Source organism: Heptranchias perlo, chromosome 36, assembly GCF_035084215.1.
Source record: "Heptranchias perlo isolate sHepPer1 chromosome 36, sHepPer1.hap1, whole genome shotgun sequence".
NCBI classification, from domain to species: domain Eukaryota; kingdom Metazoa; phylum Chordata; class Chondrichthyes; order Hexanchiformes; family Hexanchidae; genus Heptranchias; species Heptranchias perlo.
In genome coordinates this window covers 24359550-24430610 of record NC_090360.1, presented here as the reverse complement: position 1 = coordinate 24430610, position 71061 = coordinate 24359550, and the positions used below count along the sequence as shown (strand labels likewise).

Below are 71061 nucleotides of genomic sequence, written 5' to 3'. Positions count from 1 at the left end.
GTCCGAGAGCGGGAGAGCGGGAGAGAGGGAGAGAGGGAGAGCAGGAGAGAGAGAGAGTCTGAGAGAGGGAGAGCGGGAGAGAGGGAGAGTCTGAGAGAGGGAGAGAGGGAGAGTGGGAGAGAGCGAGAGAGCAAGAGTCTGAGAGAGGGAGAGCGGGAGAGCAGGAGAGCGGGAGAGAGGGAGAGCGGGAGAGAGGGAGAGCGGGAGAGAGGGAGAGGGAGAGCCGGAGAGAGGGAGAGCGGGAGAGAGGGAGAGCGGGAGAGTCTGAGAGCGGGAGAGCGGGAGAGAGGGAGAGAGGGAGAGCCCGAGAGCGGGAGAGAGGGAGAGCGAGAGAGCCCGAGAGCGAGAGCGGGAGAGAAGGAGAGAGGGAGAGGGGGAGAGATGGAGAGCAGGAGAGAGGGAGAGAGGGAGAGCGGGAGAGAGGAGAGAGGGAGAGCGGGAGAGAGGGAGAGCGGGAGAGCCGAGAGCGGGAGAGAGGGAGAGTCCGAGAGAGGGAGAGAGGGAGAGCGGGAGAGAGGGAGAGCCCGAGAGTGGGAGAGAGGGAGAGTCTGAGAGCGGGAGAGAGGGAGAGCAGGAGAGAGGGAGAGAGGGAGAGCAGGAGAGAGGGAGAGCAGGAGAGAGGGAGAGCTGGAGAGAGGGAGAGAGGGAGAGTCTGAGAGAGGGAGAGAGGGAGAGCCCGAGAGTGGGAGAGAGGGAGAGTCTGAGACCGGGAGAGAGGGAGAGCAGGAGAGAGGGAGAGAGCGAGAACGGGAGAGAGGGAGAGCGGGAGAGAGGGAGAGAGGGAGCGTCTGAGAGAGGAGAGAGGGAGAGCAGGAGAGAGGGAGAGCAGGAGAGAGGGAGAGCAGGAGAGAGGGAGAGAGGGAGAGCAGGAGAGCGGGAGAGAGGGAGAGCGGGAGAGAGGGAGAGAGGGAGCGTCTGAGAGAGGGAGAGAGGGAGAGCAGGAGAGAGGGAGGGAGGAGAGCAGGAGAGAGGGAGAGAGGGAGAGCAGGACAGAGGGAGAGAGGGAGAGAGGGAGAGCAGGAGAGAGGGAGAGAGGGAGAGCGGGAGAGAGGGAGAGCATGAGAGAGGGAGAGCGAGAGAGCGGGAGAGAGGGAGAGCGGGAGAGAGGGAGAGCCCGAGAGCGGGAGAGAGGGAGAGCCCGAGAGCGGGAGAGAGGGAGAACGGGAGAGAGGGAGAGTGGGAGAGTCCGAGAGCTGGAGAGAGGGAGAGCCCGAGAGCCCGAGAGTGGGAGAGAGGGAGAGTCTGAGAGCGGGAGAGAGGGAGAGAGGGAGAGAGGGAGAGTCTGAGAGAGGGAGCGAGGGAGAGCAGGAGAGAGGGAGAGTCTGAGAGCGGGAGAGAGGGAGAGCAGGAGTGAGGGAGAGAGCGAGAGCGGGAGAGAGGGAGAGCGGAGAGAGGGAGAGCGGGAGAGAGGGAGAGCGGAGAGAGGGAGAGCGGGAGAGCGGGAGAGCCCGAGAGTGGGAGAGAAGGAGAGCCCGAGAGCAGGAGAGAGGAGAGCGGGAGAGCCCGAGAGTGGGAGAGCCCGAGAGCAGGAGAGAGGGAGAGCGGGAGAGCCCGAGAGTGGGAGAGAGGGAGAGTCTGAGAGCGGGAGAGAGGAGAGCAGGAGAGAGGGAGAGAGCGAGAGCGGGAGAGAGCGAGAGCAGGAGAGCGGGAGAGAGGGAGAGCGGGAAAGAGGGAGAGCGGGAGAGAGCGAGAGCGGGAGAGAGCAAGAGCGGGAGAGAGCGAGAGCGGGGAGAGCGGGAGAGAGGGAGAGCGGGAGAGAGGAGAGCGGGAGAGAGGGAGAGAGGGAGAGCGGGAGAGTCCGAGAGCGGGAGAGACGGAGAGCGGGAGAGAGGGAGAGTCTGAGAGAGGGAGAGAGGGAGAGCGGAGAGAGGGAGAGTCTGAGAGAGGGAGAGCGGGAGAGCGGGAGAGAGGGATAGCGGGAGAGAGGGAGAGTCTGAGAGAGGGAGAGAGGGAGAGCGGGAGAGAGGGAGAGCGGGAGAGAGGGAGAGCGGGAGAGAGGGAGAGAGGGAGAGCGGGAGAGAGGGAGAGAGGGAGAGAGGGAGAGCGGGAGAGAGGGAGAGAGGGAGAGAGAGAGAGCAGGAGAGAGGGAGAGCAGGAGAGAGAGAGAGTCTGAGAGAGGAGAGAGGGAGAGCGGGAGAGAGGGAGAGCGGGAGAGAGGGAGAGCGGGAGAGAGGGAGAGAGGGAGAGCGGGAGAGAGGGAGAGAGGGAGAGCGGGAGAGTCCGAGAGCGGGAGAGAGGGAGAGCGGGAAAGAGAGAGAGCGGGAGAGAGGGAGAGTCCGAGAGCCTGAGCGAGGGAGAGCAGGAGAGAGGGAGAGCGGGAGAACCCGAGAGCGGGAGAGAGGGAGAGCGGGAGAGCCCGAGAGCGGGAGAGTCCGAGAGCGGGAGAGCGGGAGAGAGGGAGAGAGGGAGAGAGGGAGAGCGGGAGAGAGGGAGAGCAGGAGAGAGGGAGATAGGGAGAGGAGAGAGGAGAGAGGGAGAGCGGGAGAGAGGAAGAGTCCGAGACCCTGAGCGAGGGAGAGCGGGAGAGAGGGAGAGCGGGAGAGACGGAGAGCGGAGAGAGGGAGAGGGGGAGAGATGGAGAGCAGGAGAGAGGGAGAGCGGGAGAGCCCGAGAGCGGGAGAGATGGAGAGCGGGAGAGCCCGAGAGCGAGAGCGGGAGAGAGGGAGAGCCGGGAGAGCCGAGAGCGGGAGAGCGGGAGAGGGGGAGAGATGGAGAGCAGGAGAGAGGGAGAGCGGGAGAGCCCGAGAGCGGGAGAGATGGAGAGCGGGAGAGCCCGAGAGCGGGAGAGAGGGAGAGCGGGAGAGCCAGAGAGCGGGAGAGAGGGAGAGCGGGAGAGTCCGAGAGCGGGAGAGAGGGAGAGCGGGAGAGCCCGAGAGCGGGAGAGAGGGAGAGCGGGAGAGCCCGAGAGCGGGAGAGAGGGAGAGTCCGAGAGAGGGAGAGCGGGAGAGAGGGAGAGCCCGAGAGTGGGAGAGAGGGAGAGTCTAAGAGTGGGAGAGAGGGAGAGCAGGAGAGAGGAGAGCAGGAGAGCGGGAGAGAGGGAGAGCTGGAGAGAGGGAGAGTCTGAGAGAGGGAGAGAGGGAGAGAGGGAGAGCGGGAGAGTCCGAGAGTGGAGTGAGGAAGAGTCTGAGAGCGGGAGAGTCCGAGAGCGGGAGAGAGGGAGAGTCCGAGAGCGGGAGAGAGGGAGAGCGGGAGAGCCCGAGAGCGGGAGAGCCCGAGAGCGGGAGAGTCCGAGAGCAGGAGAGAGGGAGAGCCCGAGAGCCCGAGAGTGGGAGAGAGGGAGAGTCTGAGAGCGGGAGAGAGGGAGAGTCTGAGAGAGGGAGAGAGGGAGAGCAGGAGAGAGGGAGAGCAGGAGAGCGGGAGAGCCCGAGAGCGAGAGCGGGAGAGAGGGAGAGAGCGAGAGCCGGAGAGCCCGAGAGCGGGAGAGACGGAGAGCGGGAGAGTCCGAGAGCGGGAGAGAGGGAGAGGGGGAGAGAGGGAGAGCCCGAGAGTGGGAGAGAAGGAGAGCCCGAGAGCAGGAGAGAGGGAGAGCGGGAGAGTCCGAGAGCGGGAGAGAGGGAGAGCGGGAGAGAGGGAGAGTCTGATAGAGGGAGAGAGGGAGAGTCCGAGAGCGGGAGGGAGGGAGAGAGGGAGAGCGGGAGGGAGGGAGAGAGGGAGAGCGGGAGAGAGGGAGAGCCCGAGAGTGGGAGAGAGGGAGAGCAGGAGAGAGGGAGAGAGGGAGAGCAGGAGAGAGGGAGAGCAGGAGAGCGGGAGAGAGGGAGAGCTGGAGAGCTGGAGAGCTGGAGAGAGGGAGAGTCTGAGAGAGGGAGAGAGGGAGAGAGGGAGAGCGGGTGAGTCCGGGAGTGGGAGAGAGGAAGAGTCTGAGAGCGGGAGAGTCCGAGAGCGGGAGAGAGGGAGAGCGGGAGAGAGGGAGAGAGGGAGAGTCTGAGAGAGGGAGAGAGGGAGAGCAGGAGAGAGGGAGAGAGGGAGAGCTGGAGAGAGGGAGAGAGGGAGAGCGGGAGAGAAGGAGAGCGGGATAGAGGGAGAGCAGGAGAAAGGGAGAGAGGGAGAGCGGGGGGAGAGAGGAAGAGTCCGAGAGAGGGAGAGCGGGAGAGAGGAGAGTCTGAGAGAGGGAGAGCGGGAGAGAGGGAGAGAGGGAGAGAGGGAGAGCGGGAGAGTCCGAGAGCGGGAGAGTGGGAGAGCGGGAGAGAGGGAGAGTCTGAGAGAGGGAGAGAGGGAGAGAGGGAGAGCGGGAGAGAGGGAGAGTCTGAGAGAGGGAGAGCGGGAGAGAGGGAGAGAGGGATAGCGGGAGAGAGGGAGACAGGGAGAGCGGGAGAGAGGGAGAGCGGGAGAGAGGGAGAGCGGGAGAGCGGGAGAGAGGGAGAGCGGGAGAGCGGGAGAGAGGGAGAGAGGGAGAGAGGGAGAGAGGGAGAGCGGGAGAGAGGAGAGCGGGAGAGAGGGAGAGCGGGAGAGTCCGAGAGCGGGAGAGCGGGAGAGAGGGAGAGAGGGAGAGAGGGAGAGCGGGAGAGAGGGAGAGCGGGAGAGAGGGAGAGAGGGAGAGAGGGAGAGCGGGAGAGAGGGAGAGCGGGAGAGAGGGAGAGCGGGAGAGTCCGAGAGCGGGAGAGCGGGAGAGAGGGAGAGAGGGAGAGCAGGAGAGAGAGAGAGTCTGAGAGAGGGAGAGCGGAGAGAGGGAGAGTCTGAGAGAGGGAGAGAGGGAGAGTGGGAGAGAGCGAGAGAGCAAGAGTCTGAGAGAGGGAGAGCGGGAGAGCAGGAGAGCGGGAGAGAGGGAGAGCGGGAGAGAGGAGAGCGGGAGAGAGGGAGAGGGAGAGCCGAGAGAGGGAGAGCGGGAGAGAGGGAGAGCGGGAGAGTCTGAGAGCGGGAGAGCGGGAGAGAGGGAGAGAGGGAGAGCCCGAGAGCGGGAGAGAGGGAGAGCGAGAGAGCCCGAGAGCGAGAGCGGGAGAGAAGGAGAGAGGGAGAGGGGGAGAGATGGAGAGCAGGAGAGAGGGAGAGAGAGGGGAAGAGCGGGAAGAGAGGGAGAGAGGGAGAGCGGGAGAGAGGAGAGCGGGAGAGCCCGAGAGCGGGAGAGAGGGAGAGTCCGAGAGAGGGAGAGAGGGAGAGCGGGAGAGAGGGAGAGCCCGAGAGTGGGAGAGAGGGAGAGTCTGAGAGCGGGAGAGAGGGAGAGCAGGAGAGAGGGAGAGAGGGAGAGCAGGAGAGAGGGAGAGCAGGAGAGAGGGAGAGCTGGAGAGAGGGAGAGAGGGAGAGTCTGAGAGAGGGAGAGAGGGAGAGCCCGAGAGTGGGAGAGAGGGAGAGTCTGAGACCGGGAGAGAGGGAGAGCAGGAGAGAGGGAGAGAGCGAGAACGGGAGAGAGGGAGAGCGGGAGAGAGGGAGAGAGGGAGCGTCTGAGAGAGGGAGAGAGGGAGAGCAGGAGAGAGGGAGAGCAGGAGAGAGGGAGAGAGGGAGAGCGGGAGAGAGGGAGAGCAGGAGAGCGGGAGAGAGGGAGAGCGGGAGAGAGGGAGAGAGGGAGCGTCTGAGAGAGGGAGAGAGGGAGAGCAGGAGAGAGGGAGGGAGGGAGAGCAGGAGAGAGGGAGAGAGGGAGAGCAGGACAGAGGGAGAGAGGGAGAGAGGGAGAGCAGGAGAGAGGGAGAGAGGGAGAGCGGGAGAGAGGGAGAGCATGAGAGAGGGAGAGCGAGAGAGCGGGAGAGAGGGAGAGCGGGAGAGAGGGAGAGCCCGAGAGCGGGAGAGAGGGAGAGCCCGAGAGCGGGAGAGAGGGAGAACGGGAGAGAGGGAGAGTGGGAGAGTCCGAGAGCTGGAGAGAGGGAGAGCCCGAGAGCCCGAGAGTGGGAGAGAGGGAGAGTCTGAGAGCGGGAGAGAGGGAGAGAGGGAGAGAGGGAGAGTCTGAGAGAGGGAGCGAGGGAGAGCAGGAGAGAGGGAGAGTCTGAGAGCGGGAGAGAGGGAGAGCAGGAGTGAGGGAGAGAGCGAGAGCGGGAGAGAGGGAGAGCGGGAGAGAGGGAGAGCGGGAGAGAGGGAGAGCGGGAGAGAGGGAGAGCGGGAGAGCGGGAGAGCCCGAGAGTGGGAGAGAAGGAGAGCCCGAGAGCAGGAGAGAGGGAGAGCGGGAGAGCCCGAGAGTGGGAGAGCCCGAGAGCAGGAGAGAGGGAGAGCGGGAGAGCCCGAGAGTGGGAGAGAGGGAGAGTCTGAGAGCGGGAGAGAGGGAGAGCAGGAGAGAGGGAGAGAGCGAGAGCGGGAGAGAGCGAGAGCAGGAGAGCGGGAGAGAGGGAGAGCGGGAAAGAGGGAGAGCGGGAGAGAGCGAGAGCGGGAGAGAGCGAGAGCGGGAGAGAGCGAGAGCGGGAGAGCGGGAGAGAGGGAGAGCGGGAGAGAGGGAGAGCGGGAGAGAGGGAGAGAGGGAGAGCGGGAGAGTCCGAGAGCGGGAGAGACGGAGAGCGGGAGAGAGGGAGAGTCTGAGAGAGGGAGAGAGGGAGAGCGGGAGAGAGGGAGAGTCTGAGAGAGGGAGAGAGGGAGAGCGGGAGAGCGGGAGAGAGGGATAGCGGGAGAGAGGGAGAGTCTGAGAGAGGGAGAGAGGGAGAGCGGGAGAGAGGGAGAGCGGGAGAGAGGGAGAGTCCGAGAGCAGGAGAGCGGGAGAGCCCGAGAGTGGGAGAGAGGGAGAGCGGGAGAGCCCGAGAGCCCGAGAGCAGGAGAGAGGGAGAGCGGGAGAGTCCGAGAGCGGGAGAGAGGGAGAGCGGGAGAGAGCGAGAGCGGGAGAGCGGGAGAGAGGGAGAGCGGGAAAGAGGGAGAGCGGGAGAGAGCGGGAGAGCGGGAGAGAGGGAGAGCGGGAGAGAGGGAGAGCGGGAGAGAGGGAGAGCGGGAGAGAGGGAGAGAGGGAGAGCGGGAGAGTCCGAGAGCGGGAGAGAGGGAGAGCGGGAGAGCGGGAGAGAGGTATAGCGGGAGAGAGGGAGAGTCTGAGAGAGGGAGAGCGGGAGAGAGGGAGAGAGGGAGAGCGGGAGAGAGGGAGAGAGGGAGAGTGGGAGAGTCCGAGAGCGGGAGAGAGGGAGAGCGGGAGAGAGGGAGAGTCTGAGAGAGGGAGAGAGGGAGAGAGGGAGAGCGGGAGAGAGGGAGAGTCTGAGAGAGGGAGAGAGGGAGAGTGGGAGAGCGGGAGAGAGGGAGAGCGGGAGAGAGGGAGAGAGGGAGAGCGGGAGAGAGGGAGAGAGGGAGAGCGGGAGAGTCCGAGAGCGGGAGAGAGGGAGAGCGGGAGAGAGGGAGAGCGGGAGAGAGGGAGAGCGGGAGAGAGGGAGAGAGGGAGAGCAGGAGAGAGAGAGAGTCTGAGAGAGGGAGAGAGGGAGAGCGGGAGAGCGGGAGAGAGGGATAGCGGGAGAGAGGGAGAGCGGGAGAGCGGGAGAGTGGGAGAGCGGGAGAGCGGGAGAGCGGGAGAGAGGGAGAGCGGGAGAGAGGGAGAGCGGGAGAGAGGGAGAGAGGGAGAGAAGGAGAGTCTGAGAGAGGGAGAGAGGGAGAGCGGGAGAGTCTGAGAGAGGGAGAGAGGGAGAGCGGGAGAGTCTGAGAGAGGGAGAGCGGGAGAGAGGGAGAGAGGGAGAGTCTGATAGAGGGAGAGAGGGAGAGTCTGAGAGAGGGAGAGAGGGAGAGTCTGAGAGAGGGAGAGTCTGAGAGAGGGAGAGCGGGAGAGCGGGAGAGAGGGATAGCGGGAGAGAGGGAGAGTCTGAGAGAGGGAGAGAGGGAGAGCGGGAGAGAGGGAGAGTCTGAGAGATGGAGAGAGGGAGAGCGGGAGAGAGGGAGAGTCTGAGAGAGGGAGAGAGGGAGAGAGGGAGAGAGGGAGAGCGGGAGAGAGGGAGAGTCTGAGAGAGGGAGAGCGGGAGAGCGGGAGAGAGGGAGAGTCTGAGAGAGGGAGAGCGGGAGAGAGGGAGAGCGGGAGAGAGGGAGAGAGGGAGAGCGGGAGAGAGGGAGAGCGGGAGAGAGGGAGAGTCTGAGAGAGGGAGAGAGGGAGAGCGGGAGAGAGGGAGAGTCTGAGAGAGGGAGAGAGGGAGAGCGGGAGAGAGGGAGAGTCTGAGAGAGGGAGAGCGGGAGAGAGGGAGAGCAGGAGAGAGGGAGAGTCTGAGAGAGGGAGAGCGGGAGAGAGGGAGAGAGGGAGAGCGGGAGAGAGGGAGAGTCTGAGAGAGGGAGAGCGGGAGAGAGGGAGAGAGGGAGAGGAGGAGAGAGGGAGAGTCTGAGAGAGGGAGAGCGGGAGAGAGGGAGAGTCTGAGAGAGGGAGAGCAGGAGAGCCAAACACTCGAAAGTGAGGTCACAGGACAGCAGTTTCAGGTGATGTCAGCACAGGGGCGGGAGCTGATTGGTGAGTGTTTTGATTTTTTTTTCCAGATCAGGGTCAAGTCTTCAGTTTATTTCTGTTGAGTCAGTAATCTAATAAATCGAGGCGGGCAGGGCACCTCAGACCTGTCGAATGCACGGCCTGTGCCATGTGGGAACTCCAGGATGCTTCCCGTGTCCTGGACATCCACAGGTGCAGGAGGTGTCATCAGCTGGAGGAGCTCGAGCTGCGGGTTTCGGAGTTTGAGCAGCAGCTGGTGTCACTGCAGTGCGAGGTTGAGAGTTTCATGGATCGCACGTTTCATGGGGTGGTCAGCCCGCAGCTTAAGAGAGTGCAGGCAGAGAGGGACTGGGTGACCGCCAGACAGACAAGGAGGGCCAGGCAGGTAGTGCAGGAGTCCCCTGAGGGCCTCTCACTCTCTAACCAGTGGTGAGGGCGATGATTCCTCCGCGGAGTGCAGCCAGACTGAAGTCCACAGCACCATGGGTGGCTCGGCTCAGGGGGGAGGAGGAAGGTCAGGAGAGTGATAGTGATAGGGGATTCTATAGACAGGCGTTTCTGCGGCCACAGATGTGATTCCAGAATGGTTTGTTGCCTCCCTGGTGCCAGGGTCAAGGATGAGGCTGAACAGCTGCAGAACATTCTGAGGGGGGAGGGTGAACAGCCAGAGGTCGTGGTCCATATCGGTACCAACAACATAGGTAGAAAGAGGGATGAGGTTCTGCAGGAAGGTTTTAGGGAGATAGGAGAGAGATTAAGAAGCAGGACCTCAAAGGTAATTATCTCCGGATTACTCCCGGTGCCTCGTGCTGGTGAGTATAGAAATAGGAGGACAGGGCAGATGAATGTGAGGCTGGAGAGATGGTGCTGGAGGGAGGGCTTCAGATTCCTGGGGCATTGGGACTGGTTCTGGGGGAGGTGGGACCTGTACAAGCCGGACGGGTTACACCTCAACAGGGTCGGGACCAATATCCTCACGGGGAGGTTTTCTAGTGCTGTTGGGGAGGGTTTAAACTAGCTTGGCAGGGGGATGGGAACCTGAGCGTAGATTCAGAAGGGAGAGAATCAGAGCTGGAAATGGAAGGCAGAAAATTAGTAAGTGAGTTTGGAAAGCAGAGGAATCAAAGGTTAGAAAATAGACAACAAGGGAGTTTGGCAGTGCTTAATGATATATATCTCAATGCAAGGAGTATAGTGAATAAGGCAGATGAGCTGAGGGCACAGATAGACACGTGGAAGTACGATATCATAGTTATCACTGAAACATGGCTTAAAGAGGGGCAGGAATGGCAGCTCAACGTTCCTGGTTACAGGGTTTTCAGACGAGATAGAGAGGGGGATAAAAAAGGAGGGGGGGGGCAATATTGGTTAAAGAAAGAATTACAGCTGTGAGGAGGGATGATATGTTAGAAGGATCATCAAATGAGGCCATATGGGTGGAACAGAAGTACAAAAAGGGGCAGTCACACTGCTGGGAGTGTACTATAGACCCCCAAACAGTCAGAGGGAGATAGAAGAACAAATATGTAGGCAAATTTCTGAGAAGTGCAAAAATAGGGCAGTAATAGTAGGGGATTTCAACTCCCCGAATATTAACTGGGATACAATCAGTGCAAAAGGTATAGAAGGCACAGAATTCATAATATGCATTCAGGAGAACTTTTTTAGCCAGTACGTAGCAAACCCAACAAGAGAGGCGGTTCTGGATTTATTTTAGGGAATGAAGCTGGGCAGGTGGAAGGAGTATCAGTGGGAGAGCATTTTGGTGGTAGTGATCATAATTCAGTTAGATTTAGAATCGTTATGGAAAAGGACAGAGATAGAACAGGAGTAAAAGTTCTCAATTGGGGAAAGGCCAATTTTACTAAGCTGAGAAGTGATTTAGCGAAAGTGGACTGGAAACAGCGACTTGAAGGTAAATCAGTGTCAGAGCAGTGGGAGGCATTCAAGGGGGAGATTCACGGGGCTCAGAGTAAACATGCTGGTCTTCCAGCTGAAGGAGATGTCCACGACCGAGTGTTGCCACCTGGCACACTCCACGATGCAGGAGTACGTGTTGCGGGATGCACTGAGGCAAAGTACATCAGGCTGTATGGGGAAAGGCCACCAATTAGAGCCCTCTCGCCATTGTATACCGAGGGACTGGAATCAGGGAGAAAGCCCCTTGTGCAGAATGTAAAATGATAAATGAACGTTAGGAAATGTACTGTATCTGTAACCGGTAATGACGGTAATACAATGAGGCACCCTAGGGTGCCATGAACTGTATTTACAATGTATGGTGCGTAACTATTGGTCGTACCAGGACTGTTGAATTGTACTGTATGTATCGTTACAAATTGTATGAGCTGTATTGTATTGTTTGAAGTGTGACTTGAATTGTATTGTATGTAGCTTTACAAATATTAGGAATAAAGTTTATTTTGAAATATAAAAAATATGTTCCCACAAAGAAAAAGGGTGGGATTCCCAAATCTCGAGCCCCCTGGATGTCAAGGAACATTCAGGGTAAGATAAGGCAAAAAAAGGGGAAGCTTATGTCAGATATCGAGAGCTCAATACTGCAGAAAGTCTATTTTATTCATAAAATTTGTAAAGGTAAATACAATACAATTCAAGTCACACTTCAAACAATACTATACAGCTCATACAACTTGCAACGATACATACAGTACAATTCAACGGTCCTGGGATGATCAATAATTACGCACCATACATTGTAAATACAGTTCATGGCACCCTAGGGTGCCTCATGGTATTACAGTATAGAAAGTGCAGGGGTGAAATTAAAAAGGAAATTTGGAAAGCAAAGAGGGGGCATGAAAAAATACTGGCAAGTAAAATTAAGGAAAACCCAAAGATGTTTTATAAAAACATTAAGAGCAAGAGGATAACTAAGGAAAGAGTAGGGCCTATTAGAGACCAAAAAGGTAACCTGTGTGTGGAGGCGGAAGATGTGGGGATGGGTCTTAATGAATACTTTGCATCTATCTTCACAAAAGAGGAGGACGATGCAGAGATTGTAGTTAAGGAGGAGGAGTGTGAAATATTGGATGGGATAAACATAGTGAGAGAGGAAGCATTAAGGGGCTTAGCATCTTTGAAAGTAGATAAATCACCAGGCCCGGATGAAATGTATCCCAGGCTGTTAAGAGAAGCAAGGCAGGAAATAGCAGAAGCTCTGACCATCATTTTCCGATCCTCACAGGCTTCAGGCATGGTGCTGGAGGATTGGAGGACTGCTAACGTTGTACCGTTGTTTAAAAAGGGAGAAAGGGATAGGCCAGTTAGTCTAACCTCGGTGATGGGCAAACTATTGGAATCAGTTCTGAGGGACAGGATAAGCCGTCATTTAGAAAGGCACGGATTAATCAGGGACAGTCAGCATGGATTTGTTAAGAGAAGGTCGTGCCTGACTAACTTGATTGAATTTTTTAAGGAGGTAGCAAGGAGGGTCAATGAGGGTAACGCGTTTGATGTAGTCTACATGGATTTTAGCCAAGATTTAGACAAGGTCCCACATGGTAGACTGGTCGGAAAAGTAAAAGCCCATGGGATCCAAGGGAAAGTGGCAAGTTGGATCCAAAATTGGCTCAGTGGCAGGAAGCAAAGGGTAATGGTCGGGTGTTTTTGTGACTGGAAGGCTGTTTCCAGTGGTGTTCCCCAGGGCTCAGTCCTTGGTCCCTTGCTTTTTCTGATATATATTAATGATTTGGACTTAAATGTAGGGGCATGATTAAGAAGTTTGCAGATGATACAAAAATTGGCCGTGTGGTTGATAGTGAGGAGGAAAGCTGTAGACTGCAGGGAGATATCAATGGACTGGTCAGGTGGGCAGAAAAGTGGCAAATGGAATTCAATCCAGAGAAGTGTGAGGTAATGCATTTGGGGAGGGCAAACAAGGCAAGGGAATATACAATAAATGGGAGGATACTGAGAGGTGTAGAGGAAGTGAGGGACCTTGGAGTGCATGTCCACAGATCCCTGAAGGTAGCAGGACAGGTAGATAAGGTGTTTAAGAAGACATATGCGATACTTGCCTTTATTCACCAAGGCATAGAATATAAGAGCAGGGAGGTTATGCTGGAACACTAGTCAGGCCACAGCTTGAGTACTGCGCACAGTTCTGGTCACCACATTACAGGAAAGATGTGGTTGCACTAGAGAGGGTACAGAGGAGATTTACGGGGACTGGAGAATTTTAGCTATGAGGAAAGATGGGATAGGCTGGGGTTGTTTTCTTTGGATCAGAGGAGGCTGAGGGGAGCTTAAATTGAGGTGTATAAAATTATGATGGGCCTAGATAGAGTGGATAGGGAGGATCTATTTTCCTTTGTAGAGGGGTCAATAACCAGGGGGCATAGATTTAAAGTAATTGGTAGAAGGATTAGAGCAGAGTTGAGGAGAATTTTTTTCATCCAGAGGGTGGTGGGGGTCTGGAACTCACTGCCTGAAAGGGTGGTAGAGGCAGAAACCCTCAACTCATTTAAAAAGTACTTGGATATGCAGTTGCAGTGCTGTAACCTACAGGGCTACGGACCAAGAGCTGGAAACTAAGATTAGGCTCGATAGCTATTTCTCGGCCGGCCCAGACACGATGGGCCAAATGGCCTCCTTCTGTGCCGCAAATTTCTACGATTCTATGACTCTAGGCGTGCCAACACAGAGTGAGAGAAGGGCGATGAGCAACACAGGATGTGGGTGACTCAGCATCTGCACTCACTTTTCCTGACCTGGTTAGGTCATTGAAGCACTTCCTGCATTGCAGCCAAGACCTGGGCACCATGCTCCTGCTGCTCACCTCTCCTGCCATCTCCAGCGAGACCTTCTTGGCGGCAGAAGGAGGTTTCTTCCTCCGATCACTTGGGTAGATGACCTCCGTCCTGCTTCTCACTGCATCCAGCAGTTCTTCAAGGGATGCGTCCGATAACCTGGGCACTGCCTTTGCTCTCTGTGCATCCATCACTTCACTTCCTCCTTTCTCCTTCAAAATCCAGTTTTCCATTGGCCCTTTAAAGAGTGGACTTCAGATTGCGTCCTGTGGGTGGTCAGTACGCCCGCTGTGTAGATTGGCGATGCGAAACACAGAAGTAAAATTAAGTGCCTTCAATTTAGTTGTGATCGCAGATTCTGATGCACTCACTTTAATTCCGGGTTTCCCACACAATTATCTTCTCACTCGCCGAGTTCCCGGATCCAGGTAAAAATTATGCCCTATGGGAATATACTCCAATCAGCAGGATGTGACCAGTGGAGTCCCCCAGGGATCTGTACCAAGGCCTCAGCTTTTCACTATATTTATAAACGACTTGGATGAAGGAATGGAGAGCTGTGTATCTAAGTTTGCTGATCGGAACATAGGAACAGGAGTAGGCCATTCAGCCCCTCGTGCCTGCTCCGCCATTTGATATCATGGCTGATCGGTAATCTAACTCCATATACCTGCCTTTGGCCCATATCCCTTAATACCTTTGGTTGCCAAAAAGCTATCTATCTCAGATTTAAATTTAGCAATTGAGCTAGTATCAATCACCGTTTGTGCAAGAGAGTTCCAAACTTCTACCACCCTTTGTGTGTCGAAGTGTTTTCTAATCTTCCTCCTGAAAGGTCTGGCTCTAATTTTTAGACTGTGCCTCTCTTGCTGCTTTCAACTTTAATCTCTTCTGACTCCCCACTCAGGTTCCCATCCCCCTGCCACTCTAGTACCAGATCTGTTGAGGTGCAACCCGTCCGATGACACTAAGTTAGGAGGCACAGCAAATAGTGTAGATGGAGCAGAAAGTTGCAAAGGGACATTGAAAGATTAAGTGAGTGGGTAAAACTGTGGCAGATGGAGTTCAATGTGGGAGAGTGTGAGGTCATCCACTTTGGACCTAAGAAAGATCAGAGTATTTTCTAAATGGTGAGAAGCCAGGTCTGGAGCCGAGTGGTCCTGGCGGAACCCAAACTGAGCATCGGTGAGCAGGTTATTGGTGAGTAAGTGCCGCTTGATAGCACTGTCGACGACACCTTCCATCACTTTGCTGATGATTGAGAGTAGACTGATGGGGCGGTAATTGGCCGGATTGGATTTGTCCTGCTTTTTGTGGACAGGACATACCTGGGCAATTTTGCACATTGTCGGGTAGATGCCAGTGTTGTAGCTGTACTGGAACAGCTTGGCTAGAGGCGCAGCTAGTTCTGGAGCACAAGTCTTCAGCACTACAGCCGGGATGTTGTCGGGGCCCATAGCCTTCGCTGTATCCAGTGCACTCAGCCGTTTCTTGATACCATGTGGAGTGAATCGAATTGGCTGGAGACTGGCTTCTGTGATGGTGGGGATATCGGGAGGAGGCCGAGATGGATCATCCACTCGGCATTTCTGGCTGAAGATGGTGAACACTTCAACCTTGTCTTTTGCACTCACATGTCAATATCTGAGAAATTAGATCAAAAGTTTACAATTAAACTCCACAGATTGTGCTCAGTGCTACTAAATTGTTCTTGGACATGACCATCACCTGGTACTACAAACCCGCCCCTGCCCCCGCCCCCGCCCCATAACACCTTCCCCTGGCCCTGGAACGCGGTGGGAGGGATGGGGAAGCTGGAGCTTTACCAGGGGAGATTTACCAGGGGAGACAGTAAATGTGTGACAGGAGGACACAACTTTCAATCACACGCTGATTTATTGCTTTTGTTTTGTAAAAACTCACAGAGGAAATACTGATTTAAACATTAGACAGATCAATAAAAAATTTAAAGCATTTTAAACTAAAAAACAGAATACTCTGGTGTTTCTTAATATTTATCAAAGATGATCGATATTCTCACCGATCGTCACCGTAAAATGAATAGATTTCATACTGAATATCCGGGGGGAGGACAGAGAGACAGGGTCCGGGGGTGGGGGGGGGAGGGGACGGAGAGACAGGGTCCGGGGATGGTGGGGGGAGGGGACGGAGAGACAGGGTCTGGGGATGGGGGACAGGGTCCAGTGGTGGGTGGGGGAGGGGGAGGGGATTGAGAGACAGGGTCCGGGGATGGTGGGGGGAGGGGACGGAGAGACAGGGTCCGGGGATGGGTGGGGGAGGGGGGTGGGTCGGCAGCTGTGACTTGCATTTGGCTCAATTCTGCTGACCGTTGGCTCCGTGGGCTGATCCTGGCTCTATTCCCTGGGGTCAAGGGGCATCAATGAGTTCCTGTACAGTACGACCTTTAACCGGGCCTTCCCTTTATCGGGACCACGGAGGGTAACCGTCCAATCCATAACCTGCGTCTATACAAAGCAAACAGTCCCATCAGGCCACTCACCCACTATATCGGGGCTTGTGATCAACGTGGACTGATCCAAATGTACAGAACTCCCGGTGGGAACTCCCCCACACCACGCTGACCCTCCAAACTCGATCGTTACCCCAGCCTTCCCCCCGTTTGACCTTCTACCCTCCAATCTTTGACCCCGAGGAGTTTGGCTCGTTTTGTAACGTCAGGGAGACTGTCAAGGTTCTGGCTGACCCTGAACTGACCGAGGTGGCAGAATAAAAGCACCTGGAGGAAGTGGTGTGAAACTGGGCCGAGGCCACGGTGAGAACACCAGCAATAGTCAAACCTGTTGAGGTAAAAGCCACGGGTTGCTGATGCCGAAATGTGTTGATCAGATTGTAGGAAGTGGGAGAGAGGGTTTGGAGTTCAGTAGTTTTGAGTAATGAGTTTAGAGTGAGGGGAGTCTCGGGAACTAATGGTGAAATGCACAGAGCAGGAGCTGACGTCCCAGAGTCTCACATTACAGTTTCTAACTGCAGCAAGAAGCACAATGTTCCAAATCCCCAGGACACTGGGAGATGGGCAGCAGGTTCGTGCCTGTAAATCTATTCATTGTTTTCAAATAATATATTTTTTTAAACTTGGTAAAAATATTTTCAGACATTTAAAAACTTGACATACAAAATTCTCCTGGAATGTAACAAAGGCCGTCCTCGGAGAGCTCAGACCTCACCCTGTGTCCAGGCCCCCAATTCACAGAGAATAAATCAGCGCAGGGCTGGCAGCTTTGGTACAGATAAAGTAGAGCTCGCCGTTTCAGGCCGAGCCAATCGCCAGGACCGAGAGATTGGTTGGATTCTGATTACAGCCGATATCCCAGCCGCCCCTCTCCTCCAGGCTCCCAACAGGGGGGAACAGAACATTCGGCAGCTCCCGGCACATACAGGGAGCCAGGCCAGTCACCGACCTCGACCAGAATCATCGGCCGGGCAGTCGTCTCCAAAATTAGATTTAATCTCCTCCTGAAGGAACTGGGGTACAGTCCCACGGGCACCCACCCTCCGAGGGTACAGTCCCACGGGCACCCACCCTCCGAGGGTACAGACCCACGGGCGCCCACCCTCCCTGGGGGTACAGTCCCACGGGCGCCCACCCTCCCTGGGGGTACAGACCCACGGGCGCCCACCCTCCCTGGGGGTACAGACCCACGGGCGCCCACCCTCCCTGGGGGTACAGACCCACGGGCGCCCACCCTCCCTGGGGGTACAGACCCACGGGCGCCCACCCTCCCTGGGGGTACAGACCCACAGTGTCGGCACAATGTGGCATTCTTTGAGTGGGAGCCCAAGCAGTAAGCGGTTTCTGGCTATTCTCCCACAGAGTGCTTCACAGGTCAATCCGCTGCTGTTTTCACCAGATGCTCTTGGAGCTGGATTACTGAAGGGCTGGAATCTCAGCTCAATTCTTTCTCTAACTCAGGGTTGTGATAGTTACGTTGCTCAAATTATCAGCTAACTAGGAACAGCTGACCAGAGATCAAACCCTTTTAAAAGAAAGCTGATTTGGAACTGGCCCTGGAGCAGGGGCCAGGTCCCGGTCGACCTCTCTCCCACACTCAGGACCTGCTCCACACAACTACACGACTGTGCAAGTTTCACAAACGGAGCATCGAACACCAGACAAAAACTGAACATTACTTAAACTGTACAAACACACAGCGGAGGATTCAAACTCCTGAACCCGATTATAAAATATAAACTGCAGAAGATCACGAGCACATTGGGGCCCCGAGACTGGGGAAATCAGTGGCCCCCTAACCCCCGACACCAACCCAGGCACAGCTCTAAAAACTCACACACAAGTCAGGTCACCCTTCAAAGCGGTAAATGGTGGGGCTTTCCCTGGGGGGGTGTCTGTGACCCTCCCCTCCGCCAGGGTCTGTCCCTGGGGGTGGGGGTGACGGGCACATAGAACCTTTTACCTCCACTTACTCTTTTGGGAGGTGTCCATTCCCAGCACAGTATCTCCATCCCTTCGCCGTGAGGCATACACTGTGACGGGCAGCTGGCCCACCACTGACCGCAGGTAGGCCGCAGACCACCGACAGGCCGCAGACCAACGTGGATACAAAGCTGCCCTCCAGGATTCCTCCATAATCAACAGCTTAGAAAGAAATCCTCCTTCAAACATCAGTACATGGAGCGCCTGTGAGAAAATGGCCAATGTCACAAGTAGCTGGACCGTTACCTGAATAAGACCCCATGTCAATGGCAGTGGGAGAATCACTTGCACAGAATGTCCAGCTCCTCACTCCCCATCCCCAGCACATTTAAACAGCACAAAGAACTGGCTCATTCGGTTGATATTTACTGGTTGCTAGGCTCACTGGACATTCCATAGCAACAGTGGCGGCCTCCGAGCCGGAGAGTATTCCCGAGTTTATATTTCTCCCTTGGACTATCCGACAGCAATTAAATATCATTTGTAAATGTTCAATGTGTGACAAGATGAGAATTGTTCAAATGTTCCCCCTTACACAAACACAAGAAGTGTAATAAGGCAGAGTGTGAATGGTGCTCAGTGATATACAGAGTCCTGCAGTACAAGCAAATTACACCTGAACAGTAAAAAAGGACAGATTACAGTACAGAAAGATCCAGAACGCAAATAACGGAAATACAGTGACATTTACGTCTCTCTTTGGCACAAAAATATATATATTTTTTAAAGTTTGTAAATTTGAACTCGATATCTCAAGGATCCTCTGTAGCCTCAGTAACGCCAACCTGCTTTCATTGCCTTGATATCACTGATCAGGGATCGCGCAAGATAAATCGAGAACATCTGAGAGAAAAGAAAGAGAATGTTAATTAACATAGAACTGGAGCGGGTGAACTTATTGAAGCAAAAGACAATTCTAGATGGAATGACAATAGACTGTGATCACTGACTCCCCTTTAGGTGCGGCTCTCCCCCCAGCGAGATTCATAAGAAATAGGAGCAGGAGTAGGCCATACGGTCCCCGAGTCTGCTCCACCATTCAATCAGATCATGGCTGATCTTCAACCTCAACTCCACTTTCCTGCCCGATCTCCGTATCCCTTGATTTCCCTAGAGTCCAAAATCTATCAATCTCAGCCTTGAATATATTCAACGACTGAGCGTCCACAGCCCTCTGGGGTAGAGAATTCCAAAGATTCACAACCCTCTGAGTGAAGAAATTCCTCCTCATCTCAGTCTTGAATGGCTGACCCCTCATCCTGCGACTATGCCCCCTAGTTCTAGACTCTCCAGCCAGGGGAAACAACCTCACAGCATCCTCCCTGTCAAGCCCCCTCAGAATCTTGTATGTTTCAATGAGATCACCTCTCATTCTTCTAAACTTCAGAGAGTACAGGCCCATTCTACTCAACCTCTCCTCATAGGACAATCCTCTCATCCCTGGAATCAATCTAGTGAACCTTCGTTGCACCGCCTCTAAGGCAAGTATATCCTTCCTTAGATAAGGAGACCAAAACTGTACACAGTACTCCAGGTGAGGTCTCACTAAAGTATGAGGACATGAAATACAAGTCTGTCTGAACTCTCACTGTATCCCAGCGAGAGTCAGGACCAGACTGTGTTCCATTAGGGGGTCAACTGGTGTTAAAATCAACCTGCAACATATTTTACACACCAACTAAGCAAAGGTTCGCGGTTGGAAATGTGGCACCAAAATGTTTGACTCTGACCTGCAGGAAAGCAATGACGAGAAAAACTCCGGCAACAAAATAGATGTTCCTGGGCAGCCAGTCCTCGAAGGCCTGGACACAGCCCTTGGTGTAGATGATCATACTGTCGTCCAGCTTCTTCTGGAAAGGAAAGGTCATTGGTTTAGTGCCAATATCGAGCCTGTTCCCATCTCAACCGCCTCATTCATCAGACCACAACTGGGGCCCCGGCAACTTCAAACAGCGTACGGGCTGCACCAGTGCCTGTCCTTCTGGAATAGTTCCAGTCTGCCCAACCTTTGACCCTTCCTGTGCTGCTGGTGCTGATTTTGGGGCACGGGCTCTGAGCTCACTGACACACACTGGGGGAGGGGGTGGGTTGCGGGCACTGGGCCTCTTCTACAGCATTTCCATTGACTGTCGAGCTCAACACTTGTCCCACCAGAACCACTGTCCTTCACTTTTCTATTGGACCCAAGATGGTGCATTGTGCATCACATCACCCAGCAACACTCAGAACATTGGAAAAGATGGGGTGCAGCCAGTGGGATGGGTGAGGAGCGGGAAGATGGGGTGCAGCCAGTGAGGTGGGTGGGGAGCGGGAAGATGGGGTGCAGCCAGTGGGATGGGTGGGGAGATGGGGTGCAGCCAGTGGGATGGGTGGGGAGCGGGAAGATGGGGTGCAGACAGTGAGGTGGGTGGGGAGCGGGAAGATGGGGTGCAGCCAGTGGGATGGGTGGGGAGATGGGGTGCAGCCAGTGGGATGGGTGGGGAGCGGGAAGATGGGGTGCAGACAGTGAGGTGGGTGGGGAGCGGGAAGATGGGGTGCAGCCAGTGGGATGGGTGAGGAGCGGGAAGATGGGGTGCAGCCAGTGGGATGGGTAGGGAGCGGGAAGATGGGGTGCAGACAGTGAGGTGGGTGGGGAGCGGGAAGATGGGGTGCAGCCAGTGGGATGGGTGGGGAGCGGGAAGATGGGGTGCAGCCAGTGAGGTGGGTGGGGAGCGGGAAGATGGGGTGCAGACAGTGAGGTGGGTGAGGAGCGGGAAGATGGGGTGCAGCCAGTGGGATGGGTGGGGAGCGGGAAGATGGGGTGCAGACAGTGAGGTGGGTGGGGAGCGGGAAGATGGGGTGCAGACAGTGAGGTGGGTGGGGAGCGGGAAGATGGGGTGCAGACAGTGAGGTGGGTGGGGAGCGGGAAGATGGGGTGCAGACAGTGAGGTGGGTGGGGAGCGGGAAGATGGGGTGCAGACAGTGGGATGGGTGGGGAGCGGGAAGATGGGGTGCAGACAGTGAGGTGGGTGGGGAGCGGGAAGCATTAAAACTGGTGGGGGCTCGAAGCACACCGGCACATTATAAATAACAGGAGCAGGAGTAGGCCATAGGGCCCCTCGAGCCTGCTCTGCCATTCAACAAAATCATGGCTGATCCTCGACCTCAACTCTACTTTCCCGCCTAAACCCATATCCATTAATTCCCTTAGTGTCCAAATACCCATCGATCTCAGTCTTGAATGTACTCAACTACGGAGCATCCACAATTCCAAAGATTCACCACCCTCTGAGTGAAGAAACTTTTCCTCATCTCGGTCCTAAATGGCCGACCCCTTATCTTGAGACTACGCCCTCGAGTTCTATACTCTCCAGTCAGGGGAAACAGCCTCTCAGCCCACTACAAATCTTACATGTTTCAATGAGATCACCTCTCATTCTTCTAAACTCTAGAGAGTACAGGCCCATTCTACTCAATCTCTCCTCAAAGGACAACCCTCTCATCCCAGGAATTAATCTAGTGAACCTTCACTGCCCCGCCTCTAAGGTAAGTATATCCTTCCTTAGATAAGGAGACCAAAATTGTGCGCAGTACTCCAGGTGTGGTCTCACCAGAGCCAGATATAATTCCAACCCCTCTGCAATAAAGGCTAACATGCCATTTGCCTTCCTAATCGCTTGCTGTACCTGCATGTTAACTCTGTGATTCATGTACAAGGACACCCAAATCTCTCTGGACACCAACATTTCTTAATCTCTCATCTTTTAAAAAAATATTCTGCTTTTCTATTCCTACCAAAGTGAATAACCTCACATTTCCCCACATTATACTCCATCTGCCACCTTCTCACCCACTCACTTAACCTGTCTATATCCCTTTGCAGACTGCGTGCCCTCCTCACTGTTTACTTTCCCACCTGACTTTGTATCGTCAGCAAACTTGGATACATTACACTCAGTCCCCTCATCTAAGTCATTAAAATAGATTGTAAATAGCCGAGGCCCAAGCACTGATCCTTGCGGCACCCCACTAGTTACAGCCTGCCAACCTGAAAATGACCTGTTTATCCCTACTCTCTGTTTTCTGTTTGTTAACCAATCCTCTATCCATGCTAAAATATTACCCCCAATCCCACGAGCCCTAATCTTGTGTAACAACCTCATATGTGGCACCTTATTGAATGCCTTTTGAAAATCCAAATATACTATCCACTGGTTCCCCTTTATCTACCCTGCTAGTTATACACTCAAAAGACTCAGATTTGTCAAACATGATTTCCCTTTCATAAAACCATATTGACTCTGCCTAATCATATTATGATTTTCTAAGTGCCCTGTTACCACTTCCTTAATAATGGATTCCAGCATTTTCCCTACTACCGAGTTCAGGCTAACTGGCCTGTAGTTCCCTGTTTTCTCTCTCCGCCTTTCTCGAATAGTGGGGTTACATTTGCCACCTTCCAATCCACAGGGACCGTTCTAGAATCTAGGGACCAATGCATTCAATAAAACTGCAGCCACCTCTTTTAGAACCCTAGGATGTAGGCCATCAGGTCCAGGGGAATTATCAGCTTTTAGTCCCATTAATTTCTCCAGTACTTATTCTTTATTAATATTGGACACAAAATTGGATTGACGACAGAAGACAGAGGGTGGTTGTAGAGGGTTGTTTTTCAAACTGGAGGCCTGTGACCAGCGGTGTGCCTCAGGGATCGGTGCTGGGTCCACTGTTATTTGTTATTTATATTAATGATTTGGATGAGAATTTAGGAGGCATGGTTAGTAAGTTTGCAGATGACACCAAGATTGGTGGCATTGTGGACAGTGAAGAAGGTTATCTAGGATTGCAACGGGATCTTGATAAATTGGGCCAGTGGGCCGATGAATGGCAGATGGAGTTTAATTTAGATAAATGTGAGGTGATGCATTTTGGTAGATCGAATCGGGCCAGGACCTACTCCGTTAATGGTAGGGCGATGGGGAGAGTTATAGAACAAAGAGATCTAGGAGTACAGGTTCATAGCTCCTTGAAAGTGGAGTCACAGGTGGATAGGGTGGTGAAGAAGGCATTCGGCATGCTTGGTTTCATTGGTCAGAACATTGAATACAGGAGTTGGGATGTCTTGTTGAAGTTGTACAAGACATTAGTAAGGCCACACTTGGAATACTGTGTACAGTTCTGGTCACCCTATTATAGAAAGGATATTATTAAACTAGAAAGAGTGCAGAAAAGATTTACTAGGATGCTACTGGGACTTGATGGTTTGACTTATAGGGAGAGGTTGGATAGACTGAGACTTTTTTCCCTGGAGAGTAGGAGGTTTAGGGGTGATCTTATAGAAGTCTATAAAATAATGAGGGGCATAGATAAGGTAGATGGTCAAAATCTTTTCCCAAAGGTAGGGGAGTCTATAACAAGGGGGCATAGATTTAAGGTGAGAGGGGAGAGATACAAAAGGGTCCAGAGGGGCAATTTTTTCAATCAAAGGGTGGTGAGTGTCTGGAACGAGCTGCCAGAGGCAGTAGTAGAGGCGGGTACAATTTTGTCCTTTAAAAAGCATTTGGACAGTTACATGGGTATAGAGGGATTATGGGCCAAGTGCAGGCAATTGGGACTAGCTTAGTGGTATAAACTGGGCGACATGGACACGTTGGGCCGAAGGGCCTGTTTCCATGTTGTAAACTTCTATGATTCTATTAATTACTTAAAGTTCCTCACTCTTGGTTCCCCACTATTTTTGGTATGTTTTTTGTGTCTTCCACTGTGAAAACAGACACAAAATATTTGTTTAACGTCTCTGCCATTTCCTGATTCCCCATTATAATTTCTCCTGTCTCAGCCTCTAAGGGACCAACGTTTACTTTTGCTACTCTCTTCCTTTTTACATACTTGTAGAAACTCTTACAATCTGTTTTTATATTTCTTACTAGTTTACTCTCATATTCAATTTTCTCCCTCTATCAATTTCTTGGTCATCCCTTGCTGGTTTCTAAAACCCTCCTAATCCAACATCTTACTACTCTTTTTGGCAATATTGTAAGCCTCTAATCTAATACTATCCTTAACTTTTCTTGTTAGCCATGGTTGGATCATTTTTCTCGTGGAGTTTTTATTATGAATTATTTCTTTAAATGTTCACCATTGATATTCTACTGTCATATCTTTTAATCTAATTTCCCAATCTACCTTAGCCAACTCGCCCCTCATACCTACATAATTGGTATTATCAATACAAATAAGACACTATAATCCTGAGTAACTTTAGACACGGCACTGGGGAGGGATCACGTGCGACAGAGAGACAGAACATCCTTTTGTTCACGTACCGTGTTCTTGGATCGGATGTCGTAGCCACATTGCGTGTTCACAACATTTTGCTGTAAAAGAAAAACAGAGTTTCAGCTTTTACCTGGAACATGGTCAGTATCAGCAACAGAGTGACCATCAAACAAAGCCCCGACACGAGGGAGTGACCATCAAACAAAGCCCCGACACGAGGGAGTGACCATCAAACAAAGCCCCGACACGAGGGAGTGACCATCAAACAAAGCCCCGACATGAGGGAGTGACCGTCAAACAAAGCCCCGACACGAGGGAGTGACCGTCAAACAAAGCCCCGACACGAGGGAGTGACCGTCAAACAAAGCCCCGACACGAGGGAGTGACCGTCAAACAAAGCCCCGACACGAGGGAGTGACCATCAAACAAAGCCCCGACACGAGGGAGTGACCGTCAAACAAAGCCCCGACACGAGGGAGTGACCATCAAACAAAGCCCCGACACGAGGGAGTGACCATCACACCCACTAGAGTCAGGCAGCACCATCAACAACCAATAAATTCATTTCCATTTGTTCCCCAAATGTCCTCCCCTCCTGAAGGTGTTGACTCTCACATGTGCACAATGTGTGTATGTCTTTGCATCTTCCCCCACCCCCCCGATCTCCTCATGTCTGTGCGTCTCCCCCCACCCCTCGATCTCCTCATGTCTGTGCGTCTCCCCCCACCCCTCGATCTCCTCATGTCTGTGCGTCTCTCATTGTCTCTGCTTCTAAAAATTGTTCCTCTATCACTTTCTCAGGATCTCCTTGTGTCTCACTCTCAATTTCTCGAGAATTCCCCCTCTTATCTCTCACTCCCTCATTCATGCTCTATGGATCGGAATTTTGAAGGATTAAAATAGGATCACAAGTGCTCATGACAAGTGATGTATCATCACTATAATTGTTATTGCTACTCACCGCTGGGTCGGGCAAACAGCAGGAAAAGGGAACACCACATCGCTCCCGGCTGGAATTTTCCTGGGAACAGTTGAAGTAAATGTTGTTGTTCCAGTCGTCAGGACCGGCAGCTCCACAACACTGCATCTAAAATAGAGCGAGACGGCATCAGAGAACACAATAGTCCCCGACCAATGTCAGATGGAGAAGGTTCAGGACCACAGCAGCTCAAGCTGTGCGTGGTTAACTGTTACTCACGGAGATGTTCTGGTCTCCAGGCCCCCCCGTGCATCTGGCACCCGGTAACCCATCGTAGTCACTGTGAGGGACCCGTGTCTCCAGACTCTCCACAATCTGTATCCAGGGAACCCAACAGGTAAAACCACTTTAACAGTTTCTGCTTGCAGACAGTGCAACAGCCTGAACCTTCCCAGCAGAACTGAAAGGCAGCTGTTCTCAGCTGCCCACAGTGTCCTGTGGCAATATATTCCACCCCCTCCACAAGAGCAGATAGGGAAGGGAGGGACAAGGAATACCTACATATTTCTGGACTGCATCGATGAGGTTCTGGAGGTCTATGTCATCACGATACACACCGATGTTGTCTCTGATAAAATTCTGCACCTGCTCCTTCACCCAGTCCTGAAAGACGAAAGCCAGGATTCCCGCTGCCAGTTCCAAGGTAAAGATGGTTCCGATGATTAAAGAAAACTGCAGAAACATTCCACAGAATGGGCCCCAGTTAGAACCAGCTGTGACCAGTGGTGGTCGAGGCTCAGACAAGCTCCCGTTCCACCGCATCTTATCGACACGACTATGGTCAGCACTCCTTGGAACTTCCCTCTTGCACTGATCCCCCGACCTTCCTCACTACATCCTCACGTGTTGAATCCAAGACTCATGGACAACCTCATGCATTCCCAGGAGCTCACTAGTGTGAAATTTAACTCCCTCAAGCCTCCCGTTGTTCTTATAATCTTCAACTTAAAACCGAAGTTTGGGGGTCGCTACATGCCGAGCTACCTCGCCTTCTGATTTACTCTTTCCACAATGGAATCCCACATTAGGAGCCTTGCTCTTTGTCCGAGTTTCTTAAAATCTAGTGTCTAGCTTTCATTTGTGGCAAAACTCTTTGGCTTTGGGAAAAATGCAGATGTACCTAATTGTTTTAGGGAATGAGAATCGCTCGGGCTAATCCCACCGCCCTGTGCTCCCAGCGAAGGGGTCACACCGAGGGGTCAGGGGTCAGGTTAAACACTATTTATTCTTCGACTCACTCTCTTTGCAAGTTGGGGTCAGGTGATTATCCTAATGTTTGCAAAGATGTACCACAAAAGCAATAAATCAAATCACAGATTTTGCTTCAAGCTCCATGTGGATTGGCCAACTCTTCCACCAAAAAGTGACCAAATCTCCAGACACAGAGCTCAGATCTTCTCTCTTTAGCTGTGAGAGGCACTGACGCACTGCAGTACTTGAGCAAGCTCAGTTGTGGAATAACCTGCTCAGGAAACTTCCCTTAAAAAGCTCTGCATTCCTCCAGCACCTCGTGACATCTCAGAAACACCCCCTTAATGTCTCATCCGAAGCATCACACCTCCAACACTGCAGCGCTCGCCCAGCGCTGACCCTCCGACAGCTCAGCGTTGCACTGGAGTGCCGGCCTGGATTACATGCTCTATTTCTGGAGTGGTCTTGAACCCGTGACCTTCTCACTCAGAGGTCAGAGTGCCACCACATGAAACCGAGCCAAGCTGGCACACAAGTCCCTGGGTTGTCTGCTGAGACATAATGGGAGACAGAGCAGACAATATAGGCGCTGGGACGTTGAATGGTGCGTTGCTCTATTCCAGCTCCTAAAATTACCTCCCACCTCCGCCTACAGAAACCCTGCCAGCATCTTCTACACTGCACTTACTGCTCCCAGAGATGTGGGCACTGTTATCGCAGAATCTGTGTCTTTGCTCATGGCAACTCAATTTCTCCCAACTAGTCCCTTCTCCCCCCCCCCGCCATTGACCCTATGTTTCAGCCCCTGGCCCCCTCGCGTGTTTCTCTTCCAAATGGAAGACGCTGAGGCCTGCACCAGCTCTGTCCATGCTCTGGTCTCCCTTGCTGCCACCTGCCACCTGCAGGCATTCCCCCTTCCCACGTCCTCAGATCCTAACGAGGCCCCCCACATCTGAACTTTCTCTCACCCACACAAACTCCACAGGATCTCCTTCCAACCCAGTGTTGGCTGGGTGGGAGGGGGGCACACGGGGAGAGACGGGGAGGGAGGGGGGCACGTGGGGGGGAGATGGAGGAGAGCGGCACCCAAGGAGAGGGGGGAGGGAGGAGAACCCGGGGAGGGAGGGACACGAAATGGAGGGAAGGACAGACTTACAAAATAAGATGGATGCCACAATGAGAAAACAAAAAAAAACAAGCAAAAATAAAGTTGAAGACCCACAGGCCCATCAACACTCACCCTGCCCTCGGAACCTCACGCACTGCCCTCCCCAACTGCCCGGAGTGCTAACTCCTGGGGAGAGGAAAACAGGAAAGAACCTGTGGCCAACTTCAGTCAAAACTCGGGGAAATCCCTGACTCTCTAGGTCTCTAAAACAATCAAACAAACTTTGGGTACCCATGATTCATCACTAAATGTACTTAACTAACTCCCCACTCCCCCAATATCTTCAGGAACAAAGAATCCATACGATGGGTAGCAACTATCTCCACACACTGGGCCAGTCTGAACGGTGCCCATCGCACCTCTCTCACCCTCCAATATCCTTGTCTTGCTAGTCCTTTAAGTACTAGGGTCATCTCTAATCTGTCTTTTACAATGGAAACATTTCTGGTGCTCATAGTCTTTTGCCATAGTACAGGTGCCCAACTCAAGCAAGCAAGTTGGCAAGCAGACTCTGGGAGCGAGAGATATCGGGAGAGAGGGAACGAGAAACCCAGAGACCCATGGAAGAAAAACAGAAATAATTTGAGAACATCATGGATAGAGTGGGAGCACAATGGAAGTGACAAATGAATTAGAGTGTAACAGATAGAATGAGAATTACACAAAGTATCAGAGCGCGTGCACGCGAGAGAGAGCGAGAATATGAGAGAATAGGCGAGAAGTAGACAAAAATCTCAGGGCCAGAGACTAGGATTTTATTTTTTCGGTGAGAAACATCATGAGATCAACAAGTCTGCTTAAAAACAGAAGGTGCAGAGACTCACAAACTTCAGAAGGCAGATGTTCTCCCGCAGAGCACCAATGCAGCCTGTGAATCCCAGAACAAATGTCAGCAAACCAACCACCAGGATGACCCAAACTGGATCCAACCCATTCAGCTCAGTGATTGACTGAATGTTCAACACTCCCTGGAGATGCAAAAAAACAAGACACGAGTTGATAATCTGTCTGGAAGGGAAGACATAAAGCGGAGTTCACACCGTCTCTGACCAGGCTGCATTGCAGATACGAGTAAAGAATAGTTTTTGGCCTCAGTTACCCCCCTCCCCTCCCCCCAGGCACCATCTAATCCTGGGGTTCAGTCCACAGAGGCTGGCAGCCCCCAAGTGGCCATTTTTCACATTAAAAGTTTGGAGAGTGAGCTGTTCAACTGAAGGTTCAGGGTCACCTCAATCCCAACAGGCTTCCACTGACACCAGCAGCCAGCCAGCCAGCACTCCCTCCACAGAGGAGTTCGAGGGTGGAGAGAATGCACTGGCACTCAGGGGAGGTACTGAGGGACACACTCACTGCACCAAGTCGGGAGATGAATTGGTTGCACTGAATTTGAATCTTGTCCAGAGAGTTTCTCGTCGATGCTGCAGAACAGCAGCAGCTCAGTGAGGGATGGGCAGGGACGGGAGTGGAGGGAGTGCTGAGGGCAGTGATGGTGATGGTGATGGTGATGGTGTTTTGGGCCACTTTACAACAACAACTTGCATTTATATAGCGCCTTTAACGTAGTAAAACGTCCTTCACAGGAGTGATCATCAAACAAAATCTGACTTTATTGTACAGGAGGCTTCATTAAACGGGCAGTGCAGAGAGGATTAGTATCGTTCACAGTCCACATGGACATAGTGTGAAAATCTCAAGCACTTCAAATTATACATCACCGAAACCGCAGCTACACCACGGTCCTGGTGCCCAAACAAACATCAACCCCAAGGTTCAGATGAAAGGCCATCGACCTGAGACGTTAACTCCGTCTCTCCCTCCACAGATACTGCCTGACCCACTGAGGGGTTCCAGCATTTTGTGTTTTTAATATCACCCCCAGGTGTTTGGAGCCAAGAATCCCATCAGAAAACTTACCTTTTCATTCCAAGCCCAGAAAGTGATTGCAAGAAGTCCGGCTCCAACTAACTGTAAAAGAGAAAGAGAGAGAGAGAGAGAGAGAGACAAAAAGAGAGAAAGACCATTAGACAGGATCATGATGTAACAACCAGAATTTATGCACACACATCATACTTAATTTCATGACTTCTTGGTGATTTTTAAGTTTATCAGAGGTGAGGGGCATTAGTGCTGGGGAATGGAAGAGTCTCAGCATTAAACACTCCTGGGGCAGGTACAGCACGGGTTATGGAACCCCTAGTGATGGAATGGTGAGAGGGATTGTGTGCGTATAATACTGTCCTTGTTCATTATTGAGCCTGAGTATTTTTCTGAATTGACAGGAGTTGCAGTGAGCCTCCTTACATTCCAGTGCGTGGTTCACCATCGCTATCTCTGCGAAGCAGAGAATAAAAGATACAGGTTTCAGTTCCATTATCGAAACTGTTTTCAAGCTTGAAGACGATGCTCAGCTATCAGCAGGAAGTTGAACTGTTAACAGCATAACTGTAAATATTAAAATGATGAGAATATAATCTGAGCCATAATTAGAAACCCTGAAATAGATCGGCTGCCGGTCCAGAGGGCCCTTACAGACATGGGACATGTGCCTTGGCCGTATCTTTAACAGCTCGCTGGATTGTCCCCCCTGACTCCAGGTTCACGCGACTGATTCCTGGGATGAGGGGGTTATCTTATGAGGAAAGGTTGGTCAAGTTGGGCCTGTATACACTGGAGTTTAGAAGAATGAGAGGTGATCTTATTGAAACATTTAAGATCCTGAGGGGACTAGAAGGGGTAGATGCTGAGAGGATGTTTCCCCTTGTGGGAGAGACTAGAACCAGGGGACACAGTTTAAAAATAAGGGGTCTCCCATTTAAAACGGAGATGAGGAGAAATGTTTTCTCTCGTGAGTCAGTGGAACTCCCTTCCCCAGAGAGCGGTGGAGGCAGGGTCACTGAATATTTTTAAGGCTGAGTTAGATAGATTCCTGATTAACAAGGGAGTCAAAGGTTATAGTAGGTAGACGGGAAAGTAGGGTGGAGGTCACAATCAGATCAGTCATGATCTGATCAAATGGCAGAGCAGGCTCAAGGGGCCGAATGGCCCACTCCTGCTCTTAATTCATATAGAAGGATGCTCATGTAGTTACAAGGCAGATCCAGGAACTATAGGCAGATTAGTTTAACTTCAGTTCCAGGTAAGATACTGGAAAGGATCAGAAGAATGCTCCAGATAATCACCTCGTCAGGGAAGAAGTCATCATCGCTTCTGGAACAGAAGGTCGAGTCTTACTAATCTGACTGAATTTTTTGAAGAGGTCACTTGGTTAGTGGATAGGGCAGCCTGTTAGACATTGTCTACCTGGATTTTCAGAAAGTATTGATAAGGTTTCTTACTCTAGGTTCCTCCACAAGATAGAACCTCGTGGGATTAGTGGGAAGAAGCTACAGGAAATTGGGAATTGGCTGCATCCCGTGGACAGGAAGTTATGGCTGTGGATCTGCCTGGAGCCTGGTTACCGCAGAGATCGACATTAGGGCCTTTACCCTTTTCTGTCTATATTAGTGACCTAGGTGAATGTGTTGGGGGAATGATCCTTAAATTTGTGAATTCACAAGTCTACAAAACAAAACATACCATTCTGTCTTTGTACAAGGCCTTGGTTAGGCCTCATTTAGAACACTGTGTCCAGTTTGGTTCCCTCACATGGTGGGTGATGTTGAGGCCCTGGAAAAGGTTCAGAGAAGGGCCCCCAAGATTGATTCCCAGTTTAAAATACCTTAGCTACTCAGATGGGCTTAAGGACCTGAGTGAGAAGCGTAGAGTCAGGGGTGATCTGGTTTAGTTGACCACTCTGCTCCAGACCTCATTACAGCCTTGGTCCAAACATGGACAAAAGAGCTGAATTCCAGAGGTGAGGTGAGAGTGACTGCCCTTGACATCAAGGCAGCATTTGACCGAGTGTGGCACCAAGGAGCCCGAGTAAAATTGAAGTAATTTGAATCATGGGGAAAACTCTCCAGTGGCTGCAGTCATACCTAGTACAAAGGAAGATGGTAGTGGTTGTTGGAGGCCAATCATCTCAGCCCCAGGACATTGCTGCAGGAATTCCTCAGGGCAGTGTCCCAGGCCCAACCATCTCCAGCTGCTTCATCAATGACCTTCCCTCCATCATAAGGACAGAAATGGGGATGCTCGCTGATGATTGCACAGTGTTCAGTTCCATTCACAACCCCTCAGACAATGAAGCAGTCCAGGCCTGCATGCAGCAAGACCTGGACAACATCCAGGCTTGGGCTGATGAGTGGCAAGTAACATTCGTGCCAGACAATGACCATCTCCAACAAGAGAGAGTCTAACAACCTCCCCTTGACATTCAATGGCATTACCATCGACGAATCCCCCACCATCAACATGCTGGGGGTCACCATTGACCAGAAACCTAACTGGACAAGCCACATAAATACTGTGGCTACAAGAGCAGGTCAGAGGCTGGGTATTTTGCAGCGAGTGACTCACCTCCTGACTCCCCAAAGCCTTTCCACCATCTACAAGGCACAAGTCAGGAGTGTGATGGAATACTCTCCACTTGCCTGGATGAGTGCAGCTGCAACAACACTCAAGAAGCTCGATACCATCCAGGACAAAGCAGCCCGCTTGATTGGCACCCCATCCACCACCCTAAACATTCACTCCCTTCACCACCGGCGCACTGTGGCTGCAGTGTGTACCATCCACAGGATGCACTGCAGCAACTCGCCAAGGCTTCTTCGACAGCACCTCCCAAACCCGCGACCTCTACCACCAAGGACAAGGGCATTAGGGAGGGGAGTGTGCCAGTGGTGGGAACAACACCACTGGTACACTCCCCTCCAAGTCACACACCATCCCGACTTGGAAATATATCACCGTTCCTTCATCGTCGCTGGGTCAAAATCCGGGAATTCCCTTCCTAACAGCACTGTGGGAGAACCTTCACCACACGGACTGCAGCGGTTCAAGAAGGCGGCTCACCACCACCTTCTCAAGGGCAATTAGGGATGGGCAATAAATGCCGGCCTCACCAGCGACGCCCACATCCCATGAACAAATTTTTAAAAATGAAGGGACTAGATTTAAATAATTGGTCAGTGTGCACACAGTCACACTGGGGAGGACCAGGGGTCGTGCATATAAATTACACAAGGGAAAAACTAGGTTGGATGTTAGGCAGTTCTTTTCCAGAGAATAATGGAGCTGTGGAACAGGCTGATGGTTTGTGCATTGAAGGCTGATTCACTGTGAGAGAGCTGGACCTGTTCCAGGCTGGGGCAGAGATTACATCCTCCAGGAACTAGGGACCAAGGCACGTAAGTCACGATCAGTGGCCTCCTGGACTAGTTTTGATCACCCAGAGGGAGCAGAGAGGAATTTTCCATATTTTATCCCCCTGAATTCGACCTGGATTGTTGCCTCTCCCAGGAGGTTACACGGCAGTGGATGGGTGAGGAATGTCTGTATCAAGATGCACAAGATATCACAACTGTGTGGGGCAGGCTGGATGGACCATTGGTACATTGGTATAATACGATTCTCTTCTCCCTCTACACTCCAACCTCTCTGTGTTCATAGAAAATTTACGGCACAGGTGGCCGCCATTCGGCCCATCTTGTCCGCGCCGGCCAAAAATGAGCCACCCAGCCTAATCCCGCTTTCCACCACTTGGTCTGTAGCCCTGTAGGTTACAGCACTTCAGGTGCACATCCAGGTACTTTTTAAATGAGTTGAGGGTTTCTGCCTCTCCCACCCTCTCAGGCAGTGAGTTCCAGACCCCCACCACCCTCTGGGTGTTGTGCTCACAGAATCTAGAGCACAGAAACAGACCGTTCAGCCCAACTGGCCGATGCTTCAATATGCTGCCGTCCCCTGCTCCTTTCTGATCCCTGTACCCCCACACTGTTATAATTAAGATTCAATGCACTGCCTTCTACTCTCAATCATATTAGAACCTCCAAAGTGGAACTTCCTCCCACAAACCACAGTCTGTGTCTGGCACCATTACCCAGTGCTTTCTGATTTACCACTGTCTGACCTGGGCCCTCCACAGGAGTTTGGACTTTCACCCGCTTTCTCAAAGACCCGTAAACCTTCCTGTGTCACTGCCCTGCCCCCCGACCAAATCAAACCGTCCCAGTGACCAGAAACCAAGAGCAGCTGCCTGGTTGCCTGGTGACTCGATGAAATTAGAGGTTGTGCAATTAAACCATCGCCACCGGCTGTCTACTGGGCTACAAGCTGAAACTAGTCTTTAAAACCCAAGTGCTCCTAAAAAAACTGCTGCTTCCTGTCAGAGACAAGAGCAGAGTTCAATGAAACAGAGGCTCTCCTCCCTTACTGACAAAATTATTACTGCACTGAAACCAAAATAATGTCCCATGACCTTCGACAGGAATCACGCACCAGAACATGTTGGATGCTGCAGGAAGACAGGAACAGGAGCAGGCCATTCAGCCCCTCGAGCCTGTTCTGCCATTCAGTTAGATTGTGACTGATCTGTATCTCAACTCCATTTTCAATCTGTGTGTGGAGACTCCTTGCAAGTGCTGACACATTGACGGCCCCTCCCCTGGTTAACTTTCGAAAGAAGCCACCCTGGGGAGAGTGTTTTCATTACAGAAAAACATGTTTCAGTAGTGCAGTGACGTGTGCAAGCACTAATTGTGTGCTGGTAGTGATCACAGGATGTACCTTTAAACTGCTCGGTACAGGTCAGTTACTGATCATGTGATTAACGTTCCACACAAACAGGTTTAACCACAGCAGAAAAACTGCACAAAGCCAGATCACTTCTGCTTCAGATTCTGTTGTTTCTTTTACCATTTGCAGCTTCTGTCAGACTTAGCACTCTCGCCTCGGAGTCAGACAGTCATGGATTCAAGTCCCAATCTGGAGATTTGAGCCCACGGTCGAGGCTGACACTCCAGTGCAGTGGCGAGGGGGCGCCGCACTGTCGGAGGGGGGCGCGGCGCTGAGGCGGCGCGGCACTGTCTTTCGGATGAGACATTAAACCAAGGCCCCGTCTGCCTCCTCATAAAAGATCCCATAGCACTATTGGAAGAAGAGTAGGGGAGTTAGAACCATAGAAAAGATACAGCACAGAAGGGGGCCATTCGGCCCATCGTGTCCGCGCCGGCTCAAAGAACAACCAGGTGCCCATTCTAATCCCACCTTCCAACACCCGGTCCGTAGCCCTGCAGCTTACAGCACTTTAGGTGCAGGTCCAGGTACTTTTAAAAAGAGTTGAGGGTCCCTGCCTCTACCACCAATTCGGGCAGCGAATTCCATACACCCACCACCCTCTGGGTAAAAAAGTTTTCCTCATGTCCCCTCTAATCCTTCCGTCAATCAGCTTAAATCTATGTCCTCTAGTTCTTGAACTCTCCGCTAGGGGAAACAGGTACTTCCTGTCTACTCTATCTGGGCCCCTCATAATTTTGTACAGCTCAATCAAGTCTCCCCTCAGCCTCCTCTGCTCCAAGGAAAACAACCCCAGCCTATCCAATCTCTCCTTCTAGCTGCAATTTTCACGACCTGGCAACATTCTTGTAAATCTTCTCTGCACTCTCTCCAGAGCAATTACGTCCTTCCTGTAATGTGGTGACCAGAACTGCGCACAATACTCCAGCTGTGGCCTTACCAGCGTTTTATACAGTTCCATCATTACATCCCTGCTTTTGTATTCTATACCTCGGCTAATAACGGAGAGCATTCCGAATGCCTTCTTCACAACCTTATCTACCTGTACTGCCACCTTCAGGGACCTGTGCACATGCACTCCAAGGTCTCTCACTTCCTCTACCCCTCTCAGTATATTCCCGTTTACTGCGTATTCCCTTTTACTGTTTGCCCTCCCCAAGTGCATTACCTCACACTTCTCTGGGTTGAACTCCATTTGCCACTTTTCCGCCCACTCCACCAACCCATTGATATCTTCTTGGAGTCTACAGCTATCCTCTTCACCAACTACATGGCCAATTTTTGTGTTGTCTGCAAATTTGCCGATCGTGCCTCCTACATTCAAGTCCAAATCATTAATATATACCACAAACAGCAAGTTCTCCTAGTGGCCTTGTCAATATTTATCCCTCAACCTTACAGGTACGGTAGCATAGTGGTTCCATTACTGGACTAGTAATCCAGAGGCCTGGTCTAATTAATTAAATAAAATCTAGAATAAAAAACTAGTGTCAGTAATAAACTACCGAATTGTCGTAAAAACCCATCTGGTTCACTAATGTCCTTTAGGGAAAGAAACCTGCCGTCCTTACCCGGTCTGGCCGATATGTGACTCCAGACCCACAGCAATGTGGTTGATTCTTAATTGCCCTCTGAAATGGCCTAGCAAGCCACTCAGTTGTAAAATCTCGCTAAAAAAAGTCATAATAAGAATAAAACCAGACGGACCACCCGGCATCGGACCACTAGGCACCGGACACAACAAAGGCAAACCAAGCCCAGTCATCCCTGCAAAATCCTCCTCCCTAACAGCTGGGGACTTGTGCCAAAATTGGGAGAGCTGTCCCACAGACTAGTCAAGCAACAGCCTGACATAGCCATACTCACAGAATCATACCTTTCAGCCAACGTCCCAGACTCTTCCATCACCATCCCTGGGTATGTCCAGGCCCACCAGAGGTGGCGGTACACTGATATACAGTCAGGAGGGAGTGGCCCTGGGAGTCCTCAACATTGACTCTGGACCCCATGAAATCTCATGGCATCAGGTCAAACATGGGCAAGGAAACCTCCTGCTGATTACCACCTACCGTCCTCCCTCAGCTGATGAATCAGTCCTCCTCCATGTTGAGCACCACTTGGAGGAAGCACTGAGGGTAGCAAAGGTACAGAATGTACTCTGGGTGGGGGATTTCAATGTCCATCACCAAGAGTGGCTCGGTTGCACCACTACTGACTGAGCTGGCCGAGCCCTGCGGGACAAAGCTACCAGACTGGGCCTGCGGGAGGTGGTGAGCGAACCAACACGAGGGAAAAACCAACTTAACGTAGAAAATAGGAGCAGGAGTAGGCCATTAGGCCCTTCGGGCCTGCTCCGCCATTCAATATGATCATGGCTGATCCTCTATCTCAATATCATATTCCCGCTCTCTCCCCATATCCCTTGATGCCTTTTGTGTCTAGAAATCTATCTAGCTCCTTCGTAAAAATATTCAGTGACTTGGTCTCCACAGCCTTCTGTGGTAGAGAATTCCACAGGTTCACCACCCTCTGAGTGAAGAAATTTCTCCTCATCTCAGTCCTAAATGTCCTACCCCGTATCCTGAGACTGTGACCCCTCGTTCTGGACCCCCCAGCCAGGGGAAACATCCTCCCTGCATCCAGTCTGTCTAGCCCTGTCAGAATTTTATACGTTTCAATGAGATCCCCTCTCATTCTTCTAAACTCGAGTGAATACAGGCCGAGTCGACCCAATCTCTCCTCATACGACAGTCCTGCCATCCCAGGAATCAGTCTGGTGAACCTTTGCTGCACTCCCTCTATGGCAAGTATATCCTTTCTTAAGTAAGGAGATCAAAACTGCACACAATACTCCAGGTGTGGTCTCACCAAGGCCCTGTACAACTGCAGTAAGACATCCTTGCTCCTGTACTCAAATCCTCTTGCAATCAAGGCCAACATACCATTTGCCTTCCGAACTGCTTGCTGCACCTGCATGCTTGCTTTCAGTGACTGGTGTACAAGGACACCCAGGTCCTTTTGTACATCAACATTTCCCAATCTATCACCATTTAAATAATACTCTGCCTTTCTGTTTTTCCTTCCGAAGTGGATAACTTCACATTTATCCACATTATACTGTATCTGCCATGTATTTGCCCACTCACTCAACTTGTCTAAATCGCCTTGAAGCCTCTTTGCATCCTCCTCACAACTCACAATCCCACCTAGTTTTGTGTCGTCAACAAACTTGGAAATATTTCATTTGGTTCCCTCATCCAAATCATTGATATATATTGTGAATAGCTGGGGCCCAAGCACTGATCCCTGCGGTACCCCACTAGTCACTGCCTGCCACCCCGAAAAAGACCCATTTATTCCTACTCTCTGTTTCCTGTCTGTTAACCAATTTTCAATCCATGCCAGTATATTACCCCCAATCCCATGTACTTTAATTTTGCACACTAACCCCTTACTTGACCTCGTCTTCACCAATCTACCTGTCGCAGATACATCTGTCCATGACAGTATTGGTAAGAGTGACCACCGCACAGTCCTGGTGGAGACGAAGTCCCGTCTTCACATTGAAGACGCCGTCCATCGTGTTGTGTGGCACTTTTTAATAATATTCATTCATGTGATGTGGGCGTCGCTGGCAAGGCTGGCATTTATTGCCCATCTCTAATTGCCCTTGAGAAGGTGGTGGTGAGCCGCCTTCTTGAACCGCTGCAGTCCGTGTGGTGAAGGTTCTCCCACAGTGCTGTTAGGAAGGGAGTTCCAGGATTTTGACCCAGCGACGATGAAGGAACGGCGATATATTTCCAAGTCGGGATGGTGTGTTACTTGGAGGGGAACGTGCAGGTGGTGTTGTTCCCATGTGCCTGCTGCTCTTGTCCTTCTAGGTGGTAGAGGTCGCGGGTTTGGGAGGTGCTGTCGAAGAAGCCTTGGCAAGTTGCTGCAGTGCATCCTGTGGATGATACACACAGCAGCCACTGTGCGCCGGTGGTGAAGGGAGTGAATGTTTAAGGTGGTGGATGGGGTGCCAATCAAGCGGGCTGCTTTGTCCTGGATGGTGTTGAGCTTCTTGAGTGTTGTTGGAGCTGCACTCATCCAGGCAAGTGGAGAGTATTCCATCACACTCCTGACTCGTGCCTTGTAGATGGTGGAAAGGCTTTGGGGAGTCAGGAGGTGAGTCACTTGCCGCAGAATACCCAGCCTCTGACCTGTCTTGTAGCCACAGTATTTATATAGCTGGTCCAGTTAAGTTTCTGGTCAATGGTGACCCCCAGCATGTTGATGGTGGGGGATTCGGTGATGGTAATGCCGTTGAATGTCAAGGGGAGGTGGTTAGGCTCTCTTGTTGGAGATGGTCATTGCCTGGCACTTAACTGGCAAGTAACATTCGCGCCAGACATCAGCCCAAGCCTGGATGTTGTCCAGGTCTTGCTGCGTGCAGGCACGGATTGCTTCATTATCTGAGGGGTTGCGAATGGAACTGAACACTGTGCAATCATCAGCGAACATCCCCATTTCTGACCTTATGATGGAGGGAAGGTCATTGATGAAGCAGCTGAAGATGTGAGCGGTAAACCCCGGTGAACAATATCTCAGTCTTGACAAATTCAAGGTAACTGCGGCTATAACAGAATAAAGAATGTGGAAATTACCCCTCTGCCTCTGCGCACCCCCCGCACTCCTCCCCAGCGCTCCGTTAAATGACAGGGAAGAAACGCTACAGAAATGGAAGTTGTTCTTGTGATAATTCTGATGTTAAACACGTTACTTGGCACAGTTCAAACCACAAGGCCCGAAGACCGATCGTCGATCAACACTGAGTTGGCTCGGGCGGCCCCGAGATAAGTTTCAGTAACCAGGGGTGGGGTGCAGGTTGGAGGGGCCGGGTGTCCCAGGCCAGGGACAGGGTGGGGCGCGGGTGTCCCAGGCACTGGGGGGTGGGACGCAGGGCGCGGGTGTCCCAGGCAGTGGGGGGTGGGACGCAGGGCGTGGGTGTCCTTGGGGGGACGGGGCCGGGTGTCCCAGGCAGTGGGGGAGTGGGACGCAGGGCGCGGGTGTCCCAGGCAGTGGGGGGGTGGGACGCAGGGCGCGGGTGTCCTTGGGGGGACGGGGCCGGGTGTCCCAGGCAGTGGGGGGGTGGGACGCAGGGCGCGGGTGTCCTTGGGGGGACGGGGCCGGGTGATGTGGTGATTTTCCTGGAATAGAATCCGCTTCGGATCGTGTCTTTTATGCAGGGACTGGTTTGAGGTCCAGCCGCCTCGAGTCACTTTCTCCAACCCTCTTATTTTCCTTCCAACAGACAAAGAAGAAGTCCTTCGGAAGAGGCTGAAGAGACTCCCTCACTTCTCTGACCATTTCGGTGGAGGGGGTCCATCAGGGGGGGCCGCGGGGTTCGGAGGAGGAGGTGGAGGTGAGGCCTGGACTTTAGATTTCTCTCATTCCTGCACCTGTCCAAGTTTGTTTGAAGCTCGATCAGATTGTGGTCCTTACGATGGCCCAGAGATTGGGGGGGTGGGGGAGGGGTTTACTCCCCTCGCCCGATATTGGACCTGAGGCCTCATTATGAAGAGAGCCGGCAACACAGTGGCCCCTCAGGGAAATGGGTCGGGTGGGGGAGGAGGGGAGGAAGAGAGATGGAGCCCCAGGGTGTGTTGGTGGAGAGGTCTAGACAGAGCCCCGGGGTGGGGAAGGGAGGAAAAGAGAAGAGAAAGTGTCATGGAGGAGGGGGAGATGGAGTGTTGTGCGGCACTACCACAGTACTAAATGGGATAGATTCAGAACAGATCTAACAGCTCAAAACTGGGCATCCATGAGGCACTGTGGGCCATCAGCAGCAGCAGAATTGTATTCCAGCACAATCTGTAACCTCATGGCCCGGCATATTCCTCACTCTACCATTACCAAGACAGGGGATCAACCCTGGCTCAATGAGGAGTGTAGAAGAGCATGCCAGGAGCAGCACCAGGCCGACCTAAAAATGAGGTGCCAACCTGGTGAAACTACTACTCAGGACTACATGCATGCTAAACAGCGGAAGTAACATGCTATAGACAAAGCTAAGCGATTCCACAACCAACGGATCAGATCAAAGCTCTGCAGTCCTGCCACATCCAGTTGTGAATGGTGGTGGACAATTAAACAACTAACGGGAGGAGGAGGCTCTATAAACAGCCCCATCCTCAATGATGGCGGAGTCCAGCACGTGAGTGCAAAGACAAGGCTGAAGCGTTTGCAACCATCTTCAGCCAGAAGTGCCGAGTGGATGATCCATCTCGGCCTCCTCCCAATATCCCCACCATCACAGAAGCCAGTCTTCAGACAATTCAATTCACTCCACGTGATATCAAGAAACGGCTGAGTGCACTGGATACAGCAAAGGATATGGGCCCCGACAACATCCCGGCTGTAGTCCTGAATTCTATAAAATTCTAACAGGACTAGACAGACTGGATGCAGGGAGGATGTTCCCGACGGCTGGGGGGACCAGAACCAGAACCAGGGGTCACAGTCTCAGGATACAGGGTATGCTATTTAGAACCAAGATGAGGAGAAATTTCTTCACTCTGAGGGTGGTGAACCTGTGGAATTCTCTACCACAGAAGGCAGTGGAGGCCAAGTCATTCGATGTATTCAAGAAGGAGATAGATATATTTCTTAATGCTAAAGGTACAGGGTACTGAGTTAGACGATCAGCCATGATCATTTTGAATGGTGAAGCAGGCCCCAAGGGCCTAATGGCCTACTCTTACTCCTGTTTTCTACGTTTCTGAAGACTTGTGCTCCAGAACTAGCCAAGCTGTTCCAGTACAGCTACAACACTGGCATCTACCCAACAATGTGGAAAATTGCCCAGGTATGTCCTATCCACAAAAAGCAGGACAAATCCAATGCAAACAATTACCGCCCCATCAGTCTACTCTCAATCATCAGCAAAGTGATGGAAGGTGTCGTCGACAGTGCTATCAAGCAGCACTTACTCACCAATAACCTACTCACCGATGCTCAGTTTGGGTTCTGCCAGGACCACTCGGCTCCAGACCTCATTACAGCCTTGGTCCAAACATGGACAAAAGGGCTGAATTCCAGAGGTGAGGTGAGAGTGACTGCCCTTGACATCAAGGCAGCATTTGACTGAATGTGGCACCAAGGAGCCCTAGTAAAATTGAAGTCAATGGGAATCAGGGGGAAAACTCTCGAGTGGCTGGAGTCATACCTAGCACAAAGGAAGATGGTAGTGGTTGTTGGAGGCCAATCATCTCAGCCCTGGGACATTGCTGCAGGAGTTCCTCAGGGCAGTGTCCTAGGCCCAACCATCTTCAGCTGCTTCATCAATGACCTTCCCTCCATCATAAGGTCAGAAGTGGGGATGTTCGCTGATGTTCACAGTGTTCAGTTCCATTCGCAACCCCTCAGATAATGAAGTAGTCCATGCCCGCCTGCAGCAAGACCTGGACAACATCTAGGCTTGGGCTCATAAGTGGCAAGTAACATTCATGCCAGACAATGACCATCTCCAACAAGAGAGAGTCTAACCACCTTCCCTTGACATTCAACGGCATTACCATTGCCGAATCCCCCACCATCAATATCCTGGGGGTCACCACTGACCAGAAACTTAACTGGACCAGCCATATAAATACTGTGGCTACGAGAGCAGGTCAGAAGCTGGGTATTCTGCGGCGAGTGACTCACCTCCTGACTCCCCAAAGCCTTTCCACCATCTATAACGCGGGGGTGTTTGCTAGTGCTGTTGGGGAAGGTTCCCATCACTAGAGTGGCAGGGGGATGGGAACCTGAGCGGGGAGTCAGAAGGGAATAAAGTTGAGAGCAGCAAGAGAGGGGAAGACCCAGGGGAAATCTACAATACAAATAGTACAAACAGTTGTTCAAGAACAAGTGAAAGGGAAAAGCATAGAGCAGCGCAATGTAAGTGTACTTTAGGCACGACAGATAAAATAAAAACTAGAAGGCGTAAGGCGATTAACCCAGCAAGCTGAAGGTCAGGCTAGGGTGTGTGGCCCAACTAAGAGTTCTATATACAAATGCACGGAGTATAAGGAACAAATTAAATGAACTACAGGTTCAAATTCAAATTGGAGGGTATGACATGATAGCTATTACTGAGACATGGCTGCAGGATGGTAAGGATTGGGAACTAAATATACCAGGTTATAAGGTCTACAGGAGAGATAGGGAAAATGGAAGAGGGGGAGGAGTAGCCTTAGTGATTAGAGATGAAATCACTTCAATGATAAAGGGGGATATAATGAGAGGTAAGCAGCCAACAGAGACTTTATGGGTTGAATTGAGAAATAGGAAAAGATCTAAGACTATAGTGGGAGTTGTGTATAGGACCCCTGGCAGCAGCTCTGAAGTGCTAGATTGTATAAATGCAGAGATTAGACAAGCATGTAAGAAAGGCATAGTGGTCTTAATGGGGGACTTTAACCTTCACATAGATTGGGGAAAGCAGACTAGCAACTGTCAGAAAGGTAGTGAATTTCTTGAGTGTGTCCGGGATAGTTTTCTGCAGCAGTATGTCCTAGAGGCAACAAGGGGGCAAGCCATACTAGATTTAGTAATGATGTGGCGATGCCGGTGATGGACTGGGGTTGACAATTGTAAACAATTTTACAACACCAAGTTATAGTCCAGCAATTTTATTTTAAATTCACAAGCTTTCGGAGGCTACCTCCTTCCTCAGGTGAACGATGTTCACCTCGTTCACCTGAGGAAGGAGGTAGCCTCCGAAAGCTTGTGAATTTAAAATAAAATTGCTGGACTATGATTTAGTAATGAGTAATGAACCAGATTTAGTTAACGGCTTAACTGTGCGTGAACATCTATCCAATAGTGATCATAACATGATCAAGTTCAATGTAGTGTTTGAAGGGGAAAAAAGTGAATCAGCAGCTAAGATTCTAGACTTGGGCAAGGCCGACTTCAATGGGATGAGACAGAGACTGTCCACAGTAAACTGGGCAAATCTGTTAATGGGTAAAACAACTGATGATCAGTGGGAAATGTTTAAAGAAACATTTAACGTGATACAGAATCGGTTTATACCCCTGAGGGGCAAGAACTCTACTTGCCAAAAAAAACAGCCATGGACAACTAAAGAGGTAAGGGACAGTATAAGACATAAGGAAAGGGCATACAAAAAGGCAAAAAATGGCACAGATCCTGGCGAATGGGAAAGATACAAAGATCAACAAAGGGTCACAAAACAGATAGTAAGGGCTACAAAAAGAGAGTATGAAAAGAAACTCGCAAGGGATATCAAAACCAATACGAAGAACTTTTATAGTTATATTAGGAATAAGAGGGTGGTCAGGGGCAGTGTTGGCCCCTTAAAAACTGAAAGTGGGGATATTGTTATTGACAATGGGGAAATGGCGGACATGTTGAATGATTATTTTGCGTCAGTATTTACAGTCGAAAAAAAAGAGGATAGCATGCCGGAAATCCTAAGAAAACTTATATTGAATCGGGGACAGGGACTCGATAAAATTAACATAAGTAAAGCAACAGTAATGAAGAAAATAATAGCACTAAAGAGTGACAAATCCCCAGGACCAGATGGTTTCCATCCCAGGGTTTTAAAGGAAGTAGGTGAGCACATTGCAGATGCCCTAACTATAATCTTTCAAAGTTCTCTAGATTCAGGAACTGTCCCACTAGATTGGAAAATTGCACGTCACTCCGCTTTTTAAGAAAGGAGAGAGAGAGAGAAACCAGGGAATTATAGACCAGTTAGCCTAACATCTGTTGTGGGGAAAATGCTGGAGTCTATAATTAAGGATAGGGTGACTGAACACCTCGAGAATTTTCAGTTAATCAGAGAGAGCCAGCATGGATTTGTGAAAGGTAGGTCGTGCCTGACAAACCTGATTGAATTTTTTGAAGAGGTGACTAAAGTAGTGGACAGGGGAATGTCAATGGATGTTATTTATATGGACTTCCAGAAGGCATTTGATAAGATAGAAGCCCATGGAATCGAGGGAAAAGTATGGACTTGGTTAGGAAGTTGGCTGAGTGAAAGGTGACAGAGAATAGGGATAATGGGAAGGTACTCACATTGGCAGGATGTGACTAGTGGAGTCCCGTAGGGATCTGTCTTGGGGCCTCAATTATTCACAATATTTATTAATGACTTAGATGAAGGCATAGAAAATCTCATATCTAAGTTTGCCGATGACACAAAGATTGGTGGCATTGTAAGCAGTGTAGATGAAAACATAAAATTACAAAGCGATATTGGTAGATTAGGTGAATGGGCAAAACTGTGGCAAATGGAATTCAATGTAGACAAATGTGAGGTCATCCACTTTGGATCAAAAAAGGATAGAACAGGGTACTTTCTAAATGGTAAAAAGTTAAAAACAGTGGATGTCCAAAGGGACTTAGGGGTTCAGGTACATAGATCATTGAAGTGTAATGAACAGGTGCAGAAAATTAACAACAAGGCAAATGGAATGTTGGCCTTTATATCTAGAGGACGAGAGTACAAGGGGGCAGAAGTTATGTTGCAGCTATACAAAACCCTGGTTAGACCGCACCAGGAGTACTGTGAGCAGTTCTGGGCACCGTACCTTCGGAAGGACATATTGGCCTTGGAGGGAGTGCAGCGTAGGTTTACTAGAATGATACCCGGACTTCAAGGGTTAAGTTACGAGGAGAGATTATACAAATTGGGGTTGTATTCTCTGGAGTTTCGAAGGTTAAGGGGTGATCTGATCGAAGTTTATAAGATATTAAGGGGAACAGATAGGGTGGATAGAGAGAAACTATTTCCACTGGTTGGGGATTTTAGGAGTAGGGGGCACAGTCTAAAAATTAGAGCCAGACCTTTCAGGAGCGAGATTAGAAAACATTTCGACACACAAAGGGTGGTAGAAGTTTGGAACTCTCTTCCGCAAACGGCAATTGATACTAGCTCAATTGCTAAATTTAAATCGGAGATAGATAGCTTTTTGGCAACCAAAGGTATTAAGGGATATGGGCCAAAATACGGAGTTAGATCACAGATCAGCCATGATCTTATCAAATGGCGGAGAAGGCACGAGGGGCTGAATGGCCTACTCCTATTCCTATGTTCCTATGTTCCTACATGGACTGCAGCGGTTCAAGAAGGCGGCTCACCACCACCTTCTCAAGGGCAACTATGGATGGGCAATAAATGCCGGCCTTGCCAGCGACGCCCACATCCCATGAACGAATAAAAAAATACACAAAAGCAAAATCAGATTATCTGGTCATTATCACATTGCTGTTTGTGGGAGCTTGCTATGTTTCCTACATTACAACAGTGACTACACTTTAAAAGTACTTCATTGTCTGTGAAACGCTTTGGGACGTCCCCAGGTTTGGAAAGGCACTATATAAATGCAATTTCTTTCTTTGTCTTTTTTCTGTAGACACAATGTTGGAGTTCACACACAAACTGCACGACCATGAAGCTCTTTTTATACTTGTGAACGTTTTGCAAATTTTTTTTAAAAAAGCCTTTGAAGATTTGTTATGATCGCTAATAATTGCATGAAATATAATCCTTCATCAATGGTCAATTTTATGAATGAGCAGAGATCTCCCGGGTTCCCTGCTACAGGTCCCCAATCCGCAGGTCCCCAATCCGCAGGTCCAGCAGGATACAGGAAGAGCAAAAGCAAACTATTCACAGCTAATGTCTGGCTTCACTTAGACACATTCCCAGAGGTCCCTGTAGAATGTGTTCTGCCTTTTCCGGAAGGGTCTGCTCCCATGTTGGCTGAGGCTCAAAGTGCTTTCTGTTATCAGGAGGGAAAAGTAATTTGTTGTTTTAATCCTTATCGATATCACCTGGAGTTAGAGCCTTGTGACGAAAACAGAACTTGGCAAATAGCACATCCTGTTAGATTTCTGTGTGTGTCAGCGTGCGAGAGATCATAGCCTCAGGGCAGAGGGTTTGTGATTCTAAACCAATGTAGGTGTTCAGCCAGACCTGGCCATACCTAATCACAATGCAGGCAGTGATAACCTAGCCTGTGGTTTATGATCCCTGACCGGGTGCAGAACACGGCTCATCTCAGAGCACTGTGCAGACACTGACTCAAACTGCATTTCCTCCCCACCTGGGTGTTGCAGAACACATTGCCCAGGACTGTGTGCAGATCAGCCCTGATTGTTGTGCGGATGTGGAGCAATTGTACCGCGTTTTCAGTGACTGGGGATGTGTTTGAAACTATCTTTAAGACGACCCCAAAGTCATTCACTCAGTGCAGCAACTGGTGTCGAAATCATGTATCGAAATAGTGAGTTGGAGTTTGCAATGACTCTGGCCACTCTCCAGCAGGAAGTCTGTGGGCTGCGAGGAGAGGCTCTGACTCAGGGATCTGATCAGGATTTATTGTGGCCAGCGTCTAGTCACTAGTTAATAACACCAGCACATGCCAGTGGTGAACACTCCACAGATACAGATGGCTCTTCCCAACCAGCGAGGCCGTTTGAAAGCAGATGTCACTACTGATACAATAACCTAGTCCCCATCTTTAACTTACAGAACTTCCCACGGCAGCTTGGTCACACAGGAAGATGGTTGTGGATATTGGAGGCCAATCTCAGCCCCAGGAATTTCTCAGGGCAGCAGCGTCCTAGGCCCAACCATCTCCAGCTGCTTCATCAATGACCTTCCCTCCATCATAAGGTCAGGAGTAGGGCCAGTGTTTAACAATTCCAGTGCTCAGCTCCATTCACAACTCCTCTGATAATAAAACAGTCCACACCAGCCGACAGCAGGACCTGGACAACATCCGGACTTGGGCTGACAATTGGCAGGTAACATTCATGCCACATATATGCCAGGTAATCACCATCTCGAACAAGAGAGCCAAGCCATCTCCCCCTGACCTTTAACAGCACCACCATCAGAGTCTCCCACTATCAACATCACCAGCACAGCTAGACCAGCCTTATTGTACTCTGTAACGAGGGGCTCACCTCCTGACTCCTCAAAGCCTCAGCTATCTACAGGGCTCAAGACAGGAGAGTGATGGATAGTCACCTGGACAGGTGCAGCCACAACAAACACAAGAAGCTTAACACTATCCAGGAAAGATCAATGCCCCTGGCACTGGACCTAATACCCCACCCCACGGCTGCAGTGTGTACGATCTACAGGACGCACTGCAGCAACTCGCCAACACTTCCTCAACAGCACCTCCCTTCCTTACAACCTCCACCACCAAGAAGGACAAGAGCAGCAATGTTATGGGAACACCATCACCTGCACCTTCCCCACCAAGTCACACACCATCCCGACTTGGAAATATATCAGCCGTTCCTTCATAGTCACTGGGTCAAAATCCTGGAACTCCCTTCCTAACAGCACTGAGGGAGAACTTTCACCACACGGACTGCAGCGGTTCAAGAAAGCGGCTCCCCACCACCTTCTCAAGGGGCAACTGGGGATGGGCAATAAATGCCGGCCTTGCCAGTGATGCCCTTAACCCGACAACAAATTAAGAGAAAGGAAAACAAAACATTCAGGAGATGTGATTGTAGGCTTCTCAAAGTGACAGGATTTGAAAACAATGGACAATGGAGTGAAATATAGTAAACAGCGGGAATTAGGAAGAGAATTCCAGAGTACAGCCCCTATTGGCTGAAGGCTCTGCCACTGATGCCTGTGCAGGAGGAAGAGGACAACAAATAGGCCGGAGTCAGAAGAGTGAAGAGAGTGAGAGCTGGGACACAGGGCCGACGGAGGGGGCAGAGGGCGTGAAGGGATTTTTAAGTACAAATGCAGATTGCGAAGTCAATCCTTTGAGGGATTGGGAACAAGCAGTCGGGGGGAGGGGTGCAAAGTTTGTGGCAGGAGTGAAACAGTTTGGTTTTGGGGTTAGCAAAGTGTTACTGAAGTTAGTTCTGGCTGATTCACGAGCCACTGCCAGACAAGCACAGCAAGGGTCGAGGGCAGCAGTGGGGAGGTTGAGATGTTGCCACTAAAGGTACGGGTGGAAGGACCTGCACTTAGACAAGGAATAGAAGAGGCCAGGGTGTGCCTTGGTGTGGGTGCAGGAGGAGAAGCCATTGTGGGTAAGTTGGGACAGGTAAGGGTGGGAGAGAGAGCAGTCTCAGAGGAGATGGTGAATTGGTATCAGCAGTTGGACCATGGAGAAGGCTGCAACAAGGATAAAGAGAGATGATGCACTGTAGTCACAAACATCGAGGACGTCATTAATGATTCTGACTGTGGCACTTCCGTGATGCAAGCAAGATGGCTGAACAGAGTGTGAAATCAGGGAGGCTCAAACCCACACCCAGAAACAGACCATTCAACTCAGCCAGTCCAGATCAAGTTATCCTCCACACAAGCAAATCTGAATCACACTTAGCCACCCTGTTCCCAAATGCCTCAACTCCTTCTCCTTTATCAACATTCAAGATTGGATTGGATTGGATTGGATCGGTGGATGTAGTTTCTGCCTCAATCACTAACTCTGGAAGTGAATTCCACGCCTCACAGCTCTCTCTGTGTGAAGAAGTTTCTCCTGCTCTCTGTTCTAAATCTCTTACATTTAATCTTGTATCTTTGGCCCCTCGTTCTAGACCCTCAACAATTGGAAACATTCTGATTCTATCCATCCTTTCATAATTATAAACACTTCTATCACATCACCCCATAATCTGCCCTATTCTAATGAAAAAAAATCCCACTTTTTCAAGTCTTTGTATTTCTATTTCCTCATTCCAGGCAGCTTCCTAGTGAATCTGTGTTGAACCATCTCAAGCCTCAAAATCCTTCCAATAGTCTGAAGCCCAATGCTGCACACAGCACTCCAACTGAGGTCCTATTACGGTTTTATACAAATCTCATCACTAGCTCTTGGCTTTTCTATTCTATCCCCCTGCTCTTCCCCAGCACTGAATCGACTTCATTCACAGTATCATTACTGCTTTTACATTTATAAATGCATCACCTCCAACTTACTGACATTGAATTCCATCTGCCACATTTTAGCCCATTCCCCCACCTTATTATTAATATCCCTTTGCAGCTTCCTTTAGTCTTCTAAAGAATTAACAATACCTCCTATTTTGGTCTCATCCACAAGTTTTGAAACAATTCCCTCTAGACCTATATCCAGATCATCGATGTACACAGTGAACAGAAGTGGCCCCAGACTGTGGGACACCACTACCCACTTCCAACCACTCGGAGAAACTGCCCCTAACTCCTACTGCTTTCTTCCTTCTAACTAATTTTTCATCCAGCTTGCTATCCTCTCATTAATTCCATACCCCTTAATCTTCTCTAGTAATCTCCCATGTGGAACCTTGTTAAAGGCTTTCCTAGAGTCCATGTACACTCCATCCACTGCATTTCCCCATCTACCACGTCTGTTACCTGCTCAAAGAATTTTATCAGATTATCGAGCACAATCGTTCCTTTTGAAATCCATGCTGGCTATTTTGAACTATTTTCCCATTACCTAAATACAGTTCAGGCCTTTCGTCAGAACTCATTGAACCGTTCAGATGAAATGACATCGACCTGAAACATTAACTCCGTTTCTTGCTCCACAGATGCTGCCTGAATTGTTGAGTATTTCCAGCATTTCCTGTTTTTATTTCAGATTTCCAGCTTCCGCAGTATTTTGCTTTTGTGTTAGAAAATCTAGCACCTCAGCAATCCCCTCCTTCAGGATCGTAGGATGCATCCCGTTGGGCTCAGGCTTTTTGTCTTCCTTTAGTTTAACTAACTTACTAAAACGTTCCTTTTATCCATCATAATACCGCACATCTCATTCTCAACCACCTCAGGATTCACCTCCTTTGGATATCCTTCTTTTTAGTAAAGACCGATACAAAGTACTTTTTAAATAACTGAATTGCATGGAGTCAGTCGGCGCCCGTGGAACTCCACCCCGGGGGTGGGGGGCATGGGGCCCTAGGTTGCTTTCCCACCTCGCTTTGGATCATCAGCAAACTTGGATGCATTACACTCGGTCCCTTCATCTAAGTCATTAATATAGATTGTAAATAGCTGAGGCCCAAGCACTGATCCTTGCGGCACCCCACTAGTTACAGCCTGTCAACCTGAAAATGACCTGTTTATCCCTACACTCTGTTTTCTGTCCGTTAACCAATCCTCTATCCATGCTAATATATTATCCCCAACCCTATGAGCCCTTATCTTGTGCAACAACCTTTTGTGTGGCACCTTATCGAATGACTTTTGGAAATCCAAGTGTACTACACCCACTGTTTCCCCTTTATCTACCCTGCTAGTTACATGCTCAAAGAACTTTAATAAATTTGTTAAACAGGATTTCCCTTTCATAAAACTGTGTTGACTCTGCCTAATCATATTATGATTTTCTAGGTGCCCTGTTACCATTTCCTTAATAATGGATTCCAGCATTTTCCCGCCGACTGATGTCAGGCTAACTGGCCTGCAGTTCCCTGTTTTCTCTCTCCCTCCTTTCTTGAATAGCGGGGTTACATTTGTTACCTTCCAGTCCACTGAAAATGTTCTAGAATCTAGGGAATTTTGGAAGATCAAAACCAATGCATCCACTATCTCTGCAGCCACCTCTTTTAGAACCCTGGGATGTAGGCCATCAGGTCCAGGGGATTTGTTGGCTTTTAGTCCCATTAATTTCTCCATTACTTTTTCCTCGACTGATATTAATTACTTTAAGTTCCTCACTCTCATTAGCCCCTTGGTTTCCGACTATTTCTGGTATGCTTTTTGTGTCTTCTACTGCGAAGACAGATACAAAATATTTGTTTAATGTCTCTGCCATTTCCTGATTCCCCATTATAATTTCCCCTGTCTCAGCCTCCAGGGGACCAATGTTTACTTTCACTAATCTCTTCCTTTTTACAAACTTGTAGAAACTCTTCCAATCTGTTTTTATATTTCTTGCGAGTTTACTCTCATATTCTATTTTCTCCCTTATCAATTTTTTGCTTATCCTTTGCAGGTTTCTGAAACTCTCCCAATCCTCAGGCTTACTATTATTCTTCACAACATTATAAGCCTCTTCTTTTAATCTAATACTATCCTTAACTTCTTTAGTTAGCCATGGATGGATCGCTTTTCCTGTGGAATTTTTATTTCTCAATGGAATGTATATTCATTGAGAATTATGAAATAATTCTTTAAATGTCTGCCATTGTTTATCTACCGTCATAGCTTTTAATCTAATTTCCCAACTCGCCCCTTATACATATGTAATTGGCTTTATTTAAGTTTAAGTCTCTAGTTTCGGACTTAAGTATATCACTCTCAAACTCAATGTGAAATTCTATCATATTATGATGACTCTTCCCCAGAGGATCCTTTACTGTGAGATTACTAATTAACCCGGTTTCATTTCTCAAGGCCAGATCTAAAATAGCCTGATCCCTGGTTGGATAAGGATGCAGGCTGCAGGATGGACAGCCAGAATGCTAACCGTGGCACCATGGAGCAGGAGGCAGTCCAAGAAGGGATAGGGGGGGAAAGAGCAGAATAGAAAGGTTGTAGTCCTAGGGGATTCGATAATTAGGGGGATAGATAGCGTCCTCTGCAGTCGCGATCGAGGGTCCAGGAGGGCGTGTTGCCTACCTGGTGCAAAGGTAAAAGAATTTCTTGGTGCAACTTGAGAAGAACTTGGAAAGGGAGGGGGAGGATCCAGTTGTTGTGGTCCATATCGGGACCAATGACATAGTGAAGAAAAGGGAGGGGGGGTCCTGCTAAGGGATTATCAGAAGTTAGGAACTGAATTAAAAAGCAGGACCTCAGGGGTGGTAATCTCGGGATTACTTCCAGAGCCACATGCTAATTGGTATCGGGATAGACGGATCAGGAAGGTGAATGTGTGGCTGTGAGACTGATGTGGGAAAGAGAGGTTCCATTTCATGGGACACTGGCACCAGTACTGGGACAGGAAGGAGCTGTACCCCTGGGACAGGCTCCACCTGAACCGGAATGGGACCAGAGTCCGAGCGGAAAGGATAAATAGGGCAGTCGATAGGACTTTAAGATGGGGGGGGGGGGGGGGGGGAGGGATCTGGTGAAAATAACATAAGCCTGAAGATAAAAGAAATAGGAGATGGTAATAAAGGTCAGCCCAAGGTAAAGAACAAGGGAAACATAAATGGTCAGAGAACAAATACAGTTATAGAACATGAGTACAAAATGACAAAAATAAACTGAGTGGAACAATTAATAAAAACAAATTAAATTGCCTGTACAGCAATGTGCACAGCATCTGAAACAAAAATTGAGAGAACGGGAGGCAATAATCTGTGGTGAGGAGCCAGGTGTAGTAAGGATAACTGAAACATGGCTACGTAAAGAACAGGACTGGCAGTGAAATATTGTATTTAGAAAGGATAGGGAAGGAAGGGGGTGGAGTAACTGTACTAATTAGAGATAATATAATGGAAGTAGAAAAAAGGGACATAAGTAATATTTAGATAGACACAGAATCCATTTGGATTGAGACAAAGGATAAGAAGGGATCGATCACGTTATTAACAGCATATAAAAAGCATATTCTACAGACCACCTAATAGTGGGAGGGATCTGGAGGATGAAATATGTGGGCAAATCTATGAAATGGGTAAAAGACATCGAATAATAATCATGGGAGATTTCAACCACCCCCAAATAAACTGGCAAGAAGGGGTAAGGAAAGGGGAATGGGGAATGGAGTTTTTACTCCTTTCTTATCCAGCACATAAGAAGCCCAGCAAGAGAGGAACCACTTCTGGATCTAGTAATGGGAAATGAACCAGAGCAGATAAGAGAAGTAAGTATAGGGGAACATCTAGGTAATAGCGATCACATAATAAGGTTTAAAATAATGATTGAGAAAGAAAGACCAAAGTAATAGATTGGAAAAAAGTTAATTTTGAGGGGATGAGACTAGAACTAGGGAAAATAAACTGGAAAAAAAAATTGACAAAGAGATAGAACAGCAGTGGGAAATATTTAAAACAGAGATCAATAGCATTCAGGAGAAATATATTCCTCTAAAAAGCAAGAACAAACTAGCCAATAATGAAACTCCATGGATGGATAAAGAGATGTGGATTAGGAAGGATGTGAAGGCCTTAGAGAGGGTGCAGAACAGATTTACTAGAATGATTCCAGGGATGAGGGACTTCAGTTATGTGGATCGACTGGAGAAGCTGGAGTTGTTCTCCTTGGAACAGAGAAGGTTGAAAGGAGATTTGATAGAGGTGTTCAAAATCATGAAGGGTTTAGATAACGTAAATAAAGAGAAACTGTCCCCATTGGTGGAAGGGTCGCGGACCAGAGGACACAGATTTAAGGTGATTGGAAAAAGTACCAAAGGCGACATGAGGAAAAACGTTTTTACGCAGCGAGTGGTTATGATCTGGAATGCGCTGCCTAAAAGGGTGGTGGAAGCAGATTCAATTGTGGCTTTCAAAAAGGAATTGGATAAATACTTCATGGGAAAAAATTTGCAGGGCTACAGGGAAAGAGTGGGGGAATGGGAATAACTGGATTGCTCTTACAAAGAGCCGGCATGGGCTTGATGGGCCAAATGACCTCCTTCTATCCTGTAACCATTCTATGATTCTAAGATAAGGGTAAAATTGAAATTAAAGAAAAAGGCATACACTAAATACATAGACAATAAAAAGGAGAGGATGACAAAAGGCTAGGAAAGAAGTTAAAAAAAATTAGGAAAGCAAAGAGGCATTATGAAACTAAATTATCAAGGAATATAAAAATAGTAAAGTATTCTACAGACACAAATATTGAAAGACAAATCAGGATAGGGATAGGGCCACTAAGGGATCCACACGATAAACTCACAGGTAATGACAGTGAAATGGCAGAAATATTAAATAATGACTTTGTCTCAGTATTTACCAGGGAGACTGACAAGGTGGGCATGAGATTAGAAGAAGAGCTCAAAAAAGATATAAAGATATTTAAGATGGAAAGGGGGGGGGGGGGGGGGGGAGATAATTGATAAACTAATCAAATTTAGAGAGGATAAAACCCCAGGATGGAATGTATCCGTGCATATTAAAAGAAGTTAGGGAAGAGATAGCAGAGGCACAATTACATATATATAAAAATTCATTAGAAAAGGGAATAGTGCCAGAGGACTGGTGAACAGGTAATGTGATTCCTGTAATTAAAAAGGAGATAGAACAAGTCCAGGGAACTCTAGACCAATTAGATTAACGTTGGTGATAGGAAAGATAATGGAATCTTTACTCAAAGGTGTAATTAAAAAAAATCTAGAAATCGAAAATATAATAAAGAAAAGTCAGCACGGATTTCAGAAAGGAAAGACATGCTTGACCGACCTTATTGAATTCCTTGAAGATGTAAAAGAAAGAGTAGACAAGGGTAATGTAGTAGATGTAATATATTTGGATTTTCAAAAGGCCTTCGATAATGGTACCACATTGTACACTCATGACTAAGGTTAGAGCATGTGGAGTCAGGGGACAGGTAGCAGAATGGATAGCAAGTTGGCTACAAAACAGAAAGTAGGGGTTAAAGGTAGTTACTCAGACTGGCAAAAGATGGGAAGTGGTGTTCCACAGGGATCGGTGCTGGGACCACTGTTGTTCACAATTTACATTAATGGTTTCAAATTGGAAATACAATCTCAAAATTTGCGGACGACACCGAATTCGGAGGTGTAGTTAATGGAAAAGGAAGAACGCGACAAAATACAGGAAGATATTAATAAACTTGCAGAATGGGCGTGTAAATGGCAAATGAAAAATTAATTTTAATATAGATAAGTACGAGGTGGTGCATTTTGGTAAGAAGAATGAGGGGGCCACATACTACTTAGATAATAAGAGTCTAAATGGGCTAGAGACTCAAAAGGGATCTGGGGGTACAGATACACAAATCACAAAGTAGTGATGCAGGTTAATAAGGCCATAAAAAAAGCAAACCAAGCACTGGGGTTCATTTTTAAAGGGATCGAATTGAAAAGCAGACGAGTTATGTTAGAACCTTGGTTAGACCACACTTGGAGTACTGTGCACAGTTCTGGTCTCCGTATTATAAAAAGGATATAGAGGCACTGGAGAAGGTGCAAAAATGATTCACAAGGATGTTACCAGAACGGAGAGGATATACTTATCAGGCTGGGATTCTTTTCTCTAGAAGGCTCATAGACACTGACTCTCACTGGGGTACTGTTCCACAGACCTGATAGAGGTCTTTAAGATAATAAGAACATAAGAAATAGGAGCAGGAGCAGATCATACGGCCCCTCGAGCCTGCTCCATCATTCAATCAGATCTTTAACCTCAACTCCACTTTCCCGCCCGATCCCCATATCCCTTGATTCCCTTAGTGTCTAAATCTATCGATCTCAGCCTTGAATATACTCAACTTCACATCCACATCCCTCTGGGGTAGAGAATTCTAAAGAAATTTCTCCCTCCTCATCTCAGTCCTATATGGCCGATCCCTTATTCTGAGACTATGCCCCCTAGTTCTAGATTCTCCAGCCAGTGGAAACAACCTCTCATCACAAAAGGGTTTGACAGGGTAGACGTAGAGAAAATGTTTCCACTTGTGGGGGAGTCCAAAACTAGAGGTTTTAAATATAAAATAGTTACTAATAAATTCAATAGGGAATTCAGATGTATCTTCTTTACCCAAATAGTGGTGAGAATGTGGAACTTCCTACGACATGGAGTAGTTGAGATAAATAGCGTAGATGCCTTTAAGGACATGAGGGAGAAAGGAATAGAAGGGTACGCTGATGGGGTTAGATAAAGAGGGGTGGGAGGAGGCTCGTGTGGAGCATAAAAGCTGGCATAGACAAGTTGGGCCGAATGGCCTGTTTCTGTGCTGTAGTAACTATGAGAGCCAGCGCCCGTGGGCCCGCGCCCCGGCGGGAGCCAGCCACGAGAACCAATACCTTCCGAGTGGAAGGAGGAGTAAAAAAAAGGACTTTTCTCTAATTGGTAGGGAGAATCTTCGAGCTGTTTAAATAAGACCCATCCTTCATCATAACATATCTGCCCTTCGAGTGTTAGCAAAATTGGAACAGTATTGAGAGAAAGTTTATTCAAGCACAGAGAGGAAATACTCTGCAGGAAAGAGTCATGGTCAGTCCTTGGAATAAAGGAAGTGAACTTAAAAACAAACTTTTCTTCAGATTCCTTTGAATCTGATGCTGGAACCCTGCTGTTTTCACACACGTTCTCAGCAAATAACTCAGTGAGCACGGGATCCCTTTTCACCGTCTCCAGCTGCGGCCTGAGAAGATTCACTCAACACCAAAAACTGGACTCCCCCCACCCCACCCCACCATCACCGGGCCGGACTCACCCCCCCACCCCTCCCCCTCCCACTCCCCCGGCCGGTCTCACCTCCCCCTCCCCTTCACCGGGCCGGTCTCACCCCAGCCCCCCAACACTTCATTTAAGTTTTCAAGGGTTTACATACAGATGTGTATTTTGTGACATCATTGTGTACTTTGATATCACAGCTCTTTGGGACGAGCACATTGGTAGTTAGGTTTGTTCCCATGGCTGTGTGTAAGCTGATAAGAGTATGTACTGAAGAGTTGAAGCCATTTGTTTAGACTTGGTTAAGACCCCTGCCGCCTACATTGAATAATGATGCTGCTCGGTGGGATTGGGAGGTTGCTGTTCGCTGATCTCCCCTCCTGTGTTGGTCTTCGGTCTCTTTCTGGGAGGTGTTTTGGAAGTTAGTAAAGCAGGTCACATGGTCAGTAATTTAGTACCTAGAAGTGAACAGTTTGACAAAAATGGATCAAATTTTCTGTTGGCTGCAGCTTGTTCAAAAAAAAATCTTTCTTTGGTGAACTTTTTTTGTTTATGACAGTTTAAGATATCTGCATGGGAATGGAATGCTTTTCTACTTTCAGGACCCAGTGTTTACAGCAGCCACTCCCAGCTCAGCTAAAGCACAGGTACATTTCAGGGGAAGCCAGATAAACACATGACAGAGAAAGGAATAGGAGGATATGATGATAGGGGAGGGAGGAGGCTCGTGTGGAGCATAAACACCGGCATAGACCAGTTGGGCCGAATGGCCTGTTTCTGTGCTGGACGTTCAATGTAAATGCAGCATGTAGCCATTGGCAGCTCTTTTCCCTGCTATACCACTCAACATCTCCCACCCGAAAGGAAACATAGGAACAGGAGCCATTCAGCCCCTCGGGCCTGTTCCGCCATTCAATCAGATCCTGGCTGATCTGTACCTCAACTCCATTTACCCGCCTTTGCTCCATATCCCTTGATACCCTCACCCAACAAAAAAAAAATCTATCGGTCTCAGTCCTAGAAGCTCCAATTGACCCCCAGCATACACAGCCTTTTGGGGGAAGAGTTCCAAATTTCCACCACCCTGTGTGTGAAAAAGTGCTTCCCGATTTCACTCCTGAATAGCCTAGGTTATGTCCCCTTGTTCTGGACTCTTCCCACCAGAGGAAATAGTTTCTCTATCTACCCTAATGAACATAAGAAATAGGAGCAGGAGTAGGCCAATCGGCCCCTCGAGCCTGCTCCGCCATTCAATAAGATCATGGCTGATCTGATCCTAACCTCAAATCTAAATTCATGTCCAATTTCCTGCCCGCTCCCCGTAACCCCTAATTCCCTTTACTTCTAGGAAACTGTCTATTTCTGTTTTAAATTTATTTAATGATGTAGCTTCCATAGCTTCCAGTGAATCACTCTATCAATTTAAATACCTCAATTATCACCACTCAACTTTCTAAATTCAAAGGAATACAAGCCAGATTCATGCAACCTAGTCTCATAATTTAACCCTTTAAGACCAGCGTCATTTTGAAAGAGGAGAGAGAGAGAGAGAGAGAGAGAAAGAGTAACACAAAGACAGTCTGGAGAGACCATATTCTCTGTGCAACCCCATGCGAGATTGTCTAGTAATATCAACAATCTTACATCTCTGCACACGTCCTGTTTACAGAACCTCATTTCCTGCTATCAATTTTTCCCATTATAAATTCATACGTGCACATTTACAATGAAACCTGCCTATGTAAACTTGTCAGTGCAATTCCACCAGTGGTGGGGCTGCAGCATCTCAATTTTGGTCTCCACTCTTCCCCTCCATTTAGTTTTATATAGAAATAAGGACAGAAGGTAGGACTTTAAAAAAAGAGGCTGAGTTACATCTGTGTTCCCGTCATTCCCCCGCCCCGGTCTCATTATCCTCCACCCTCTAGCCCCACTTAGTCACGACTCCCACGTGCCACGCCAAGAAAGATCAACCAAATGAACATTTTATCATTGTGGTTTTTTTTAAAGTAAGATCTAACCCCACGGATCCATGCTAACTTATCATCATTGTGCTTCTCCTGATGATCCTCTTTCAATGCTAATTATAGTTTCAATCAGAGGCCACAGAATGGCTGATGGAAGAAGCAGAATAATGTCATATTGATGCAGCCTTCTGAGATTGGGACATGTCGCTGGGGCAGAGTAAAGGGACGTTTGCTTTGAATCTAACCTGACCCTGGAGTGCTTGATACTTGGTGTCTGAAATAGTAACATCCCTCACCTCTGTCATCATAAATTTCATAGTAAATAATCAGGAGGTCCTGGGATGAGAGGGTTGTCCTATGAGGAGAGACTGAGTAGAATGGGCCTGTACTCTCTGGAGTTTAGAAGAATGAGAGGCGATCTCATTGAAACATATAATATTCTTGGCGGGCTTGACACGGTAGGTGCTGAGAGATTGTTTCCCCTGGCTGGAGAGTCTAGAACTAGGGGGCATAGTCTCAGGATATGGGGTCGGCCATTTAACACTGAGATGAGGAAAAGTTTCTTCACTCAGTGGGTTGTGAATCTTTGGAATTCTCTACCCCAGAGGGCTGTGGATGATCGTTGAGTATATTCAAGACTGAGATCGATGGATTTTTGGACACTATGGGAATCAAGGGATATGAGGCAGGAAAGTGGAGTTGAGGTCGAAGATCAGCCATGATCTTACTGAATGGCGGAGCAGGCGCGAGGGGCCATTTGGCCTACTCCTGTTTCTATTTCTTATGTTCTTAGGAGGTCAGAACGTGGAATGAGATCGTAATGCAGCCAGCATCACTGGAATCTCCAGCTGCCCTGGGTACAAAGCACAAAGTAGGGAGGTTAATTTCTAAACTTGAGAACTTCCTGCCCTGCTTCTCACACAATGCGCCACAGGAAATAAAGAGTCACGTGACACTTCCTGCTTAACGCACTAAATCAACTTGGCTCGGTACATATTGCTTTTCACCTCCTTCCCTCTTGGGGATAGGTGCAATCGGCAGGGAGGGGGGGGGGGGGAAAAGAGAGGCGGGCGTAACAGTGAAGGGAAGAAGGTGACCAGAGGAACAAGGACAGACGGCCGTGTACAACAACCCATCCCAGGATTACTCCAGACTGCAACCAAAGGAAGACAGAACTGTTCAATATTGCAGCTAGCCGATACCTGCTGCCACCATCAGACATCCTGCCAGTGCCATAGAGAACATAAACTGAACGTAAGGGAGTCGCCTATTCCAATCCTGAAAACTGAGCAAAATCCCATTAGCCTGCTACCCAATTCTTCAGTTGAATCCAGCAGTGACAGTGTTCGCCCGAAGCTGAAAGCAGAATATGCATACCGACAACACATAGAATCACCAAGTCATTTCTACCTATCTATGCGCGTATTGGCCAAATCTTACATTGGTACTAAAGTCACTGGTCAAATACACTAGATATGTCTGTATGTGGTTCACGGTATTACCACACTTCACCCTGGCTCAATCAATATCCTGGGAATTGGTTTATGTAGAATAGTTCAAAACAAGGGCATTGAAGTGGCATCACTGAACCTCCCGTGGCATTGCTCCCTTATACAAACAATAATTCATCCATGCAAAATTCTTTTGCCTGCCATTTCAAGAAAGGTATCAACTTGTTCATTTTATCTGGGCTAAGGCACCGATACAACAGCAGCCCCGGGAACTTCACCACCCAAGGTTGGTACTGGCATCACACTGTGGGGTTTCAACCCACTGGAGGGCGGGGCATCTGGGGAAAGGGGTCTCTTGTGTCACTCACACAGGGCAGGCAGTGGGGTCAGAGGTCATGGGCACAATCATCTTCTGTCTTCCCCAAGTTCGTTCCTCACTAACAGGTACGAAGTTCAAAAACGTGTGCACCCAATGCTACGTCCTGGTCCCCTCACGTTCCTGTGTCTGAGTCTGGATAATACCCGAAGGTGACGGGTACAGGTCTCTTACTGTAGCTTGAGCTCATCCAAAACTCTGCTGCCCATATCCTAACTTGCATCAAGTCCCGTTCACCCATCACCCCTGTGCGCGCTGACCTACATTGGCTCTGGGATCAGAAATGCCTCGATTTTTAAAATTCTCATCCTTGTTTTCAAATCCCTCCATGGCCTCGCCCCTCCCTATCTCTATGACCTCCTCCAGACCTACCACCCTGAGGTCTCAGCACTCCTCCAATTCTTGCCTCTTGCGCATCCCTGATTTTAATCGCTCCACCATTTGCGGCCGTGCCTTCAGCTGCCTAGGCCCCAAGCTCTGAAATTCCCTCCCTAAACCTCTCCGCCTTCCCTCCCTAAACATCTCTCTCCTCCTTCAAGATGCTTCTTAAAACCTACCTCTTTGACCAAGCTTTTGGTCACCTGTCCTAATATCTCATGTGGCTCGGAGTCAAATTTTGTTTGAAAATCGCTCCTGTGAAGCACCTTGCGACATTTTACTATGTTAAAGGCGCTATATAAATGCAAGTTGTCATTGTCATCATTGGGGGGCAGGGGTGGTGATGGCGATGGGTACAGGTGCGTCACTGGGGGGGGGGGGGGGGGGGTGGAAACAATGGCTACAGGTGTATCACTGTGTTGGTGAGGGGGGGGGGCGATGGGTACAGGGCTGTTACTGGTAATTGGAGCAAGTTGAAAGGATGAATTACGAATATCAGGCCTTCCGCACAGGAAGTGGAATCAGTGAACCAGCAAGGGAGGTCCAGGCAGGGTCCATGCTGTTATCCAGGATTTGTCCCGATTGTGACCCAGTGATTCCTGCTGCAAATTGCACCTGTTGGATTGCAGGACTGGTCTTGGACTGTGGAGAGCATCACAACCAATAGTCACTGAATGTCGGTGAGATACTGGAGATTTTTTAAAATATTATTCGTTCATGGGATGTGGGCGTTGCTGGCATCTATTGCCCATGAGAAGGTGGTGGTGAGCCGCCTTCTTGAACTGCTGCAGTCCGTGTGGTGAAGGTTCTCCCACAGTGCTGTTCGGAAGGGAGTTCCAGGATTTTGACCCAGCGACGATGAAGGAACGGTGATATATTTCCAAGTCGGGACGGTGTGTGACTTGGAGGGGAACGTGCAGGTGGTGTTGTTCCCATGCGCCTGCTGCCCTTGTCCTTCTAGGTGGTAGAGGTCGCGGGTTTGGGAGGTGCTGTCGAAGAAGCCTTGGCGAGTTGCTGCAGTGCATCCTGTGGATGGTACACACTGCAGCCACGGTGCGCCGGTGGTGAAGGGAGTGAATGTTTAGGGTGGTGGATGGGGTGCCAATCAAGTGGGCTGCTTTGTCCTGGATGGCGTTGAGCTTCTTGAGTGTTGTTGGAGCTGCACTCATCCAGGTAAGTGGAGAGTATTCCATCACACTCCTGATTTGTGCCTTGTAGATGGTGGAAAGGCTTTGGGGAGTCAGGAGGTGAGTCACTCGCCACAGAATACCCAGCCTCTGACCTGCTCTTGTAGCCACAGTATTTATATGGCTGGTCCAGTTTAGTTTCCGGTCAATGGCGACCCCCAGGATGTTGATGGTGGGGGATTCGGTGATGGTAATGCCGTTGAATGTCAAGGGGAGGTGGTGCCACCTATGGCTCTACAGTCGAGCAAGTATCAGCACCTTCAGGGGGAGGGGACAATATTTTAAAAAGAATACTTTTACAAGTAGTGTTTAGCTGCCGATTTTGACACTCGTCAATGCCATTACCAAACCTGTTGGAGCAGATAATCCAGTCCTTTTAAAATCAGCCTACAAATTGACACAGCCCCAGGATGTAACTGAGCTGCTATTTTCTGATTGCTGGGAGAGGATAGATAAAATTCACAAACCAGCAGTGAGCTGAAACCAAGTGGAAATCACAGGTGCCATGATAGTTCTCAGCACCCAGAACTGTGCCTCACTCTCCCCACTCCATTCAACAGCCTGCTTTTCACTTCCTGATCAAGTCCCATGTACTCTTACTCCAAGTATCGCTCCATCATTTATTGAAAACAAATATACATCCATCTGCATAAATATACACAGGATTTACAAAAGCAGGTCCCGTTTCTGATCCCAGTGGGTTTCTCAGGGACCCCCAGTGATGTTACTGACCGTGATGACTGACTCCACTGACTGTAATGAGACCTGCACATCAGAATGACGAACCCTGAGATCGCAGGTTCCCCACGTGATATCTACAAAACACTAACAGGCAACAGGGGCAAACAGTCCTCAGTATCTTGAGGAAGGATGACAAGGCCATGGAGAGCATGCAGAACTGTCACTAAAAGATAGAAAGGCTTGCATTTATTTAGCACCTTTCATGACCTCAGGATGTCCCAAAGCATTTTACAGCCAATTAAGTATTTCAAGTATAGTCACTGTTGTAATGTAGGAAACCCGGCAGCCAATGTGTGCACAGCAAGATCCCACAAACAGCAACGTCATAATGACTAAACAATCTGTTTCAGTGATGTTGGTTGAGGGATAAATATTGGCCAGGACAACGGGGAGAACTCCCCTGCTCTGCTTCCAAATAGTGCCTCCCGAAGAGACACGTAGGGCCTCAGTTTAATGTCTCATCCGAAATACTGCCCCTCCGACAGTGCAGCGCCCCCTCCGTCCTGCCCCTCCGACAGTGCAGCGCTCCCTCAGTGCTGACCCTCCGACAGTGCAGCACTCCCTCAGTACTGACCCTCCGACAGTGCAGTGCTCCCTCAGTCCTGACCCTCCGACAGTGCAGTGCTCCCTCAGTCCTGACCCTCCGACAGTGCAGCGCTCCCTCAGTACTGCCCCTCTGACAGTGCAGTGCTCCCTCAGTCCTGCCCCTCCGACAGTGCAGCGCTCCCTCGGTCCTGCCCCGCCGACAGTGCAGCGCTCCCTCAGTCCTGCCCCTCCGACAGTGCAGTGCTCCCTCAGTCCTGACCCTCCGACAGTGCAGTGCTCCCTCAGTCCTGACCCTCCGACAGTGCAGCGCTCCCTCAGTACTGCCCCTCTGACAGTGCAGTGCTCCCTCAGTCCTGCCCCTCCAACAGTGCAGCGCTCCCTCAGTACTGCCCCTCCGACAGTGCAGTGCTCCCTCAGTCCTGCCCCTCCAACAGTGCAGCGCTCCCTCAGTACTGCCCCTCCGACAGTGCAGTGCTCCCTCAGTCCTGACCCTCTGACAGTGCAGCACTCCCTCAGTCCTGCCCTGCAGTGTCAGCCTGGATTTTGTGCTCAAGTCTCTGGAGTGGGACTTGAACCCATGACCTTCTGATTCCGAGGAGAGAGTGTGACCCACTGATTACACTATCCCGGGGACGTGAAGCTTCAGTTACAAGGAGAGCCTTGAGAAAATGGGCTCTTTTGATTAGAACAAACATTAAGATGAGATCTGCTAAAAGTGTTAAAAATTATAAAGGGTTTGGCAAGGTAAATCGGGAAAAACTATTTCCACTCTTGGTGAGTCAGTAACAGGAGGGAATAAATCGAAGATTATGACTAAAAGAATGAAGGGAGAGATTAGGAGAATTTTGTTTTGACAGGGAATTGTAGGATATGGAATGTTCGATCAGAAACAGTGGTGGAAACAGAATCCATAATAAAATTGAAGAGAAGTGAATAAATACTTGAAAAAAATTGTTTTTTTTTAACGTGTCTGGGGTAAGGGGTGACCAGTATCTTAACTCCATCTCCCCGCCTTAGTTCCGTAACCCTTAATACCCTTGCCTAACAAAAATCTACCAACCTCAGCTTTTTTGGGGGTGGGGGAGAGAGTTCCAGATTTCCACTCCCCTTTGTGTGAAGAAGTGTTTCCTGACATCACCCCTGAACGGCCAGGCTCTAATTTTAAGGTTATGCCCCCTTGTTCCGGACTCTCCCACCAAAGGAAATAGTTTCTCTCTATCCACCGTACAAATCTTTTAATCACCTTAAACAACTCAATTAGATCACCCCTTAATCTTCTATGTTCAAGGGAATACAAGCCTCGTCTATGCAACCCGTCCTCATAATTTAACCCTTTTAGCCCCAGTATCATTCTGGTGAATCTGTGCTGCACCCCCTCCAAGGCCAATATATCCTTCCTGAGGTGCGGTGCCCAGAACTGAACACAGTCTCCAGATGGGGTCTAACCAGAGCTTTATATAACTGTAACATAACTTCCACCCCTTTGTATTTCAGCCCTCGAGATAAAGGCCAACATTCTATTAGCCTATTTAATTATTTTTTGTACCTATGAGCGATTCCTGTACTTTGGACCCCTAAATCTCTCTGCTCTCCCACAGTTCCTGGCTTCTCACCATTTAGAAAATACTCTGATCTTTCTTAGGTCCAAAGTGGATGACCTCACACTTCCCCACATTGAACTCCATCTGCCACAGTTTTGCCCACTCACTTAATCTATCAAAGTCCCTTTGCAACTTTCTGCTCCATCTACACTATTTACTGTGCCTCCTAACTTAGTGTCATCAGCAAACTTAGATACACAGCTCTCTATTCCTTCATCCAAGTCATTTATAAATACAGTGAAAAGCTGAGGCTCCAGTACAGATCCCTGGGGGTCTCCACTAGTCACATCCTGCCAATTGGAGTACATTCCCATTATCCCTACTCTCTGTCTGCTACCTTTGAACCAATTCCCTATCCAAGCCAATAGATTTCCTCTAATTCCATGTGCTCTCATTTTTGGTAACAGTCTCTTCTGTGGAACCTTATCGAATGTCTTCTGGGAGTCCATATAAATAACATCCATAGACACTCCCTTATCTACCACATTAGTTACCGCCTCAAAAAAATCAATGAGGTTCATTAGATACGACTCACCCTTTACAAATCCACACTGACTCTCTCTGATCAGCTCATGTTTATCCGAATGCTCAGTCACTCTGTCCCTAATAACAGATTCTAGTAATTTCCCCACAACAGACATTAGACTAAGAGGCCCATCATTTCCTAGTTTATCTCTCCCACCCTTCATAAGAGTGACATTGGTCATTTTCAATCCAACAAGATAATTCCTGAATCGAGAGAGTTTTGGAAGATGATGACTAAAGCATCGACAATTTCCTCACCTACTTCTTTTAATACCCTGGGGTGGGAACCATCAGGCCCTGGAGATTTGTCACATTAGTCTCATTATTTAATCTATTACCATTCTTTTACTTATATGAAATCTAGTAAGTTCCTCCCTTTGATTTATTTTTAGTTTTGCTCATATCTCTGGTACTTTATCCCCCGACTACTCACTGCTTCTCCACTTTCACCAATCCCTTCTCCAAGTCCAAGCTTCACCCACAACATCCAATGCCTTAATTTTGTATGGCAGCCTTTCATGTGGAACCTTAACCAGAGCTTTCTGCCAGTCCAGTTACATTACAAGGCTTTTCAACATTTCCTCAGAATGTGATGTTACAGCAACCCCCCAAAACACCCCCACAAACAACCCCCTGACCCACAAACACCCCCCCTTCACCCCCACAAACACCCCCCCTTCACCCCCACAAACACCCCCCCTTCACCCCCACAAACACCCCCCTGACCCACAAACACCCCCCCTTCACCCCCACAAACACCCCCCTTCACCCCCACAAACACCCCCCTGACCCACAAACACCCCCCCTTCACCCCCACAAACATAAAAACACACCACCCACACTGACTTACCCAGAAGATGATGTTGAGGACGAACAGGATATATTTGAAGAGGCAGCTGACTTGTGCCCCCTGGTACTTGTAATGAGGCATCTCGAGTATCCACGTCCCTCTGGCGATGCAGCAAACCCGACTCCCGGGTCCCCGCCTCTCCCCGGCTCCCAGTCCCGGGGTCCCCGCCTCTCCACACCCACAGCCCGGCTCCCAGTCCCGGGGTCCCCGCCTCTCCCCGGCTCCCAGTCCCGGGGTCCCCGCCTCTCCCCGGCTCCCAGTCCCGGGGTCCCCGCCTCTCCACACCCACAGCCCGGCTCCCAGTCCCGGGGTCCCCGCCTCTCCACACTCACAGCCCGGCTCCCAGTCCCGGGGTCCCCGCCTCTCCCCGGCTCCCAGTCCCACAGACACTCGGTTAAAAGCAGCGCTTCATTTTAAGGCGGTGCAGGAAACGAGCAAAGTCGGATCCGCCTCACAGAGACCCGGAACTAGAGACAGGAAACCAGAGAAATAAACAGAGAAACAATAGAGAGAGAAATGGAAAGATTAGACCTTCAAAACAGTCATTTCAACAAGTCTGGATTGATATGGGAAAGCCAGCATGGATTTGTTAAAGGCAAATCGTGTTTAACCAACTTGCTCGAGTGTTTTAATGAGGTAACAGAGAGGGTCGATGAGGGCAGTGCTGTTGGTGTTGTGTAGATGGAGTTTCATAAGGCGTTTGACATAATCGGCTTGTCAGCAAAATTGGAACCCAATGGAATAAAAGGGGCAGTGGCAGCATGGATACAAAGTGACATTACAGGAAACAGAGAGCAGTGGTGAACGGTTGTTTTTCAGACCGGAGGGAGGTGTACAGTGTTCCCCAGGGGTCAGTGCTGGGACCACTGCTTTTCTCGATAGATATTAATGACTTGGTCTTGGGTGTACGGGGCACAATTTCCAAATTTGCGGATGACACAAAACTTGGAAGTGTAGTGAACAGTGAGGAGGATAGTGATAGACTTCAAGAGGATACAGACAGGCTGGTGGAATGGGCGGACACATGGCAGATGAAATTTAATGCAGAAAAGTGCAAAGTGATACATTTTGACAGGGAGAATGAGGAGAGACAATATAAACTAAAAGGAACAATTCTAAATGGTGTGCAGGAACAGAGAGACCTGGGGGTATATGTGCACAAATCTTTGAAGGTGGCAGGACAGGTTGAGAAAGCGGTTTAAAAAGCATACGGGATCCTAGGCTTTATAAATAGAGGCATAGAGTACAAAAGCAAGGAAGTTATGTTGAACCTTTATAAAATACTGGTTTGACCACAACAGGAGTTTTGTGTTCAATTCTGGGCACCACACTTCAGGAAGGATGTGAAGGCCTTAGAGAGGGAGCAGAAAAGATTTATTAGAATGATTCCAGGGATGAGGGACTTCAGTTACGTGGATAGACTGGAGAAGCTGGGGTTGTTCTCCTTAGAACAGAGAAGGTTGAGAGGAGATTTGATAGAGGTGTTCAAAATCATGAAGGGTTTAAATAGAGTAAATGAAGAGAAACTGTTCCCATTGGTGGAAGGGTCAAGAACCAGAGGACACAGATTTAAGGTGATTGGCAAAAGAAACAAACGCGACATGAGGAAAAACCTTTTTACGCAGCGAGTGGTTATGATCTGGAATGCACTGCCTGAAAGGGTGGTGGAAGCTGATTCAATCGTGGCTTTCAAAAAGGAATTGGATAAATACTTGAAGTGAAAAAATTTGCAGGACTGCAGGGAAAGAGCGAGGGAATGGAACTAACTCGATTGCTCTTACAAAGAGCCGGCACGGGCTCGATGGACCGAATGGCCTCCTTCTGTGCTGTAGCCAGTCTATGATAGTCTTCACAATGGAGGATGAGGATAAAGTTTTTTTTATTCATTCATGGGATGTGGGCATGGCTGGCAAGGCCAGCATTTATTGCCCATCCCTAATTGCCCTTGAGAAGGTGGTGGTGAGCCGTCTTCTTGCTCCCACAGTGCTGTTAGGAAGGGAGTTCCAGGATTTTGACGCAGCGACAATGAAGGAACGGCGATATATTTCCAAGTCGGGATGGTGTGTGACTTGGAGGGGAACGTGCAGGTGGTGTTGTTCCCATGTACCTGCTGCTCTTGTCCTTCTAGGTGGTAGAGGTCGCGGGTTTGGGAGGTGCTGTCGAAGGAGCCTTGGCGAGTTGCTGCAGTGCATCCTGTGGATGGTACACACTGCAGCCACAGTGTGCCGGTGGTGAAGGGAGTGAATGTTTAGGGTGGTGGATGGGGTGCCAATCAAGCGGGCTGCTTTATCTTGGATTGCGTCGAGCTTCTTGAGTGTTGTTGGAGCTGCACTCATCCAGGCAAGTGGAGAGTATTCCATCACACTCCTGGCTTGTGCCTTGTAGATGGTGGAAAGGCTTTGGGGAGTCAGGAGGTGAGTCACTCACCGCAGAATACCCAGCCTCTGACCTGCTCTGGTAGCCACAGTATTTATATGGCTGGTCCAGTTAAGTTTCTGGTCAAAGTGCCACAGATTTAAGTAAAACTAAAAGTAAATCAAGGGGAGGAACTAACTAGATTTAAAATAAGTTTAAAAAATGGTAATGGAGAAAATAATGAGACTAAGGATAGACAAGTCTCCAGGACCTGATGGTTTCCACCCCAGGGTATTAAAAGAAATAGGTGAGGACATTTTAGGTGGTCTAGTCATCATCTTCCAAAATTCTCCATTCAGGAATTGTCCCCTTGGATTGGAAAATTGCCAATGTCACTCCACTATTAAAGAAGGGTAAGAGAGATAAACTAGGAAATTATAGGCCTATTAGTTTAATGTCTGTTGTGGGGAAATTACTAGAATCTGTTATTAGGGACAGAGTGACTGAGCATTTGGATAAACATGAGCTGATCAGAGAGAGTCAGTGTGGATTTGTAAAGGGTGAGTCATGTCTAATGAACCAAGTTGATTTTTTTGAGGAGGGTAACTAATGTGGTAGATAAGGGAGTGTCTATGGATGTTATTTATATGGACTCCCAGAAAGCACGTAAGAGACTGTTAACAAAAATGAGAGTGCACACAATTAGAGGCAACCTATTGTCATAGGTAGGGAATTGGTTAGGAGGTAAGAGACAGAGAGTGTGGATAATGGGGATGTACTCAAATTAGCAGGATGGGACTAGTGGAGTCCCCCAGGGATCTGTACTGGGGCCTCTGCTTTTCACTATATTTATAAATGACTTGGATGAAGGAATAGAGAGCTGTGTATCTAAGTTTGCCGATGACACTAAGTTAGGAGGCACAGTAAATAGTGTAGGTGGAAGTGTGAGGTCATCCACTTTGGACCCTGTATTTGGTTTAAACAGTTCCCCAACCCCCCTTTCTACCATTCTGTGCTAGGGAGATGTTTGTCCTAATTCTTACCTTGGATCTTCCCTGTACTGGGTCTGGAGATATTATAATCTCACCCACCAGACAAGAGATGCTTACAACCACAAGTCCTTGAAGCTGATAACATACGAAGTCTTCCATTTTCCCTGGAAGCTGCAAGTTTGCAGTTTTCCAAAAGCAGCGCTTGCAGCTTTTAGCCGTAAATAACCCCATGAGCCCTTGCTGCCCTCAGTTAGCCTATTTTCCCAAAGCATGCTGGATAAAGGTGCTGGATTCCTTCCTCACATTGTGTAAGGATTTGTTCAATCAAAACTCTAACAATGTCCCGCACCCTCTGGCGGCGAAGGGGAAAAGCCTCCACCCATTTAGAGAAACAGTCAGCCACTTCTAGGGTGTGTTGGTTTTCCTGACTGGTTCTAGGTAAAGGACCAATATAATCAATCTGGAGGGAGGTCCAGGGTCTAGATGCGGGAGGAATGGTATTGGGCTGGACCTTAGGTTTCGGTCCCGGGTCATACTGAGCTCAGATGAGGCAGCGACCGGTTAAAATTCTGATATCATCGGCCATTTTTGGCCACCACATGTGGGCCTCTAGGCGAGACTGTAGACTGCCCGCCTTTCGGTGTTACATCGAGTTACATGGAAACTACAGCACAGAAACAGGCCATTCAGCCCAACAGGTACATGCCGGTGTTTATGCTCCACACGAGCCTCCTCCCTCCCTACTTCATCTCACCCCATCAGCATATCCTTCTATTCCTTTGTCCCTCAAGTGTTTATCTAGCTTCCCCTTAAATGCATCTATGCTATTTACCTCAACCACTCCTTGTGGTGGTGAGTTCCACATTCTCACCACTCTCTGGGTAAAGAAGTTTCTCCTGAATTCCCTATTGGATTTATTAGTGACTATCTGATGTTGATGACCTCTAGTTTTGGACTTCCCACAAGTGGAAACATTTTCTCTACGTCTACCCTATCAAACCCTTTCATTATCTTAAAGACCTCTATCAGGTCACCCCTCAGCCTTCTCTTTTCTAGAGAAAAGAGCCCCAGCCTGTTCAGCCTTTCCTGATATGTATAATCTCTCAGTTCTGGTATCATCCTACTAAACCTTTTTTGCACCTTCTCCAGTGCCTCTATATCTGGACAGAGCGCATTGGGCACAATCCATCGGTTATTATGGGTCAGGATCCTGACCTCTAACCCGAGTTGGTCTTTAGCACGAAAGGCACCATGGGACAGCTGCCACCCATGGGTTGCAGCCCTGCAGAGCCCTACGGCCCAGCAACTCCTGGGACTGGTCAGGGTGCACCGGTACCTGGGAACAGAGGGTACCTGGGTGCCACTCTCCGGAAGGAGAGGGGTGAGCCCGCTAGTGTGCCAGCCTGTCTATTGCCCTCCTTTTGGAGAGCCCTAACTTTAACAATTGCCATGTTTGTTTTTTGTGTGGTGACGAACCCAAAAATAACTGGAAGCAGAGGCGCTTTCGGGAGTGGTTCCCAGCAGCAGAAACAAATCCTTTTTTTCTCCAAACTCACCCTGTTTTGCCGACTTTCCGGGTTTGAAAGACCAGGACCCCACCGCCCCGGGGGGCTCGACTATGGGGCAAGATGTGGCTCTCCCTCAGCCCCTTTGCCGGATACTCCGGGGGACCCCCCCATACTCCAACCCTAAGACCCCAGGATCCGCCTTCCAATTCTATCATTAGAGACCGGTGATCTGGTGATTTCCGAGAGTTGTTCTGTGGGAGTTTCTGAGATCAAAAGGGACACTTTATGGAGCCCGGTGATGAAGGTGGAGAAGGTTCGGCCACCGGGTCACGTCTCCCGTCTCTTTCCGGCACCAGGACGGCCGACGGACTGACTTCGGGTGTCGCGACCACTAGACGGTAAGATCCCCCTCCCCTCCGCTCTCTCGGGGGCTGGAGCGAGTCTCCGCTCCTGTTCATCCTCCACTCCCGAGTACGGTCCTCACCCCACTCCCGCGGCGCCTCCT

General features: G+C 49.5%; 1 protein-coding gene across 2 annotated transcripts; it reads right to left on the bottom strand.

Annotated features, from left to right (window-relative positions):
- Nucleotides 1-14936: 14936 nt before the first annotated feature.
- Nucleotides 14937-66130, bottom strand: LOC137304209 (tetraspanin-5-like). Of its 2 annotated transcripts, none has more exons than XM_067972773.1 (8): nucleotides 65702-66130; nucleotides 29044-29094; nucleotides 27954-28097; nucleotides 25272-25442; nucleotides 24753-24878; nucleotides 23839-23889; nucleotides 19264-19380; nucleotides 14937-18376 (listed from the first exon to the last, which is right to left on the bottom strand). In XM_067972773.1, the coding sequence occupies exons 1-8, from the start codon at nucleotides 65780-65782 to the stop codon at nucleotides 18305-18307; spliced, it is 813 nt and encodes a 270-aa protein (XP_067828874.1). In that variant the 5' UTR covers nucleotides 65783-66130; the 3' UTR covers nucleotides 14937-18304. The 2 variants fall into 2 exon arrangements, with proteins under 2 accessions (XP_067828874.1, XP_067828873.1); XM_067972772.1 differs by having other exon boundaries at nucleotides 19264-19383; nucleotides 65702-66129.
- Between the last annotated feature and the right edge of the window lie 4931 nt (nucleotides 66131-71061).

Bases quoted from the DNA above. Each gene is read 5' to 3' on its own strand.
- LOC137304209 (XM_067972772.1), bottom strand. From the start codon at position 65,782: ATGCCTCATTACAAGTACCAGGGGGCACAAGTCAGCTGCCTCTTCAAA. The intron at 24,879-25,271 runs GTAGGTATTCCT...GCTCTATTTTAG, and splicing joins TCGATGCAGTCCAGAAATAT to ATGCAGTGTTGTGGAGCTGC. The intron at 23,890-24,752 runs GTGAGTAGCAAT...TTTCTTTTACAG, and splicing joins GCTGTTTGCCCGACCCAGCG to CAAAATGTTGTGAACACGCA.